This window comes from Athene cunicularia (genome assembly GCF_003259725.1).
Source record: "Athene cunicularia isolate RWA chromosome 2 unlocalized genomic scaffold, athCun1 chr2_part1, whole genome shotgun sequence".
Lineage (NCBI taxonomy): Eukaryota > Metazoa > Chordata > Aves > Strigiformes > Strigidae > Athene > Athene cunicularia.
The window spans coordinates 143,244,755-143,316,843 of record NW_020799095.1 but is presented as its reverse complement, the minus strand read 5'-3'; positions in this window follow the sequence as shown (position 1 = coordinate 143,316,843).

Here is a 72,089-nt window from a genome sequence, read left to right as displayed (position 1 = left end):
CTGTTTCCTGATGCTCATGTCTAGACTTTCTCCTACTTGGATGTCTTAGTTGAGTGATATGAAAACTTTTAAACATCAGTGAACTTGTTTATCTAAAGAAGTGAGCAGTCTGAGGATTACTCTATGTCCTGGGAAACAGATTGCATGGTTGTGTCACCACTGCTATGGAAGAAGACCTCCAAAGCAGAGCAGACAGGTGCAGTTGATCTTCCTGTGGTCACACTATTGCCTCAGTTTCCTCTACAGCATCTCCCATCCCTTCAGCTCCTTCCTTCCTCATTCAACAGATGAACAATACTGATGCTCTTGCTATCCCATCAGAGTCAAAATATTTCACGTCTAAGGCAAATCAGGCTGGCATAATTCCAAGGACAAAATAAGACTGAGAAAAGAACTCTACATCCTATCCCAGTTTTTATCCATGGCCTTCCAATTATGTGCACTTCATCTGGAGAAAATTTAGTAACTGCAAACACTGTTATTCCCTTATTACAGATTTTGTGTTGTGCTTGGTTACCCCACAACTGAGCAGAGTTCTGCAGTACAACATCCCCCCACACTTTTGCCTTAGTACCTTGAAACAAGAAGAGCCTGTGACCTCCCTGTGTGAGCTGGTGGGTCCCATTTCAGTGAAATTTATGAAGCACATAGATACTGAAATCTGAATCACTGAAGCCTTGACCTAGTATCCATTGCCATCAGTGAAGGACCCTGCTGACAGTAACAGCCAGGATCTCACTTCTCACTTAGTGTTCAAAAAAGATTCCCAAGGAAAAAAATAATTCCACAGGACATGCTTTCATTTTCTTTATAATTTGCAAGGTGCCCAGGTACTTAAGTGATCAGAATAAATAAACAGAAAAAGAATGAAAAAGATGGAGACACAGGCAGATGACTGATTAAGACTCTTTCTCACTGCAGCAAATCACTCAGAAATTCTGGGTTGTATTTCCAACTTTGCCACAACCTTCTGTCTGATCTTGGGAAAGTCCCTTGAAGGCCATTTCCATTCTGAAAACTGTCTACCTGAAAATGACACCACCTTACTCAGCAGATCTACTTTCCTGAGTAGTTATAGCCATAGTGCCTTCATTTCATGAAAAAATAATAATTTTTAAAAAGGGCTGTTGTTTTTTCTTTTTCAAAAAGCTGAGCTCAGCTGTAGACTGCCTTCTGCTCACTCAACAGAAAAAAGTTGTATCCCTGCAACCTCTACATCACAGGCTGTTCAAGCTAGGTCCCTGAGGATTTATTGGCTTGCACAATGTCTAAGTAGTGCAGAATATGCTTGTATTTCCAAGAACAAATGAGTGTAAACTCATTTTGATGAAAGATTGCAATACCTCTAAACATCAGGGCAGTAGTTCACCTGAAAAATCTTCAAGTAAGAACATTTGGGCATAGAACATAATAATTACTTTTAAGATTGAATTTAATCAGTTCATAAAAAGAATTATATAATGTCATTGCCTGCACACAAGAGACCCCTTTCAGGCCTGCACTCCTTAACTGCAGAATATATCTTAAGGCTAAGAGATCAATCGATGGTAAGGACCCTTCAGAGATTTGACCACGTATGGTGGGTATAGCTTAAATGGAAGTGCTTTAGCTGTACACCCTTTTCTGTCCTACAACACATTCAGTAATGTAGCATTTAGGAGGACTGTGATAAATTGGTAGTGTAATTATAGGGCAAGGATATCCTGGGTGAAAGAAAACCCTGGATAATGCTGCTGGCAGGACTAGTTTGAGTGACAAAATCCTTACACATTTTGGAGTTCTCCAATGTAACATGGTGCTAAAGAACACCTTCAGTGGAGGTACAACATGAAGCCCTGAACAAAACCAAGTTACTTTCTGAGAAGCAAGTACTGGGAACGATGGACAAAGACATCCACAATGGCCTTGCAGGATCACCACTGTGTTCATCGAGGGGTGCGTAAAGCCTCTGACACATGATGGTTTCCACATACCTCTGCCACTTGTGGGGCTTATCAATTTGTACTCAGTGCCATGTAAGTCCTAAGTATAGCTACACTATTTTGAGACCAGCACTGGATCTGAGAGCAACATGGACACATGCACTTGGAACTGTGCCTGCACTAATAAATGATGATTTGGGTGGTTTAAGTCTGGATCTCTCATCACGTACCATATGGTTTATAGGCAAAATCCATCCATTGATAATAGTGAATTGACTAAGTTCCACTCCCACACACACTGTATCAAACCAATGGCCACATATATGTACAGAAACTGAAGTCTCCATGTACAGGCAAGATAGAATTGCAGTGGCTGTAGAAATCACTTCTCTCTGATGTAGAAGAATTGCCAGCAGCTGACTTCACCCATCCATAGTCACCTGTTACTAACTTTGCAAAGAGGATCTTGATGCCCTCATCGACATCTTAGCTGTATAGTTCATAAGGACACTTTCCCTTTTCTCCAGGCTGGACCTTTGAGCAACATAATTTGAAATTTCCTTCTTAAAACACAGGATCTCATCGCCCAGGAACATGGTTGGGGATTGTTTGAGGTGACAGTGAATACCTGCAGGATACACGAGGTACCAGGTGTAAAGAGGTGCAACAACTCCTGCATCACATGTGGAGCATATATTGGATGCTGAATGGCTACCATTACCCCTTGATTCAGGGGATTCAGCATAGATGAGATATAAAGGCTGATAACCTTGTTTTTCTGAAGTTTTGATGGAAGAATGTTATAAAGCATATTCTCCAAAGCACTCAGCTTCTCATGCCTCACTCAGGTGGCATAAAAGCTGTACAGACTGGGCATACCCTGGAAGTCAGACCTGCAGACTTTGGAGATCTGCATGTGACATGGAAATGATACTGCAGGATTGCACCAAGAACAGATGATGCTCCCTGTAGGAACACTGCCAATTGGCTCTTCTTATCTGCTGAAGGGTGGCTGGAGGTCAGACTGCTGGAACCCCCGTACAGCATTATACTTTGTATTAAATAGAAATGTGCTGCAGCACTTTCTTTCTTCTTCAGACACTGTCTCATGCCATCACATAAATAACAGGCTGGCTGCTTGCATATATGTACATATTCTTTATAGATATAAATTTGAATGGGGCCACAGTATTTATTTGTGAATAAACTAATATCCATGGACCATATTCACGCACAGGTATGAGTTTCATCAAGGCAGGACAGCAAACATAGAACCGTAGTTTTAGCTCAGAAAAGTAAAAGAAAACAAAAAAAATGTGGAGTATTTTCAATCTGATGCGATTTTATTCACTGCTGTCTGTGGAGGCAAACATCTAACCTAAGGCAGCTTTCTAGGCTCTGTACTCTGGAGAGAGAGGGCAACACCCAGTATGGGCAGGATGAGACCCTCTGAAGGCAACTCTTTCTGCTGACTAGAGAGGGAGTTCAAATTACTAGTTTACTTAAAATGCTTGGGTTTTATGCAGTTGAGGTTACAAGAGGCAAAAATTCCTCCAAATATTTAGCTCCTGCAATATTCAGGAGCTATGTGTAGCATGCCATTTTGCTTGGGTTCCCCTCCCATTTCAGATAATGTTTTCTGCTAAGGTTAGCATATACCAACCAGATCATAAAGGAATGAAGAGCATCACTGTTGTGGTTCTCTGAATAACACAGAGAGGTTGGGTGCCTTTTCCCTTTGTCTGTAAGAAAATTGTGGGTCATTAATGCATTCAAAAGGGGCAATCAGTCCTGAATTTCAACAGGATGTTCATTAATACCTGGCACTACAATGTCTGAGAAATGCCTGTTGTTAGGTATAAGCCCTGCTTTAACAGACTAGGGAAAAGAACCATAAAGCAAGCAGACACTCTTGGATTTTTGTATCCTCAGAAGTGTGATTGAAAAACAGTGACTGGTTCACTGCACTATTGTTCAAAGATTAAGGCGAACAAAACAAAGAAATGGCAAGGTCATCCAGTCTATCAGAGAAGACACACTTTCTACAGTGTGTTTCTGAGTGTTTTGTCCAATCCCATTTTAAAAGTCTTATGCTGTGGGGGCTATACCAACTCTTCTGGGAGTTTGTACTAGTCTAATAATAGATCTTCCTCTCAGGAAAAGTTCCTTGGTATTTACCCTGTTATTCTTTGCATGGTATTACTATGTTGCTACATTCACCTCTTAGATAATGCCAGTAAACTTCCCTTCAAATCTGGCCTTTTCAATATACGTATACACAAGTTTTACTTGATCATGTTATAGATAATATTTCAATCCTTTGCTGCTTAGAAGACTGTAAAAATAAAGAAGTCTTGATGCAAAACATAAGATGTGAATTCAAACTCATGTGAATATGATGGATACATGGATTTCTGTCTGGACAAGTATCAAATGCTTCTTTCCATCCACAAAGCTACACAAAAACATTAGCTAGAGGAGTAAAAGGCAATTTATGAGGTGCCTCATATAACCTACAGAAACCTCATATGATTTATCTGACCATGTTAGTTCCCTGAATTAAGGATGTTTTTTTTCTTAACTTGGTCTCACACTTTCTTGAATTCCTTTCTCTTTGTCAGTACTGTTTTGACATAACGTATCCAGCACTGAATATTTTGTCATAGATACGGTTATGGAAAACAGAAGCCTCCATTCCCATGAGCATCACTACTGTTTCCGTAGCACCTAAAGGCTCTGATGTGATTGTTCAGTGTGTTGTATATGAAAAACACGGTCTCTGTCTCATAGTTAAATGATTCATTTCTATAAGAGAGCCTAAGACAGCATATCATGCTCATTTTTATTAACCCGTTGATGGCTCTTTCAATCTGACTGCATTTTCTCATCAGACATCAGTTATCTCGTAGAATCATGGAATGGGTTGGCTTGGAAGGGACCTTAAAGATCATCTAGTTCCTACTCCCTTTCCATCTAGGCAGGGACACCTTCCACTAGACCCGGTTGCTCAAAGCCCTGTCCAACCTGGCCTTGAACCCTTCCAGGGAGGGGGCAGCCACAGCTTCTCTGGGTAACCTGTGCCAGTGTCTCACCACCCTCACAGTGAAGAATTTCTCCCTTATAACTAAACTCAATCTACCCTCTTTCAGTTTGAAGACATTATCCTTTGTCCTGTCACTACATGCTCTTGCAAAAAGTCCCTCCCCAGCTTTCCTGTAGCCCCCTTTAAGTAATGGAAGACAGCTATAAGATCTTCCAGGAGTCTTCTCTTCTCCTGGCTGAACAACCCCAACTCTCAGCTTGTCCTCATAGGAGAGGTACTCCAGCTCCTTGATCATCTTTGTGACCTCCTCTGGACTTACTCCAGATGTCCACAACTGTCTTGTGCTGGGGACCCCAGAGCTGAACACAGTGCTCCAGGGAGGGTCTCACCAGAGTGGAGTAGAGGGGGAGAATCACCTCCCTCAACCTGCTCTTGATGCAGGCCAGGATATGATTGGATTTCTGGGCTTTAATTGCATATTGGCGGATCATGTTGACTTCTCTCATTAACCAACACCACAGGTCCTTCCCCACATGGCTGCTCTCAATCCACTCATCACCCAGCCTGTATTTGTGCTCAGGCTTTCCCTGAACCATGTGCAGGACCTTGCACTTGGCCTTATTGACCTTAAGGAAGTTCTCACAGGCCCACCTCTCCAGCCTGTCCAGGTTCCCCTGGGTGGCATCTCTTCCCTCCAGTGTGTCGACTGCACCGCACAGTTTGGTGTTGTCAGTAACCTTGCTGAGGGTCCACTCAATCCCACTGTCCATGTTGCCAACAAAGATTTTCAAATTAAAAACACACAAGATTTGATTCATTTTCCAATATTAATTTAAAAGATACGGGGAGTCATGACACTTGCTATCTCAAAAACCCAAAAATGTTCCATGAGTGGTGAAAGCTTTTCTTAAAACTACACCTACAGTTTAAATCAGAGGCATTATTTCAGGTGGGGGAAAAAAGCTGGTTTTCAATAATAATATAAAATTAGCTTCAAGTGGAAACAAGGGAAAGCAAGCCTGAGGAAGACAGACTGAGAGGCTTCTAAGTATCAAAATTTAATGAAAAAGAAATAGAAATGTAAGTGGAGAAATCAAAGTGTAACATTTTTAATTTGAGGCTTGTGCTGCTGTGAATGTATTTAAAACATTTTTTACCACCATAAAAGTTCTAAGTTACAAAAAAGTTGCCACCAATAGGGAAAATAATCATAGGAGGAAGTATATGGTAGGTTTAGAAATTCACACACCCACATGTTCTTCCTCTGTCCTTCCACCCAATTGTGTATATAATTTTTCTCATAGAATTAATTTTATTTGATTTCTTGTTCTGTATCTGGTCATGATCTTGGCTGGGGTAAATTTCATGGTTTAGCTTCACAGTTGCTATGTTGAGAGTGGATGTGTCCCACTCAGGAACTTACTAGGATCAAGCTGATCAATGCTTAACTCATCCTAAATTCAGTGACTCTTCTGATGTGTAGATGTTTTTATCCCACAAACCACCATATCTTGTTTTCCATTTCCATCACAGGACTTTTTTCTGTTCTTCCTCATTCTCATATCTCTGAACAGACTTTCATTAAGTTAAAGCGACTGCATCTTCCTTGTATACTGCTTTTATTGACAACGGAGCCTGGTGCCACTCTTCCAGTGACATGGGGGGAGATAAGGCTCTTGATGCCAATCAGTTACTCTTTATAGGAGATACAACACTCCTCTGACAAATATTTGACTAACCTTTTTCCCAGCCATATACATTTCAGTGAATCACTATAAAATCTTGTGGCCTACCAGATCCATGTGACATTTCAGGGAGAGGACTTCCCGGAAATATCATGGTAGGAGGGAAAGAAAGAAAAGAAAACCAAATTATGAACTAAAGTTTCAGCTGGCATAAATTAAACAGCTTCATTGAAATCAAGAGCTATATCATTTTACTTTGGTTAAGAAGTTTAAGTTTACAGAAGTTTATGTTCCCAGAACCTTTCCTGATACAAATTTTAGTATTGAGAATTGTTTCAATCAGTCAATGATTTGGCATCAATTTCAGACACTTAATGGGTTCAGTATAAAAAAAGTTCTATGTAAAAGGCCAGATGAAGTCAAAGCACACAGACATTTCCAGTGGATTTAATGCAAGTCTTTCATCTTTGGGGAAGACCTGAGTTTAAATAGACCATCTCTTTACTGACCGCATATAAATATCTTAATCTAAGATTGATTGTCAATCTTTTGTAAAGGGATCATTCTTGGAGGATGAAAGTAAAGGAAAAATTTCTTCAGAAACTAGAAGAGGTGGGCAGGAATCCAGCTGGTGGCTAAGTCTGAAAAGATAAATTAAATGGATGTTGCTTCAGTGGGGACCACTGAGCAGCCCATAGTGTCTAGAGTGACATACCAACTGGGGATAGTGCTACTTGGTATAAACTCAACTCAAACTCTTACCAGGTTGAAGATCTTTGGCACATTCCCAGACTATTAACATTGGGATAGGAAGCAAGACTTGAGATTTAAGCAATTAGGTACCCAGGTCTGCAACATGTGTGCAGAGTTTGCTACCAGGGACTGACCAGAAAGTACCAAACTCGTATGAGCGTGCCTCAGAAACCAGCTGTCCTTGTCGCACTTTGTCTGTGACACGTTTCAATGTCTGGGACACAGCGACAGTGCCGATCCAAAACGAGAGGCACTATACAAAATTGCAAAGAAGGAACTGACTAACAGGGAGATGACAATGGCCTGTGCACAAAGGGGAACTGTTGGGCTGTAGAGAATATTTTTGGAGTTCCTCAAAGATTGGTCTCCGGACTGATATGACAGTCATTTCATTAATAACACATTACCACCAAAAAAGTGCCTGTTGTAAATGGAATTTGCTGATGAGAATTTTAAAATATCCGGCATTATCAACACAGAGGAAGATGAGGACATTATACAGAAAGCACCAGATAATGCCAGTGATAAGAGCAAGAGGAAGAGAATGACTTTTAACAGAGAAAACAAGTTCAGCACTTCCCATACAAGTCAATGAGAAAAGGATATGTGGATCGAAGGTGTGAATATATTAATGCAAATCTGCAATAATATGAATCCTGCTAAGTTTCTTGTTTATCAGTCCAAAGGAATAGATGCTCTGATCAGATAAGTTGGCCTCAGCACCAGCACCTCAGTTAAGGGCTGACCCGACTTGCGAAGTGAGCAATATGAGAAAGAACTGGGGATAACAGTGCCCTACGTGTATCCGAACATCTCTGAACTAACTTTTTACATTTTATATGGAGAAGTACTGTCGGTTGTATAAAGCACAAATCATTACTGTGTACAGATTGAAATGCAACTGAACAAGAACTGGGGCTCATCCCTCTTTTGCTAATGACTTTTTTGCCTTAATTGCTTTGTGTAATATTTCCTTCTTTTTTTCAGTGTTGCCTCAGTGAAACACAGGCAGTAGGCATAGGGCAGGGTCTGACTGCTGGGCACTTAGATGGGAATGTGGGGACACTGCAGCTGGTGGCGTCTACTCCTCAGACCAGCCTAGGACAGGCTAGCGGGTACAGGAGAAGAAACAAGTCATCTGTGACAGACAGATGAGCCTCTTTGACCTATGCTGTCTGATGGCCCCAGCAAGGTAATACAGTATAGCCAGTGAGTCAGAAAGAAGAAAACAATGCTCCAGAGGTAAGGATGTGAATCACATTTTCTGCCTGTGAGGGTGGTTCAAAAAGCCATTACGAGGACTGTCAGTAGCTGAATTCCAAAAACACCACCCAGGTGTCCATTGGTAGTCCCTGCTGTCTGGGCTGTCAAACTCATTGTCAATCTCACAGCCTCAAAAATCAAAAATTTGGCTAAGAAGAAGACAAATCCCAGGGCACCCACTTGACCAATTTATCCTTCAAGCCTGACACACACATGCTGCAGGGATGGGCATCTTGGAAATTCTTACTGATACCACCCAACACATTCATTTGGGATGTAAGAGACACACACGCAAACAAATGCACTATCTGGGAGAAACACAGCTCTGCCAGATGTACAGAAGCCTCCGCCCTGGGACGGATACACAAAGCCACATCTGCAGTCTTGAATCGGGAAGAATAAATTGCAGTTTTAGATCATAGCCCTTGTGCATTTGTACAAGGTAGCAGATCCAACCCTGGAGTGTTTCCCCTTGAGACTGTAAAACACAGAGGGGTTGTTTTTTATTCTACTGACCTTTTTTTGGCACCAGCATTGGTGCTTTTTTTAAGCAAATAATTTAAAATGTGATTTTTTGGGGGGTGTTTCACATTTTTTCAGATTTTCAGAGACTTTGTCTTAAGTAAGAAATTGTAGGCATCAAGATGTATAGGCTGAATTTTGCAAAAGCAAAGAGAAAATTAAAAAAAAATCAAGACTATCATTTAAACTCCAGGGAAATTAATCCAAGGTCCATAGATTTCCTACTCTCTACCGCTTCTTGTGAACAAGACAAATATGCTGAGCAGTTAACATCTCACTACTCGAATAAATGAAATTGCCCCTTATAAGCCTAAAGCTTCCACTAACGAAGCAAAAGTGAAATAAAAGAACACTTAAAACTACTGCTGAACACAAATGCTAAGACTTATTTGACTTTGGATTTTCAGTCAATCCATTAAATCAACAGAGACACATTTGCAAGTTCCTATTTAGCCATACACCCCCAATCTTTAGATATTCAAACATGTAAGTTTGGTTCAGGCCATTCCCAGTAAAGATGTTATCAAAACTAAAAATGTCTTACACTGCTGGTAAATTTATTACTCAGAGAGTCTACTTGTCTAGTTTCTTGTCAGCCTACAGAGGTTTTTTGTTGTTTTTTTTTTTTTTTTTTTTGACAGCGTAGTAACATTTTCTTTCTTCAATGCTTCATTAGCTTGTCTTACTCATGCAATTTTCCCCATTTTATTTCGTGTAAATCAAATTAGTCATCAGCTCTGTAATGCCATCAGTGTACAAAGAGCCTTCTTTAAAAAAAAAATAAAAATCACATAGTAAAAAACCCAAAACTGATGCTTCTGCAGGTAGTATAATTTGTTGGAGAACTATTCATAAAATGTATATAAATGCTCTTAGGAGGACAGAGGACTTGGGAGGAATTTTAACGGGATTAGGTTCTCTAGAATGTGGCTGAGGTAAGGTGGTCAAAAAGTATTTTGAAAACCAGGGGACTTTTGCCCTACTATATCTTTTTTTTTTTTATTATTTATTTCTTTTGGCAAGTGTGGCTAATGGTACTCAACACTTCAGTGCCTCAGTTCCTCTGTTAAGTATTCCCTTTCTTGACAGGATGCGCCCCAAGCAGAATATTCTGTTTATTCATCAGAACTGGCAGGTGATCTGCAAGCAGTTTACAACTTTGCATGTGAGTATTTTCTCACCCCCTGCAAGACCAAAAACGACAGCAGAAGCAAGCAGTGGGGTTGTCAGTGCAGACTTGAATTTGCCTTTGAGAGATTGGTGTCGGTGAGAGGTTTGCAGTCACTCACAGGCATGGACAATGATCATGTACAAGTCAGGTGAAAAGAGGGGCAAAAGCCCAGAAGCAGGGTCTTAGGACAGGACTTAGAGTGCCTTATCATAGATCCCCCTTATGGCCTGGGTGTTTCTCCTCTTCCCACCAAGGACAAGCTCCACCTTGCATGTTAGGGTGCAGGGCAGAGAGGTGGAAAGCAGAGGGAGAGGGTTGTGAGGATCAGTTCATTAAACACCCTTGAAATCACAGGATCTGAAAAAAAGCAGCTCAAGCTAGAAAAAAAACTTTTTCACTTATTAATCCTGTTATACATCAGGTGACTGATATTCAGATACATAGATATATATGTGCGTATGTGCACAATTCATTATTTTTAAATCTCTCAGCTACCACTGCTTTTTATCCTAGCATTAAGGTACAGTCAAATACTAAACACAAACCACTGCAATAGGCAACATTAAAGCAGTAAGAAAGAAAATGGCTGAATGCTGAGCGAGCATACAAGACAAAACAGTAAAAATGGTACCTAGCAAACCCTCAGGGGTCCTTCTCAAGCATGATCAGTAACAGGTTAGTCTTCTGAGTAGAAGGAATTTCTTGTAGGACAGACAGGCAGCATCAGCTGAGATTTATCTCTCACAGACAGGGTATATAGGAAAAGGTTTCCAAATGTCACTATATAACCAGCAAAATCGGTGATTTGTAGGATTGTCTCATACATACCGAAAGTGATGAGAGAGGGGTCTTACAATGTGCAGGCTAACCCAGGAAGCAAGCATTGAAGTGGTATCAGTATGATGAGACACAAGAAGGAACATCTGTGAGAAACTTAAAAAAAAAAAAAAAAAAGGTAGACAAAAGGGCTGATCAAACTCTCAGGGAGAAACTTGGTCCCAATTTCATTAAAAAGAAGCTTTCACCTGCAACTAATGCCCTTGCCTGCAAAAGCTTTTTGGTTTTAACAGGAAAGAAAGCTGGACTTTGAAAAGATCACTGTTCATGGCAAGGAGAGCACTAATTAGCCAGTGGGGACCCTGGGGAGCAGATCTGTGTGTAGTTGTGAAGCTCAACATTTCCTGCTAAATTTTCTGTCAGTCTGAAGTGAGGTAGGATGCATAGCCAGAAGCAGTCTTTTCTCACAGTTTCACCGCTTTCAGTCATGTCTGAAGCTGGGAAGTATAGCTGTTTGCGAGAGTTACAAAATTATCTCCCTGTTTTTCACCACAGAGTTCAGTTTTCCCTTTTATTCTGGATTGCATTTCCAACAATTTAGCCAGTAATGAAACCAGCTGCAGATAGCATACAGCTGAGGCTAGTGAGCCTTCAGCATGGTTCATACTCCAGCCTCTGCTCCCAAGGATCTCACGAAGTCAATTCAAGGAAAAAAAAAAAAAAATGGTGGGGAGATTTCAGCATCTTCTTCCCCAGTTCTTGCCTGTGATTTGTCCTTGAAATGCACACACTGGCATAACAGTAATCCAGAGCCAAGCACCTGACACATCTCTAATTAGCATTGCTCTTGCAGTTTTACTTTGGATTTTTCCCCTGTGAAATCATTCTTTTTGAGTCAGAGCTCTCGTTTCATCTTAAAGCTGGTTTTGCTGTATTTGTTCAAAATTGTTTGTTTCTACCTGATCACATCTAAACACCCTTGTAATGGATGATATTAACTGTTCTTTCTGTCCAGAGGAAATCTTCAGATAGCCAGGAGTTTACTGCAAAATGTTGCCCTTCATTCCTCTTACTCGTTGTTTTACATGGTTGCAGCTGTCTGGGATGGATATTTGCAGAAGGTAAAATGCTGAACAAAGCTGTCTCCTTGCACTAACCTCATTTTCACAAGAGAAATCTTCCTGAACTTTTAGCAGACCTACTTTATGATTTGATGTTGTCCTTTCGGCTCTTCTTATCCAAACATGTCAAAACCTCCTCTGTAAGGACCTGATTCTGCATCAATATCAGCTCCTGGCAATCATAGCCACCTCAGAAGCCCCATTTTTAGTGGCAATGGGACATAAGGGAGCTGTTGTTTCCAACAGCCTGCTGAAATATGAGTACCTTACAAGCAGGAGGCATGGATTACCACTGTGAACAAGGATTTTTGGAGCTCTGGCAGCTCCAGGGTCTTCACACACAGGGAGCTCTGGAGAAAATATTACAGGACAGATAGGTTCAGGTAGTCTTGTTAGCTTGGTGTTAGCATCACCACCAGCCTGAGAAGAAAGTGGGGACACAAGAAGGAATGAGGACATGGCCAATTTACTCAAGACAAATTTGGCTGTAAGAAGGCTGGGAGATGCCTGTACTGATTACACTGCCCCCAGGCCCTGCTCCACTTCTGGCACAGAGGAAAAAAGTCCATTTATACCTATCCACCCCCGATTAAGGAATTTTTTTTTCCCCTGGACAATATGTATCTGTCCTCAAGTGGGGGGAATGGAGAGCGTGAGAGCTCTTGTTGAGTAATGGAGTTTGTATTAGGGCTGGCAGAGCCTCATCTGAACCTCTCTGGTGAGCGATGCTCAAAATCTGTTTTAGAGGTGGGACAGCGGGAACTTGCAGAGCAGACTTGCCTTGCTGCATCACATATGTTGGTGGTTGGTCTGTAAACCTGGGAAAGTTAGTGTCCTACAGGGACTGCAGGTTTCTATGGACCTTCTATGATAGAAGAAAATGAAGGAAAACAAGCCCATTTCCTCTAGGATTTACCTTCCTACATGGGGATTCACACCTCTTGGCAAAATAAGAGGAATCATCATACAGAAATGGATTGAAACCTGTGGAGATATACACTGTAGCATGAGACATAGGGCAGGGAAATTTTTGTGTTTTCTGTGCATGATCCACTGAAGGGACAGTTATTTTTACAGTGTAAATTAGAGTTTCACTCCTGCTTTCCACTTGTGATGTCTTTACATCCCACCTTGATATCACCTCCAGCTGTGTCTGCTGCACTTCCCTTGTGATGGTGCTCTGCACCAGTTGCACAGATAACAGCCAGACAGAGGCAGCCAGAGGGCCAAAGGCAGCATCTCTTTCTGAATACAGATTACATGGCTGAAGACACTGGGTGATGTTCACACAGGCAATCCTCCTGCACTTGCACTGGTCTCAGGAACCTCAGGAGGCGGTGTGAGGACTCTCACACTTGTCCTAAGATAGTGTTCATTTGGCTTTGTACAAGAGTGGCTAATGAAGTTCTTGGAAAATAGGTAGTGCAGGGTTATTGCACAAGGGCCCACAGTCCCTTCTTGTCAGAGGACAGCCATCTACTGCCTTCTGCCTCTCCATATTCTTCTGGGTTGCATAGCTATGAACAGGGATAAGACACAAGAACATCATAGGCCAAATTGTCTGATGTGCTTTTGCAACTGCTGTGAGGCAACCTTTGTTGAGAATTTTCAGTGGCAGGAGGACATCCAGTGTTGCACCATCCTACATAATCCCTAGCTCCAGGAATGCACTGGGAACACACCCTGAACGGGCCCATATACTGCTGCTGCAACAGCTCCATGAGGATTACTGAACAGAGGTTACTCTGGTTTGTTGCAGTGAGTCAAATTATCCATCTGGTGCAGGGATCCAGAAAACACAGGCATGTGAGCTTCACTAAAATATTCAGTCTTCACAAATATTGGCCAAAGTAAGGTATCTGAATGCTGAAGTCCTACAGGTATTATAAAGAATATTTCAGAGTCCCTTTGAACTCATTACAGGAGAAAGTTTTGAAGAGGAAAAGGCTGAGATTTGATCCTCTTTTCATCAGAGGTCTGCAGATTGTGACCATGGAGGGCAGGAAAGCCCTCCTCTACCTCAAAGAACTGGGAATCCAGAGGTGCTCCCCTCTCCCTCAAAGGACTGGGAAACCAGAGGTCTTCTTCCTCCCAATCTCCCTGTTATGAAATTTGTCAGTGGTGCACCTTCAGCAGATACGCCCTCAGGTTTGCCCTCACTGGCAACTGCTTCAGAGGCTTTCTCCAGCACAGTTTGTGCTCCCTGTAATAACTCAATGAGACCTATTAGTGAGGTTCAGGAGAGAGGACACGCTCCTTTCTTTTCTGAGCTCCAGTGGCCTCTGGAGCAGCCTAGGCAGAAACTGCTCCCCCAAGGCAAAGGAGACACAACTCCCCCAGTCCGCAGAAAGGAAAAGTATTGGATACTCATAATACCCCAAATATATGGCAGATACAAGCTATTTCATACCTCCTATATATTCTTATATAAAGTCTGAAGTAATAAAAATAGTAATTTCATTATTCCACAATATCATGTAGCCTCCAAAGCACTGGCAAGAGGTGTAAGCATTTATCTACATAAGTCCAGTGCAGCTGTAAACAAAATTAGATGCACCTGGAACTGGAAACATCACAGGCAGCTACAGGACTACATCTCTGCCTGTTTGCTTCAGCAGGCAGTACAGTCAGAAAGGCTGTAACACATAATTTAGATGCTCTCTAATATAAGCAACAAATAAAAGCTTTGACACCAGAGTTACAGGTCATTTTCCCCTGACAGTCTCCTGTGCCCATGGTGTGAATCTACAGCCATTCTAAAACCGGTGATCTTTGGCCTTGATGAAGACTTGATGATTAAACTGACATTTGTGACACAGAAATTAAAAATAAATAAGAAGTATTAGATCAGCCTGTACATTTCCTTTCTACAACAGGGGCCTTCGTAACTATGCATTGTACAGTGGTCTTCTCAGCTGATCTCAAAAGGAGAAATAAAACGTGGATCTATTGAATTGTGGATGACACTGGCATTTTCACTACCACTGTCACCTTCCTGCTATGTCCAATCCCCCCCACACTTATCCCTTCTTATCATGTGGGTAAGACACCCCCATTTAATACTCCTACCTTTAGCATGGGCCTCTCTGATAACTTAAAGGACTGATGAAGTGGTTGTGGACAGAAATAACTTCAGCATCCATCTAGTCCACAGCACTCAACTCTGATACGAATTTTAATTATTCACGTAATTCACTTTCCTTGACTCAGATAACACATTTTTGGCATCATGAGTCTCAGAACAGCATGATGCTCACTAGGCTGAAGCTCACCTTTGCCAGGCAGAGATGGCCTGTCAAGTCTATAACCTCTGCCAAAGTGGCTGCCGAGTCACAAGGTCATTAGTAAGAGTTTGCCAGCACATCACACAGTGAGTCATATTTAATAGGCCATCTGCCGTCACACTTCATAAAATATTTTCCTATTATTTCTCCTTCCTGTTCTATTCCTAAGGAGCAAAGCAATCCTCGATGGATGTGTAGCTACCAGAACTGATTTTTGCAAATAAAAAAGCAAAAACATAGTTGTTGCCTTTCCCACTGCTCCAAAACATCTGATATCTCTTATCATTCTTGCTGACATTTTAACAATGCTGGCTGCTGTTAGGGATCAGCATTAGGATTCCTAGTCACAAGCCAGGGCCTTATTTCACTAGGCACTGCAAAGACATAGCACAAAAGCTGCACCCCAAATAGCTGCAGACTAAATACATTCCCTTCTCACTCAGCACAAATTCCCCTTTGGGACCAGCCTCCCAACTCTTGCCACTGACTCTAACTAGTCTTTATGGGGACCTGCTCTTTCTGAATACCTTTAGTTTCCTTTAGATGCATACTCAAAACTAAGTTAAAGTAATGTCATTTCACATTTCAGTAGCTCTGTCTCTACTTTTTTTTTTTTAAATGAAATATCTGTCCTGCATTTCTGAAGCTATCGAAGCAATAACATCCTTTACAGAAATTTTGTCTTCATCCTGACATTTTATGCTATGTAAGTCCCATTAGTCATCTTGAAATTTAGTGCCTCTATTTTGATGTCTGTTGGGATTTTTTTCCTAGAGGATCTGAAGGGGGCAGACAGAAGAGATTATTGTGAATGAACTGATAATTTTCTGAACTCATTAAATATGCCGGCAATTATTAATAATTAATGCCAACAGGGGTACATTCCCCTCCTCCCCAAGAAGTCAAGAATGCTCTTTAATAGCTGCACAGCAATCCTTTGAAACCAGACAATGAATCCTCTCCTTGGGGGTAACAGTAAATGATCTGGATTGATGTTTCCATCCCTCTTCCACTGCAGTTTGCATTTAACAAAAACTTTAAAGAGAAAGGATTTGCTTTCTAGTCAGTTAATATTATGCTTGCTTCACCTCTGCAAATGCCTCGAAGTCTAAGCGGCAGATGTCACTGGAAACCTTTTTGCTCACACTGGCTCTGTGATGAAGCTGCCTTGCAAATGCCAACAGATTTCCGCTGAAGAAAAAGTCTTCGGAGACATCAGCTCCTGAAACCTCACAGCATCTCTTCATAGCAAACACCCTTCCCCTGCCACTGAGGAGAAAGATGAAGCAGAAAGAGTGACTTGCGGGGGACTGCAGGAGCCTGAAAACGAGAGAACAAGAAGGAAAAATAAGAGCAACCAGATTCCAGACACTGGCGGCTTGGATATCTTCCCAATGGCCAGGCAACACCAATCCTAGTGGCAAAGGTCATTTACTCCACACCTCTTCCTTCCACCCTGGACCAAATCAGTCTCTCGTGGCATGCTGCTGGAAGAAACACATTTAATTTTTATTCAGCAGTGGGTAATAGAGACACAGCAAAGGAGGAATCTGAAGTGCAGGATGAAGCAATCTCACTGAACACATGTGACTCAGAAGGTCTGCGTATACATTCATTGCAATGAATATTGCTTGTTTCAGTCTTATACAACTTAGCTGTTTGCCCACAGACAAAGGGCTGAAGTTTCCTGGTCATGAAAATATAACAACTGAGAAAAGAAAACAAAAGGAAAAATTAACTAATGATCAGTGTAATTTTACGGGAAGATACAGTTTTGTGTGAGGATTAGTTTGTCAGATGAATAATTTAACATTAGTGAAATTTAACAGATTTTTAATTTAACACAGATAGAGGCTGTTCATCTTTCCAGTTCCAGTAACAGAGGATGCACTTATGCCAAAATTTAAGGATATGGACCAAAACACAGTAGCCTATGACTGGAGGAATCAGGCCTTGCATATATAAGCCAGTTCTACTGTTCTTTGCATCTTACACTGTCTTTTATACTCTTAAAAAATTAACACATAAATTCAAGTTGTCTTTCCTTATTCCTGTGCAAAACAAATACAAAACATTACAGCTATACAGAGGGAGATAAAAAATGGGGGAAAAAAAACCTTAAAACCCCCTATTTAAAGACAAAATAGTATTTGGTGGATTTGTTTGGTAGAAAAATGTATTGTTTCACCTGTAAAGAGGACGAACAAGCTGATTTGTTTTAACTGAAAATAAGAAGACTTGTACTTTCAATATTTCCAACTAAAACATAGATTTACTTCTGGTGATTAATTATTTTATCTATTTCAGTTTTAGGAGACAGACTAGTGCAATTGCCTGTATGTGTCCATCAAAAGATGCGCTGCATCCTAATGACTTTGCATCCTAACAGCAATCTTACCTTATTGCATGAACTGGCAAAGAGAAAGGATATGTTCATCTAGAAAAGTAATAGCAATAAAAGATGGAGATTTTGCCTTGAGTTTACAACTTGGACAAATAAATACAGCTTGTGCTAAAACAACAGGGTGAAGGCAGCTGTGATCCTCCATACCAAGACAAATTACATTTGGAAGTTAGACTGATGCTCAGATGCAGGAGCAGGTGAGACTCAAGCTGTTCTAAGGGACAGACAAGAGAGAAAAGCATTCAGTAACATTTGGTGTCCATTCTCAGGACTGAGGGGAGCAAATCAGGGAAAATTCGCAGGTTGCTACTTTTTAAGTGGTTCTGAAGTCCAGGAGAACGTTGAAATTAGCAGCAAACCATCCCAATCCCCACAACGTGAGGACTTGTACAAAGCACAGGATGTGAGCCTTGTGACAGCTCCGTGGGAAATGGTTTTCCCAAACCACTTCCACTTTGAGATTTCTCCCATTTCACACCAGGACAAATCTGTGACCTCTAGAAGACTTTTTCAGACCTCTGAGAGCTACCCATCTCAGAAGGGTTAATAATATTGGGGCAGGGCCCCCACGACGGACAAAGATGGCCAAAGTTCAAGTCCCTTGTTGATCCCAATCAGAGTCTGGCTCTCAGGTCTTCCACATGGCAAGCAAGTCCTATAAATACCAGCCTGCTGGCTGTCCTGCACAGGGCAAGATTAGTTAGCTAAAAGAATACAACCTTAAACCTAGACTTTCTGTAGAAAGCACAGAAGATTGAAACCTTAGGGAGCTAAGGTTTCGGGAAGGAGTTAGGAAAATTAGTGCATCTAGGAAAGATTTTAGTCTGGGGAGACTTTCTTTTATGGATTGGTGAAACAAATTGCATTTCTGCAGCCCACATGAGCTTCAGGGGCAAGAAACATTTATGTGTGAACAAAAAAAGCACCAAACTGACTGGGAGAAAATAAAGAGAACCACTTCTATGGTAGGCAGCCCCAGGAAAATGGAAAGAAAGAAAAAGAATATGAGCTATACACTGGAAAACTCCAGAGAGTAAAGGGAAATAGCATGAAGAGAAACCAAACAGAAAAAGAATATAAAGCTTTAAAATTAATAGAAAAATTAAAATTATGAAAGAGGTGTCCATATGAAAATGGGCAGAGGTAGCAACTTAGGGGAAGTTCAGAGGGTTTCATCTGTAAACAAATGCAAGAGATTTCAGAAAGCAAATAAGGAACTAATAGTAGAAGCAGGACAGAGGGGGGTGTTTCAACATCAGAGGCATAACCAAATCAGTGTGAGGAAGTGAAAGTCCAAGAGGATGGGTGATCAGGGTTTAACCTGGCAAAATTGAGATATCAGGTCTTGCAAAGACTTTTGAATTCAGCTGCATGTCAGACCCGCACGTCAATAAACATCACCTTCATTGCTACCAAAAATACGCCCCCAAGCTCCCACAGACTGTGCCCAGATGCCCTACCTGGGAAAACTACTACTAACTTACAGGTTCAAGTTACCACTGGATACAGAGTTGGAAGGAGTATTAGGAGGTGTCCTAGTTCATTGTCCTGCTCAAGACAAAGTTATCTGCTCCTTGCTCATTCATGACAGATACTTGTCTGGTCCATATAAGTTTCTTTACATATTTGCATCTAAATTTAGTCACTGCTGTAGTGACATAGCATCAATTTTTAATAAATAAATAAATCTGTTCAAAACCTACATCTAGCTCTGCCCAGAAAGTTGTCATCTCTACAAGGCTGAGTGAGGAGCCAAGTCCCCCAGTGGGCTGCAGGAGGCTGATCCTATTTCTTTGTGGATGGGAATGAAGCTGTACATATTGAACAGTGTTGTGTTACGTACAGTTTTGTTCCTTGCAGCATGTATTTCATTCATGCAGAGACACTCAGCATACAAAGAAAAATCTGAAGGTCTCTGTGCTGTAAAAACAAGTTTTGGTTTGTTTGTTTGTTTGTTTGTTTTAATGGTTTTAAAGTTTAATCTGAGCATGAGAGTGGATGGCATTACATTGTTCAGTGCTGGAGGACAAGCAGCAGTTACACACCACAGCCTAGGTCAGAGGGAACAGCCATGGCATCATGCAGTTTCTTCTCCAGCCTTCATCAGATGCACTGTTCATACCTCACTTGTGTTGTTCCACTGGCACATTTAAGCCTCGCCAAATCCTCTGCTACCCACTTGCGGGGGCTGTGGGACAGATTTCCATAGGATGCCACAGCTGAAATGGTCTGAACAGTGTCAGTATGGAGTCAGGCAAGGCTCTGTGGCATGAGTCAGCCTAGCTGGTGTGGCTACCCCTCCTCACCGCACTTTCACCAATACCGTCCCACAGCAGCAGCTACTGACTCAGCACCAGGTCTTGTGTAACCAGCCGCAGAACAAAAAGTTCACGCTGAGCAACACCACACTTGCCAGTTGCCAAATGTTTATTGTACAAGCCTGGGCTAACCATAACAGGAACACAGCTCGGCCAAAGCTGAAAGAAAAAGATATTTAGCTTGGGATGGAAGCCAAGTCAATTATTTTGTAAACAAGCTTGGTGCTCTTCCTAAAAATGGAGGTCAAACCCTCACTTGGTGTAAATGGGTATGGCTTAAACTGATCTCAAAGAGCAGGTCAGGAGAAGCAGCCAAGCACTAAAAGTCACTTCCTAATGGCTGTCCCTGATGTTTAGTGCTTGTTCAAAAGGCCAAGCACAACCTCCTTGGACTGCAGCCCCAGTCCTGTACCAGGACACCTGCATTTCCATTCCTGACATTGACTGTAACAATAAGATATCAATAGCATTATTTTAGCAGCTGAATATCGAAATGCCTTAAAAAGGTTCAAGACTTCTGACATGGGAGTGATGCCCCAAAAGATGATCAGTGCTTCTCTCTGTAGTTTGTTTCTTTATCCACAGCTGTAGAAAATCAACAAAGGAAGGTCATCTACATCAGGTGAGATGTTCCTCCCTCAAGTTGCTCCTGAAGGCCACCAGGGAGATGACAGAAGCCGAAAAGAACCTCAGATGCCTGGTGGGATGACACACAGGGGTTGCAGGCAGTGGAAGAAGAGCCAAGCTGTTGTTCTGATGTGACTCATTCATTTTCCACTTGAGTTTGTGACTGGTCTTACAGGGAAAAAAAAAAAAAAGAAAAAGGGACTGTTTTGGGGTCTTATTTTAATTTTTTCTGACACAAACAGAGCTTTTCTTCATCTTTTCTGTTCTTCACCTGGCATTTCATTTCTTAGTATGAGAAAGCTGATGTTTCTGTCCTGTTTTTACCCAATCTGATAGCTACAGATGATATAGTAACATTTGTTCACACTTATGCAAAACACAATGACCCAGAACACCATGATTTCTATTCCTATTATGCCAGAAATCAGGAATTTGGGCTAAACCAGACTCTGGATGGAAGATAATATCTCAAAGACTTGGTTTTCTAACTCATTTATAGGAGATTTGAGTGCATATACTGTCATTCAATTAGTTTGTTTTAAGACTTCTACACTTTTTCTTTTTTTTTTTTTTTTTTTTTTTTTTTTTTTTTTTTTTTTTTTTTTTTTGCTTTACTAAATATCAGTGTGATAGGAAGTTACAATTACGTTAAAAAAAATAAACACTCTAGTCCATTTTTTACTTTCTCTGTACAATCCAGTATTTTATATACCTTTATTATATACATTCATCTTCATCTCCTTTGTAAGCCAAGCAACACTACTGCTGACTCTTTCTTGTCCTACAGGTCTTGCCTGACTTTCAGACTTTCCCTTTTCTCTCTATGGAGCCGTTCTGTTTCTGCAATACTTGAGAGAGTCCCTGGCAAATGCCTGTTACTTTTATTAAATTCTCACCCTTTCTGACTAAAGATGTATATGGCTTTTTACCCCATCCATACAACACAGCCCTTTATATGAGTTTCTCTCAGAAACATGGAGAAAGCCTGTGTTTATTTCTGTAAATGGGGATCTGAACCTCTATCAAAAGGAAAAATAGTAAAGAATCACCCCCTACACACACACAAAAAAATCACCATTGGATTTATTTCAGCAAGAGCAGAGGGAAAACCTGGCAGATGGAATTCTCCTCCCTCTGAGGCATTTTGGCTAATTTACATCCTCATTTCAGAGTTAAAGGCTCCCACTGAAAGGCAGCCATGTGTTCCTTTTAAACAGGTAGATTTGATTAAAGGCTGGACTTCTGGGGCATGATCCTGATGCCTCCATACAATCAGTCCTACCAAGGATAATAAGATTACTTGCAAGAGTAAAGCACTACAGAACTGAACCCTGGAGTCTCACCAATTAATAGAAGAATTTTCTCCTCTTTTCCCCTCCGCCCCTTTCTTTATTGCCCTTAAAATGCCAGGGGAGCTTCAGAGTTATAGCAATTATTGTTATGGAGAACAGGGCATAAAATGAACTGTTATTGCCTTTAAAAGAGCTGGAATCTCTTTACCTTTCAAGAGTAGGGCATAAAAATCTGTATGCAAATGAATAAATATAAATGCAAATATAATCTACACCAGGAAAGCTGTTTTTCCCTGAGCTAAGGAAGCATAACAATAATCAGGCTCCCAACTGTAAACGGTACTCAGTGTTTTGTAAGGTCTGTGGAAAAACGAGGCAAGGGTTTAATCCACTTTCTCCTCTGGTTGCAGGAAACAGGTGTGGCTCCATTTATAGGTAGCTTATTATTTTTCATGAATATATTACAGGTACTCTTTGAATATTTCAAGTGGCAGCAAATTTTGCTCTTCCTGCTCAGGAATACTCACTGGCTACAGAACAACATAGACTGGGAGGTTTAACTGTACTGCTTTGCTCAACTGGTTTCTGTGGGTTTGAAGAGGCAGTAAAACATCATCGTCTGGCAAACAAAGGCTTCCAAGTGGATGGAAGATGAGTGCATCCTTTGTTTACCAAGGGACAAAGAAGAGGGGAATTGAAAGGCAGAATTTCTTGTCAAAGGCCCCACCTTGCAACAGGTATCCCATCTGGGAATCTACCAGGAGACGCCTGTCTCCAGTCCACATGAGGTAACTGGGGTTCATATGGCTGAGACCTTGTTAGCAGTGGAGCTCCCTGAAGAAACACTTGCATCCATTCACAATTCAACACTGAGACAAATGGTGAATGAACAATGAGAGCATCGAGTATGTAGCTGGGCTGAGGCAAACAGGCAAAACCACAGCCACACAAGTGCGTTCTGGACCAACAAGAGCCATCTTAGCATAGTACAACTGGAGAAGAACTGTTGATGTGAGCACTACATTTTTGCATGCTCTTGGTTCATGTTGCCCAGAGTAACTGTGTTAAACAAAATACGACTCAATATCACTTATCACTGTGACTTTAACACTGGGAAAGAAAGAAGGTGCAGCATGCTCTGGTCTGGGTCAGAAGGGGAACACATGAAGCAGTTTGCAGGAAATTTGATGATCCCAAGGAAAAAAAGAGAAAGGGGGCCAAATATTCAGTGACCCCCAAGTGTGTGTTGTGTCCCAAAGTTCAGCTTGATACCTGTGGCAAGTTGATGGGAATGAAGTCAACTTAATGAATAAGAAAGTTAAGAAAGCAAGAGATGTGAAAAATAAAGACAGTAGGTCACAGGGAAGTAAAGGAATCAGAATGACTCAGAGGATACCAAACTTCTTAAAATGCTAAATGAAGATACCAGAAAATTCAGTTGCAGACAACAGTCTGGAAGAAACTAAGAGTTCAGTAAAGGAGACAGGTTTAAAACCTCCCAGGATATGACACAATTTATTGGCAGAACAGAGAAAACATTTAAAAGTCCCTGGTGAAACTAAAATTAAAGGAGATTATTTTGCTGCAATGTTCACAAAAGGACAAAAGGGAAACCCATGAGCTGCAAAGGTCAGAAAAGAGACACGGACAGATGAACAAGAAATCGAAACTGCTAGAGATCTGATTGTAGTGATGGGATTGTTGCCACATTGAGAAGAATGGCAAACTTCTAAGGAAAAATTGGCAACAAACTAATGAGGCAGGAGAGAGCAATGAAAGTAGGACACTGTGATGACCTTGACTTCAGTATTTGGGGGGAAGAAATGCAAGGCACGAGGCATTTTAACGTGTCATTAAAAAAAAAATTAAGACTCAAGAAGAAAACCCAGAAAGTTTTTTCAAATACATTGGAAACTTAAGCAGACATATTATCACAGAAGCACGGAATAGTTTGGGTTGGAAAGGACCTTTAAGTTCACCCAGTTCCAACCCCCCTGCCATGGGCAGGGACACCTTCCACTAGCCCAGGTTGCTCAAAGCCCCGTCCAACCTGGCCTTGAACACTGCCAGGGAGGGGGCAGCCACAGCTTATTTGGGTACTTGTTCCAGTGCTTCACCACCATGCCAGGAAAGAATTTCTTCCTTATGTCTAATCTAAATCTATTCTCTTTTAGTTTAAAATTGTTATCCCTTGCCCTGTCACAACAGGCCCTGGTAAAAAGTCTTTCTCTGTCTTTCTTATATGAAAGATGGGGAGGGAAGATGTGTGCTGAATGAAGGCAACTACTCCTGATGCCAACTGGTTCTACCACATCCCAGCTGGAAGGGTGGCAGGGAACCAGCAGGGCGACAGACAGAAAAAACCCATGATGTCAGGGAGAAGGGTGCTCAGGACAGCCATGGTGGGAGGGATACCAGTGGTCTGAAAAGAGCATGTGTAAAGAAAGCTTGGATAGAATTTATAAGGGAGAAATGTCCTTGGGACTGACATGTCTTAGCATGGTTCTCTGCACGTTGATAAGCCTCTTGTGTCTGAAGCAGGTGAAGAATAGTATATGTCACAGCAAGGGAACGAGATGGGATACAACAGGTAGGGGGACACAACAGGCAAGGGGAACCATTTCAAGAAACTTAAGAAACCCTTACAAAGAATACACAGCAGGCAAACAGCTCTCATGAAATTGGACATAAACAGCCTGGAAGAAACAAATGATGAATTGGGGCAAGCCAGACTAAGAAGATCACGAGTGCAACACATAAAACCAGGCCCTTATGTTGTATGCCCTTCTGTTTGGGCAGGCCCCTAAACTCACTCAAAACATTACCGATTTCAGTGGTGCTCCATACGTCTTCTGACATCAGTCTGAAATAAGCAGGATGAGCTGGAAGATGCTTACACACTTCAGTACCTCACTTTTCCCTGCAGCAGGCCAAGATCCAAACCAAGAAGAACAGCCTCTCCATGGGCCCTCATTTGATATCCTGGCCAGGGTAGAGATGAATGGTTGGGGATGGGGGAAATCATAGTGAAAGCCCCAAAAAGATCAGCAGAGTTTTCAACTGTAGTTGGAGAAATTACTCAGTGGTGATTCACAAATTCTATGGTCAGAAGGGGCCAGTGATCATCCCCTCTGACTTCCCGCAGAACAGACAACTAAAGCCTTGTTTTGCATCACTGGTTGATCTTAAGCATGTTATTTAGGCTGATTTCAAAGTCTTCAGAGATGGAAATAGCCCAACTGCATGTAGGTGTCTGCAATGTCGCCTGGTGGTCCTTTTACAGTTGGTGGAGATATGTTCAATATAACCAATGGAACTTTGAAGCTTCATTTGTTTCATGCTAAAAGAAGTGCCTGTCTTTGGCTGGGTGAATCACACCTTAAACTTCATTAACTCTGATGTCTAGATTATCACCAAAAGGAAACAAAACACAGACTTCTGAGAAGTAGATATAGATGCATTGTAGGCACCCAAAGCTGAATGAGATAAATCCCAGCTCAAGAATTCAAAGATCCAAAGCACCCTTCAGTTTGCTACAATTGTTAATCTCATTTATTCTGAGTGTGCAGATAAATCACACTAGAAATGAGGTGTAATTTTTCTGTCTTCAGCTGCCAACCACTGACTTTGTAATGTCATTGCTTACTTAACAGAAGAGCTGTTCACAATTAAATTGCTCTGCTGTTGTACTCTCCTTTTCTCTGGATCAACTCAGCTCATTATGGGTGAGATCTGTTATCACTGAAAAATAGACAATGATGCCAGATCAGACCAAATAGTTCCCTTCACCGGGAAAGAAGGATCTAAAAGAGTCTATGAACCAAATGTTCTATAAAAGAGGTTAGGTTTGCCAACTCTCTAACCTTTTATCCCTCTCAGGAAAAAAAACCCAAATAAAACCACCTCCCCCAAACCGCCTAAAACTATTCTACTTCCAAAGCAATTATTAAAATAGATAAATGTGGACATTAATAGACAAAGACAGCAGTTCCTGTCACAGGAAAGAAAAGTGTAAGGAGCGAAGAACATGGTAAAGGCATTTTCACTACTTCTTTACCCTGGTGGAATTCCACTTGGATAGCATAACAGGTGTCATGCTCAGAGTGTGGTGGAGGTTTTGCCTCCAAAAACACAGCAGCCAAAGGGAACAGCCATCAGGTGGGGTTTTTATCTCAACCTCAGAACACAGTTCCTTCCTAAAGGCCAAAGATGAACTTTAAATGAGCAAAACACATTGTATCTGAGTCACAGAAGAAATTGTGAAATGTACCTGTAAAACTTGTCATTCTGTTATCACACAAGCCTACTGCATGTTCAGAAAGAAAACTACCACTCTGAATGTTGTAGTCGTGCATGACTTATCTGGAAAGGTGCAGCTTTATTTTTTAATCATGTGTAACCTTCCTTTTTTGCTAAAACTATTTTTATTCCAAAAATATTTTTTCTCTATTTTTGTTTCACAAGCAGAACCCCAAGGCAAAGGGGGAAAAAAAACCCCATATGCTCCTGGAAAAGTGATACATCGTGTTTCACACTGGTGAAGGATAAAATGAGCAGCTCAGAAAACACAAGGTTAGGCTTGGTGCATCTGCAGTTTGCTTAACAAAAACTGATGTCTGCTTTGCAGTTTCTCTTCCCCTATTCCAGCTACCTGGAGCACAGACCAGCATTTCTCAGAGCAGGATCCTGTTGTTAATGATAACTACTGAAATATGGTGTTGGCAAAGAATTCAAGAGACCATCCAGCTCAGTCCCTGGGAGGATCAGGAATACCTAAATCATCTCTGACAAATTCTGATAGCAGATGCCTCAAAGGTGCTTTGATGCTGTCCTGAAAGCTGTGATAGAGCTGTGCCATGACAGCAGGAGTCTGGGTCGCAGACACATTTCGAAGATGTACTTCATGCCAGCCCCAAAGACTCTGGGAACTGCCTATTATCCTCCACAGCCTAAGGGCTTCCCTTACCTCCACCAGCTGATCCTCTCCAGGAGCTCAAAGGGAAAAGGAAGCTGACCACATCTCCCCAGAGGGGTTTCTCAGCGTGTACAAAGCCTTCCACAGGTAGAGAGGAAACCCAAAGCAGCTCAGCTGACCCTAGCATCCCCAGAGCTGGAGGATAGTAAGGATGGAGGGAAGACTATTTGCCTGAGGGACCACTGTCAGATATTTCTTTTGAGCTCCTTTGAGCCGTTTCCACAGCATTTTGTGTGGCTCCTTTACGGCTTCAGGCCCTGGGGGGAAACTTGGTCATTATAAAATCAAAGCAAGAATCCAGCACCTTCAAAACTGTGCCCGAAAGGCCTGAAACATCCCTGATAACTCCTTTCTCCCTGGCAAATCCCTTCTACTGGGATCAGCACCAATGGGGTACACAGAACTTCACAGATGTTGGGCACTTAATGCATTAAAGCATCCTTTCAAATCCAAGTTATATTGGTAGCCCTCCTAGGCTACTCCATGCAGGAAGACATCTAATTCACTGTGGAAAAGAATTAATAAATAGAAAACATTAACATACAGGTAAAGACTGGAAATTTTAAGTCATCAGGAAAAAAAGAAAAGGTACAAAAAATCAGAAACAAACACTTTCCATTAATAATAACAATCTAGGATGGTTTCTTTCCATGACAATTTCATCAAAATTGCTCCCATAAGAAAAAAAGCATGTTGATGTTTTTGCACTTCAGGTCTGAATTCCACCAACCACATATAAAAAACCCTAAAACAAACAAAACCAAAAGCCTCCCCCGCCCCCAACCCCAAACCCCTAACAAAAACAAACTCAAGGGCTAAAATCTGTATAAAAATAATTTCTAATTAATGGCTATTGACAATTTGGATGTATATATATGCAAGACCACAATGAGATATGTCTTCCAGTCTTTTTTTTTCTTCTTTGTTTCAATTAGTCATCAGTGCAGAGAGATGAGCTCTTTTCTTTGCACATGTTAGTTCTGTGTTCCCTTCTTTCTCTTGGAAGACCAGTCTATTCGACTTCCTCTAAAAGCTGCTCTCATGCACTCTTCCCAGCTCTTTCTCAAAACCAAACTAGTTTCTTGAACAGCAAGATTAAGACACCATTTCTGCTGTGGGCTTCCACTTAAATATCTTTTAGATAGCATCTATAAGTAATTTCTGCCCTACTTTCAGTTCAATGATTCAAGCGCCTCTACTCAAGCTCAGGCATTCTGCGAGTTATTCTTGTGTCTGAAAAATACTGTTACCCCTTTACAGTTCCTCCTTGTCCGATATACTACTTTAATTGTTGCTGTCATCTCCCTTTAGCCCACTATAAAGCTCACCAGGAGAAGCGATGTTGCAGATATGCAAGTGTGAAGGCTGGTTTGGAAAGCAGACAGGCATCCAATTTACACGTGAGCAGATAGAATTACCTTACTGCTTAGTGATATCTCAAACTTCCTAAGCAACACAGGGTCTTCCTCTGATTATAAGCCAATGTTATTTTAATTTGGTTATTTGTATTCAGCTATAGTCTTTGTTCTGGGAACACAGCCAACTTAACTACTGAATACTTAGTGAGTATAATTAGAAAGGTAAGCAGCTCCAAAAGGAATGAAAACAACACACACAGAGTCATTATACACGATGCATGAGGAGAAAGTTGAGGATTGGAGGGCAAAGACTTGGACACACATAATAAAACCCCCACACCCTAAGCAATCTGTCTCTACAAAACTGACATCTCTGTCAAATGAACTCCATTCCGCTGATAATTTGGAGAAATGTTTGTTTGTGGAGTGGGTGGGTTGGACTCATGACCTCTTTGCTGAAGCAACAAAAGCTCTTGAAAAAGAACCTTCCTAAGATCTGTCAGGCTTTGGCCTTCAGCAAACAACATGTTCAAAATAAGCAAATAATGAGCAACCTTCATCGATGAACTGCCAGCACAGAATGCCTTCAGATCTCGCAGAGCAGTTCTTGCTTGGCTGTCCTTCAGGCTCTTTCTCATGGCCTCAAATAATCACGTGGCTTTTTTTTTTTGCTCTCCAGCTTTCTTTTCAGCATTTGAGTCACTGCTGTGTTTAACATTCAGTACAGTTTCCTAAAGAAACCAACTTATCTCTGCACAGATTGTTCCAGGTATTTACGTGCTACCTGGATCATGAGAAAATCAATAGGAATCAAGTACCTAAGTATCTCTGAGGATACAAACCACTGTTCTTTCTGAAATGCCCAGCCATCTCCTGTCCCTCCAGTAGACTATAAGCACTGCTTTTCTATAGTAATACGACACAGCCTCCCTGTTCACCCACAAACGGTCTCCTCTGAGGAGCAGAGGTTTTGCACTTAACTGGAACAGGCTGCAGTGACTAAAACTGGGAAAATATGTTCAAAGTTACAAGCGGTTGCAACCACCCAATTGGTACTGGGTGGTTTACATAAATGGGCTTACTCAGATTGGTCTTTTGAGCAACTGTTAGCCTCTGCCTGAGGACATTGGTCCTGTCCCTAAAACATCACTGTCATGCACAGAACTACCTACAAATTACCAGGAAGAAATCGAGTTAAAGTGCAAAACCCACTGGAGGCTCTGCAAAGATTTCCACCAGCTTAAACTTCTCATTAGCTCCTAACTAATCTCCTGTTGCCCGTCTTAGTGGGGAAGTCAAGCAGTGACCAAAGAAAGTGTGTAAAAAAAGCCCCTCTCCCACCAAAAGTCAGGGCTGAAACCTGCTGGGTAAGGGTTATAGTATGAATGTATTCACGTTAGTGTTTCCCACCATTTAATGTAAAAGTGATCCAAGAGCCTAATATCCATGAGGTATCAGTGCAAAACACATGCAAACCATGAACTTCTGCAACCCACTCAGGTCTGCCCTTGATTCGACACCTGAGAGAAGCACACAGTAAATCCTCCTCCTCTTGCAACCACGAAACATGTGCATTTCAGGAGGAAATTCCAGAACCAGCCTTTGTTCTCATTTGAAATCTCACATCTGACTTTACGACCAGGAGGCATCAGCATCCTAGAAAGTAAAGAGGATGAGGGGCATGATCTGAGGCCAGGCTAAAGCCACTAATTTTTACCAGTCAAACTTTGCCAGATTTGGACTGACATATGCTAACTCTAGCAGAATGAAAGACGCTCCATTAAAACAGTGTTCTTGTTAACAGAATTCATTTTGCCAGTGAACAGAGGACAGAAAGAAGAGGGTAAATCACCAGCCAAAGCAGAACTTCAGAGCTCTGTAGCAAGTACCCTACCTGGAAACATCTTCCAGAACAGATCTGGGCTGAGAGTTTCAGGTGTTGTTTTTACCTGCAGTAAGGGTTTGTTTCCCTACCTTAGAGCTCACTCCCAAGAACCATCTCACCCTTAAGCTACTGCCTGTGTTGTGGCATTCCGGTTACTTTTCTCATATTCTTTCACCTCTATCCATAAGTAGTTCTGCACAAACTGAAATTCCCCCACCTCACACCTATTTTTAGCTTTTATTCTGGCCAATACCCATGACAAGCCATTTCTCCAAACCTGAAATGAAGCATTAAAGCAGGGCCAAACTCAGCAAACCCAAGACAGCCCCATTCAGCATAGTGGCCTTTCCACAGCTAGTAAGGATCAGACCCAGGAATGACCCCTTTGGCTTCACGACCATCACTATGATCAAGCCATTCCACAACAACCATGCACTTTCAATATTCCTGCCTTCACTTCAGTCTTCCTTTCAGTGTGTTGAAGGAGGGATGTGTTCCACCTTCCTAAATGACTGTGGGATGCATACAAGATGTGTGACCAGCAAACCCAGGATAAAGTTCTCCATGCAAGCACATAATATACCTGTAGCATTTTAGGCTGCATAGAGACCATCTTCCCCCTCAGCCTTTCCATTTGGTTGATCTGGAACAGGGTCTGGTCTCAAAATAAGTATATCGCTGTCATGCCATTGTACCAAAACATTCAAAGTAAAATCGACCAAATATTCAACTCTAAGAGGGAGATTTCACTCACCACTGACTTGGATCAGATATTTTTAATTGTGTACAGTGTTTACATCTGTAATACAAGACACTGGAAGAAGTAGTTTTGTTATGTCAGACTTCTGGCTAATATTTTCATCACTTGAGCATCCTTCTACCCTTCAGTTGGAAGGGGAAGTCTTCACTTCCTGGACTGGTATTTCTGCACATTTTCCCTTTCTGCTTCATTTTTATTTCAGATAGGGCTGATTTTCAGCTGTGGAAAAAATGACCTTTGAATATCTGTCTACAAAGAGATTTGAGATCCTTCTGGCTGAAAGTGACAGTGCATATCTGCCATCACTACCAATGCTCTGATTTAAGTCAGGATTTAACTTTATTACGAAGATTTAAAAAGAAAAAAAGAGAGGATAAAAATCACGGCAGTACTTACACTGCATCCAGAAATCATGTCTAGATTATACAGAATGGTACATCTGAAGTCACTGTACCTTTGTCACCCTGTGGCATCACCACTATTCATTGCTACCCTGTGTGATCCATCATGTCTTCCCAGATAATTGTCATCTTCCATGGTATTTTTCTACTTATGAAGATGCTTTTTCTTGAACTAAGGTCAGGTTATAATCAGTTTTGACCAAAGAGAACAGTTTGTGTTGGCCTCCTTATGCGGATGACATCTCCCTGATGTAAAGCAACTACAAAGCTGCAACTCCCAATAATTTGATCTCAGTTTTAGCTATGTCTGTGTTGCCTACAATGTATGTTTTTCACACAGGGATTAATTAAGGCACATTAGTCATCTCCTGGAAGCTAACAACAGAGCAATCCAGTGTTAACACAATAGGTCTTCTCAATTGCATGGCAGAGCTGTACTTAAAACTGTGACTGACCTGAACCTTGCTTCCTATGGGATCTCATGGGTTTCATTTCTGCTTTAGAAAAACTCCTTTTCTGAGCAATGAAGATACAGCCTTAACTTTTAAGAGAAACTAATAGCTGCTTGGATACAACTGAAATCTTCTAGATTTTATCAGGATTTAGGTTGCTGATCAGTGTGACAGTGAGCACTCTGTACTATTAGAGTTTGTATGTGTATAAATAGATGCATACAAAACAGCTTCATAAAACATGTTGGGACATCTGACTGTGGTGGTTTGTTAAACGCCTCTAAAATTCTCTGAAATGTTCAATGTAGGGTAAACCCATTGACTGTCAGGGCCTTCAACACACGTTGTCTCCTGTCTAGAAGTTACAGAGAACAAAGGAGTCATTTCTTTATGACAGGGCTCTTCCTGAAGGTTAGACAAGAAAAGCAAGTCCATGGATGGGAAAAGACACCCAATACAGACAGTCCAAAAGAGGGAAGTGCTGAAAAGTGGAAAAGTCCCCAAGCAGAAAAACACAGACTTGAACTTGTGAAGGAAGAGTACTCAGCACCAAAGGAAGTTTGGGAGGTAGAGAGGAACCCGATGACTCAGTTGCTTAGCAGAAGACAGTCTGTGAGATCAGGCAGGAAAAAAAAAGTCTGCTTGGTAAAGAGAGAAGCTTTGTGATTTGGATCAGACTTCATATATAGGAAAAGAAAATGTTTTCCTTAGAGGGCTCTATCTCTGAAGTTTCAAGGAAAAAAATCGACATAAGTATGTGCAGAACTTTACAAAATGTGAAGACTTCATGCTAATTTCTGCATGGCCTGTGAAAAATAAAATCCACAGCTTGATGCAAGACCATTTTATTATCTGAAGAGTCTTTAAAGAGCCAACTTCATTATCTATTGCCATTTAGGGTGCTCCTTTAGATGCTAACTATTAGATGAAGACCGGAGGATGGAAGAACAGAAGTTTGCATGTAGACAAGACATGAAAGGACATAGGAAAGAGACAAATCAGCTTGTTTAAAGAAAATAAAACCAAACCCAGTAATTTAAAAGAGAAAAGGCCCTGGCATTAGTCACTTGAAATGTATGTTTCCAACTTCAGCCTCCAGCTTCCTCTAAAAAGGGTATTCTGTGGATTTTATGGAAGTGTCTGTTTGTCTTAGAAAGGGACCTTGGAAGCTGAGCAGTGACTTGCCATGTCAAATGTGAAACACTCACTAGCTTATAAATATGCAAAACTAATGTAACACAGGCATGGTGCTCTGTTGCTGTCTGAAAACTTTGTTGTACTCAAGGGTGATTCAATCTGCATTCATTGCTTCTGCGGGAACAATCCATTTGTCGGATGTCCTCCATGTTTACAATAACCTCTGAGAAACTGAAAATTAATTGCCGTCAAACAAAGATGACTTCTCAGGAAGGTTTGCCAGTTTAGCTGTAAACATATAAACAAAGCAGAAACACTGACCCTCCAAGAAGCAATATAGCTATGCTACTGCAAAATTATTTATAATAGTTCTGTTTAGACCATGTCTACAATACAGACTTTGCAAAGCATCATTCATGGGTCTGTGAGGCTGCAATGTATGACAGACATAACTGAGCTGGCAAGACTGCCCAGCCTCAACTGATTTTCAAATGGCTGTGCTTTAACTCATGCAGAATACTCCGCTAAGCTGCATAGGCAAAAGAGAAGTTATGTCCATATAACCTGCACACCCTTTGTTTATGCCAGAAATATGCTCTTTGAAAAGACCCAAACAGCAGGAAACCTTGACCTCAGAAAAGTAGCCTCTTCTACAGACACAACTGATCTGGAAGGACATCTGTCCAGTCCTCACTGGGTTTTCCTCTCTCTTTCCATGTCAGATGTTATCGTTGCTGGTGTTTTAGCCATCTTTCCCAAGAATATGAGTCCTATGTAATCACACTGTGTAAGATTGGGTGTGCCTGTATGCTGGCCCTCACTTCCCAGGAATAACTTAAAAACCCATTATCACTTTAAAAATTAATAAATACAGTGATAGAGAGGTGGAAGACTCAGAGATACAACAGCTATGCAAATAGGAAGACAAGGAAGAAGAATGAAAACCACATAAAGAAAAAAATCTATATTGTGTCTTGTTTTGGGACCACCCCGTTCTAAGAAGTAGATAAACTGGAAGGCATCTAATCAAAGAACACTAAGATGGTGAGGACACTGAAGCTCACAATGTACAAGGAGAGGTTGGGACAGCCAGCTTTCTCTCAAGAGAAGAAAACTAAGGGCAGGAGGGGTCAAGTTGCTGTTTTCTACTGCCTGATGGAAATAAAATAGGGAAAATGGAGCCAGCCCCTTCTGAAAGATGCACAGCTAAAGGACAAGAATTAAACAATTTGTAACTGGGGCTATTCCAGCTGGACAAAAGAAAATAGTTTCACCATCAGAGGAGTTCAGTGCTGGAACAAGACCCATGAGAGGGTGGGTCCTGTCAGACCTTGGAGATTTCCAAACCTGACTGAGTGAGACTGTGAGGAACCTGATCTAACTCCAGAGTTAGTTCTGCTCTGCTTTGACCATGATGCTGGATTAGACATTTCAAGGGAACCCTTCCCGCCTAAATAATCCTATGATTCAGCTATCATTAGACACTAGAGATACCACACAAAAATTCAACCTCAAGATACAAATCTATAGGAAATGAAACTTCCTTGTCTTTGCTACTCATGGAAATATCTGAGCTTTTCAGTAGTGGTTTTCTCTTGGTTTTCCTTTACTAAGAGGAAGTTGTATTAAAGCAGTAGTGTGGAAAATAAAGAATGAAAATATGCATTCAGCTTTCCTTTCAATAGGCAGAAAAATAAAATGCGTCTTTAATCATAGTGAAAATCTGCTGCTTAAAAGATGAAAGGAATTTATGTCCTGGAGACAATAGGTAAGTGTATGGAAAATTAGGTGTGTGCCTTTAATTCCAATACAGGAAAAGAAACATCATAACAGCAAGGTAGCAGACATTGCTAGTGCTCTATGTCCAGAATATTTTTATCGCTCTATCTCATCAGCTGGGCCCACTGCCTCAGTTTCCTCTCTGAAATCACTGCCCTTAGCTTTGGGTGATCTGAAATGTTATGTCATACCTGAATTTGGAGAAACTGTGATACTGCTTTTTCCCCAAGAAAAAATATTTTTAACAGAACTATGCAAAAACCCTGACTTTCTTTTTTCCCAGCTAGATAGAACTTTATATACAGTAGGATGTCAGGCCTCGACCCATGAGGGCAGAGAATGGAAGTGGGGCAACTCCATAGCCCTCTCTTGGCACTTCCAGGTGAAAACAACTGCACTCAGCACTTCATGGGCTATTGTGGTGCATCCAAAATCTCATCCATCTAGAAACACCTTACAGTTAGATTCCATTCTAGGAGGCTAACTGGGTAAAGCCCTGAGTAGCTGAATCTTGGAGTTGCCTCTGCTGTGAGCAAGAGTCTGGATCAGAGACCTCCTGAGGTGTTTTCCAACCCAATTCATCTTATGATCATACAGATATTTATTCAGGAGCTTAACACTGAACTGATGCCAATATAGCTGTCTTGCACATGTCCATTCCCCTACATTCACCAGCCTCAGAAGAAAAGATAAATAAAAATTTCAACCAAATGTGGTTTGGGGGTGGGTTTCTTTAACCAGCAAAAAAAATATAAATTTGAGTTGGCTACTCCTTTTTTACAACCTTCTATCTAATCCACTGAATTGCTTTAGTTTAAAAAATTACACTCCCAATCTGGAACCATTGCATTTAGGGATTTTTATTCAGAAAACACATCATCTTTAGACAGGATTTTTAACAGCCTTTAATTATTTTTAATTGAGAATGATTCAGAATTGCTTTGTTTCATTTGTTTGGACCTAACAAGATGCTTTTAGCCCTCTCCCAAAGTTTGTTTCTACAGAGACAAGGACTGCAGTCTTCACTTTTTAAGGTGTGTGTTGGGGCTGCTCATTAGCTCACAAAAAGTATAGATTTACATAATTTTGTCAGTTTGAAAAAAATATTGGTTACAGACTTTGAAAGAGCAGTCAAACCAAGAAGTGGTTCCTCCTGTGCCCTGATCAGGTTGTGCTTTCCTGCCTCCTGACCGTTCACAGCTCATCATGGGTCCTTCTCTCCACTGTGGCCATTACACCAGAACAATGTTCCCAGGGCTGTAAGTCTTCCCAGCTTTCTGTCAAAGCTCCCCTAGGTAATTTACATGGAGCTACCAAACAGTACCTGCTATGGCTTCAGATTTGCTCTCCCAGAAAGCCTCCTCACCAGCCTCTTGGTGGGGAAAAGGAGGCTGCTGCTATGGCCCATCATACCCACAGATCCTGCACGGAGCCAATAAGCAGGACCAGATCAGGCTGGGCCTATTATTCCTCTGAAAGGGACCAAACCCTGAAATCCTGACATAATCCCGGTGGGATGGCTAGGTAGAGATGGTTACACAACATGCTGCAAAAATACCAACAGCCTTCTAGGATGTTGTCTGCGCTAACAGCACTTCCATTATGTTCCCAGAGAAAGTAACATTTGTCAGTCTGGAAGAGGGAGAGGACAAGTGTCCCTGAGACAGGAACACCAAAGAAATTCTGTGTTGTTAGATAAGTCTGGAACTTGCTTAAAGAAAGTCTCTCATGTCAATTTTCATGCATTGAGTGAGACATTTGCATTAGGTGAGAGATTGACTGTAGCTATACAGCTTGCAAAGGACAACACCACCTAGGCAAGACATCTGACTCCTTAAAATTCTGCTGAAAAAGCCACGCATTGAAACCCAGTCAGCTGGTGTGCCTTCCCACCTAGAAAATAAACGTGAGCAATCTTATATAATTATAGTAATTAGCATTTGTAGTATGATGATGCTTTGATGCAACCCATTTTATGTGGCTTTTTATCATTGTTCTTTAATTAAAAAGATCTCCAGCTATTGAGATCAGCACGAGTGTGTCACACCCAAATGAGTGAGAAAGCAACTTTACCCCAGATCCTAAAAATAAGGGTTATTCAGAATTTGGATACCCCTGAAGCTGGAAGGGCTCATCGCTGGGGATTTGGTTCATACTCGTGTCTCTAGGTACTAGCCTATGCTTGGCAGGTAGGGAAAAGGTTCAGAGCCAGTACGTTTCCTAAAGCCACAGTTGGAGCTGGAATCTGCTGTGCTGGGTCTCAATGCTCTGCCAGATCCAACAGGCTGTGCACCTTCCTTATTATAAAAGTTGCAGGTGTGAGAAACAGACTAAGGAACAAACCAGAAATTTATTTTTTTTCCTTAACCTGTTTAAAAAGAGAGAATCTATTAAAGGAATCACTATGTGGTGTATTCCGAAATGTGTAAATTTTACAGCAGCTTGTGAAGTACAGTCATAGGACTGAAGCATGCAACAAGTGTTTGAAGGTGCTTAACATTCATTCCATCTTTGTTCTGATTTAATTAGTAAACATCTTCAAAGGGAACGGGCTGACTGCTCAGGCAAAGGGCACAAGCAGTCCGGCACCGCAACAAGCAAATAAATGTTTAAAGGAAGATATTTGCAACATACAAGAGCCTGGGGTTTGTCCATGAAAAAAATGAGAACCAAAACCTTTCTGTGACTCACAACTCCAGTTAAAGACAAGGCAAAGCTGTGCCTATTCTGCAGCCTGCTATGGAAATAGGGTGTTCTTTTACAAAGAACTGTGTCTATATGCAGATTTGCACTGAAATGCACTTGGGATTTGCAACTACATTAGCTACATCAATACTGTTTTCCATGTAAACAGGTTTTATGTCACCGGTTATCATAACAATCTAAGAAATATTGACCTATTGGAAAACAGTGCCCCCAGGCTCACACTAAGCACTGAGCCATTTCCAGGCTTCTGCAGAATATTTCTGTGCACATATTGGTATTAGGCTGGCTGCAGAAAGCCATGATTGTGTAAAATAGAGACCTCTTGAAACCCAAAGGTTTCTAAATAGAAATATCTGTTTACAGGCAGACAGTATCAGGCTTTGATCTTTAAATAGCAGTCTGCTCTCCTTCTCAGGGCCTAAATGTCCTGAGAAGTCTGGTCTGCAGGCTTGGTGACCAGGTCCCAGTTGCTTGTGGATATAGGTGGAAGTCAGGCACTTAAGCATCCCATCCCTGTGGATTCCGTTGGTGGCCTTTCCTGGCAGAGCCACACAATGCAGCTTCTGCTCCAAGCTGGCATGGGACACTTGCAAAGAAGCTGCTGTGGGGAGAAAGGAACCTAGGTTGTGAAATGGAGGGCAGGAAGGTGGGGATCTACTCCCTGTGCTGCTCTGCTGGGGCTGTAGAGGGACTGGTTGACAATTTATTAAACCATCTCAGTAAACTATAACAGAGGTCTTTTCATCACAGCACCAAGAGAGATAAAAGGGCACTGCCAAAGAATTACTGCCAAAATGAGGTAAACACCTTTCCCTCAAATCTTACAGTTCGACAAAACATATGAATTAAAAATACCAGAGAAAAAGGAGAGCTGCCATGATGGTCATCTGACTGTCATGGTAAATTCAGTTCTGGATGACCACAAACTTTTCCTGGGCTTTTAAAACCTTTCAGTGCAGTCTGGATTCACTCTGCAATTCATATTCTGTAATCCTTCCTCTTTGCCACCTGTCAATCACCTCCAGTTTGAATGTGAGTTCTTTTTGGCAAAGACACTTCTAATGCACTGAAAAGTGCAGACTGTCACCACAGAGTTACTGTCCAGCTGGAAAGTCTATGTACCCTTGAAACACAGTATTAAAAATCTATGGGTTTGTACACCCTGTAAAAAGAATATTTAAGCAACCGCTAGATGTTTTAGGACTCTCCGATGATGATGATGTCTCAAGAAGTAATCATTGCTGATGCCAAAAGTTTTTTACTTTAAAATTATTATCATGTAGCCTTATTTTATAATCATATTAACATAGAGCACATAACCTGTATAGAATTTGAAAGCAGGGTTTACATTTGCAATTAAATAACACAAATGAAAGCTAGTCAGGAATTTCTGTCTTAAAAATGAAAAAGTGGAAAAAGTTATAGGGCCCTCCCCCTGAGATAGACCTATAGCAAAATAAAAATTTTCAAATATTAAAAATGTGAAAAAACATGGCTTTTTTTCTTGGTAGGCTTTGTTTTTTTAATGGAACTTTCCCATGATTAAAGGAAAAACAGAATGGTTGCAAATGTTTCCATAAGAAGTACTTATCATTTCCCAAACAGCTCTCAACTTCTTTCTCTTGATTCATACTTCAGATTGAAGCTGATTAAACTCTGACTCCCAAAATGGTACTTAAGCACCTGAAAAAAGGGGAATAATAAAATAGTGCTTGGTGGACCATATTTAACACTATGTGACTTACCAGGTAATACCTATCCTGTTATTATTTCTCTGTTGTGGATAAGCAGATGACCTCAGGACAGTAAGGCATTCACTAAAAGAATCCTTTCCACTCCAAGAGTTAAAAACCCACTTCTTGAACATACAAATCAGAAACTAAATCAATCTTTGCAGCCTTGTCTTTGCCATAAAAGGACTCCTCTCTCAGCAGCCACCAGAGTCCATTAGCTGGGAAAGCAGGCAGGTGTAAAAGAAGTTCATGTTTAACCTCACTGGGTTTGAAATCCAGAGCTGAAGTTTATCAGCTCACAAACCCATGAAGGGAGGAGGAAAGGCAGAGAATGGGATTTAGTCAAAGACTTACTCAGAGTTAACACAGGCCACTGGCGCTAATAAACAAACATTGCCAGACATCAAAAGGAAGTAAGTAAATCTGGGAAGGTTTAGTCCAAACAATGGAAGGGCAAGCTAAGCCTGTTGCAGGGTGGGCAGTGGGGCGGGTGACTTTCAGATTTTAACCCTTGCCTGGGCCACAGCAGCATCATAAAGGGAGGGTTGGACCCCAAATTTATTCTAGGAAAGCAAGAAATTGTTCCCCACAAAATCAGAAAAAACCCTACAGTCTGAACCTGAAATTCTCCATCTGAAACTAATCATCTCATGTAAGTCAGCCCAGTGCAGTCAAGAAGATACTCAACCAGTGATTTGCCAAAAGATTTGCAAAGATTGATGAACCAACCTGATTTTCAGGGTTGAAACCTGCCAAGTTTCACACAGCACCTGGACGAGCAGCAGTTGCTGGCCTCATAGGAGAAGATGTGGCTGCTCAGCACGCCACAGCATGGAGGCTCTCTGCATTTGGGAGACAATCTCCAGTGCCACCAAGCAGTGTGACTGCAGCACATGGCGCTTGAGGATGGAGAAGCTGTGAAGATGTAGCAGCACTGCCTTTGTCTCTGAGGTCTCCAATGGATTTTTGAGGAGCACACAAATGTGTCTCAACTGAATTGTGTCCCAGTTCTTTCTCATTTAAAGGGTATCTTTACCCAAGGTGGTAATGTCTCTACCCTAGGTGGGGTTGATTCAACACAACCAAATCACACACCTATACACACAACTCAGCAGAGGGGCAAAAGTGTGATTCGATAATTCAAGGCTTCCTGGTGTGCGTAACTCGTCTTTTTTTCTTCTTTCAGTTTCTATTCGAGTATCAGTTTTGCTCTGCCCATAGCATAGTGCCTTGTAAGCGCAGCTCTGATGGCGGCTTCATGGAGGACGTATGTACCCCAACCCTCAGAAAAAGACTCTTTCTGAAGGGAAAGGCTTTGAGGAAGCAGTCAGGAGCTGGAAAAAAAAGAAATTTCTTCTCTTCAGGTGACAGCACTCAAAGAGTTGGAAATCTCAGAACTATGGGTGGTCTTTGACACATCTGTGCTCAGCAGAGTTTTCTGAACAAGTCGAGTTCAAGATGGGCTCCACCAGGCTCAGCCCAGGATCCTCTTCCAGGACCAAGAAGCAGGAGCCGCCACCTTGCATGGGATGCCCTGAGACTACCTGTTTTTTTGCAGAGCCAAACCTCCTCCTGAACTCTTGGCAAAGCTGGGAGATGCTGCCTCTCACCAAGGCACAGTCTCACAAATTTGGAGGCATGGTCTCCTTCTGAGGGGAAACAGGAGGCACTGGGGTGAGTAGAGCATTACTTGCAGCGGTCAGAGCCCACCTCCCTGGGCTTTGGATGCAGGAGCCTTATGAGAGGCAGATCTCTCATGGGCTCCTGCTATGCATCTCCCCAAAGGCTATTTTCTGAAAGCAAGAGACACATGGTGACAACTTCATTTAAGAAATTGGAACTTGCCCCTCAGCTTTGTACTTCAAGGGGGTAAAATAAACACCCGAATCAGAGGCATTACACAGCTTGTCTCCCTTTGTCCAGAAAGAGTAAAAGAAAGGGAAAATCCAGAGCTCCTTGCTAGCAGCTGGATGCCTACTACGATGCAATGCGCGCTCTTCCTCCCTAGGGTGTTCCTCTGGCTGGAAGAACAGGCACTGCCTCCCGCAGGCTGCCTCAAATTTATTCCTCAGGAGCGGGTAAGTGTGCAAAAGGGACAACAGAGGAGAGAGCTTGAAGGATCCAGAGAGCACAGAGGCCCCAGGCAGGACAAACAGCCAGACTTAATCAGGTAGGTTTTGCTGATCACCGTGGCATTGTATCTGCAGGGTTTAGGGCTCCTCTCCCGTAGCTCCCTCTGCCCTTTCACCTGAGCATAAAGGACAGCCGAGACAGCAGCGTCTTGCTCCCAAAGGCAGGTGATACATTAAAAAAAAAAACAAAAACCCAACAACAAAAAAAGCCCCATAGAAACGACGATCAACATAGAGGTTTAAATAACATCATGCATAATACATTGCAAACTCCCACCTCTGAGGGAGGGAGAGATGGCTGAAAAGGAGTGTAAACTGAGCCAAAAACAAAGCAAGGCTTTTTCCAAAAGGCAAGGGCTGGCAAATCTGTAAGAGCCTGCAATCTGCTGTAGTTCAGTTTTTTTGAAGGCCGGGATGAAGAATAGCAAGCCAAAAAGGCCCCAGTGCCTGAGGATTATTAACCGCTTTTTTTTTTTGTTTTGTTTTGTTTTGGTTTTTTTTGTGTTGTTGTTGTTGTTCCTGCTTAGTCAAGGCTCAGTTTGGCACCTCACGAACTCCCATCTGCTGCTGGGAGTGCAGACACGGACCACCCAACACAAAGCAACCAGTGAGCACTGAGCCACATCTCTAGGTGACTCCAGGCCCAGTCCCTTCCCACGCTCCCCACCTCCTGACTCCCTTTCCATCAACCAGGATGGCTTGTCGGACACCATGTCACCTCAGATCTCTTCAGATCACGGCGTGCCACCTACCTTCGTCAGGCAAGGTAATGCAATGACAGGATGATGTGCAATGGGTCTGTGTTTCTTTTATTAAGAACGTGTACCTGCTGTCACTTCAGATAAGAACTATCTATTTCAAGTGGTTTCCTGTGAATTCAGTCAACAGGGCCGTTTCTCAGAGGTCATGAGAATCATCTGGAACCTCCAAGTGTGTCTAGTCAGACCTGTATCCTCTATCATAGCACAGCCAGCTTTGTTATTTCAAGATCATGTCAGGTACATAAGCATCTAAAGCAGCCACAACAAGCCCGAAGAACATAAGCACATATTTAGCTTTGAGCTAAAGGATTCCTCTAGACTTAGTTTTTATTACCCCTGTGCTTAAAGCTAGGCACATGTCTTTTGCGGATCCTAACAGCATCAATAATTTATGTTGTGGAAGCAGCTAGAGGCCCCATTTAAGTTGAGATTGTTGTACAAACAAAATAATTGACAGTCCCTGCCCTAAAAATCTTTCAGACTAGAAAGTGAATCTGCAATTCCCTTTGTAGCTTGTTCTTCCCCGATTTATTTTTCCGTCATATTTAATCCAACTTAAACACTTCCGTGCAGCAACATCAGCATGTTATTTTTAAATTCAGCTCTTATTGACTAATGAGAAGAATTGACCCTCATCTTCATTGTTAGAAAAGGGCAGAGGCAGCTGGGCTCAAATGCTGAAAGATTTATTGTAGAGCAACCAGTTCTGCTGAGGCACTAACTGAGATATGAGCCATGAATTAAGATGGTTCTGAAATACTTTTGTGAGCTTTCAGCACTAGCTCAGGCTTCTTGTCAAATCAGCTGTTTTCAAGTCAAGACAATAAAAATACACCCTCCAGTTAAGTCTTCCCCAAGGAGTTTGGGTTTAACCCACCCAGGATGCTTTTCTGACTGTATTTGGCAGTGTAGGAATTGGTGTCCGTCCTCTTGCAATTTGGATCAGATGCAAAAGTAAAATAACAACCAGAATCAAGCAGCTGCATCTCCATTTACTGATTGGTAGAGTCCTGTGTATTTGATATATTTTTGCAGTTCTAATCCCATACAGAGTGGAGTCCTGGAGACAGAGCACCTCTGACAATCAGATGTCTTGCTGCAGAGTTTGAGTATTTCTGTGTGTAACTGTCATGAGCTATCCTTGCTCATTTCCCTTCCCATTGGGCCAGTGCCCCTCCTTTGCAAAAATACTGATTTTGTTTTTCCACAACTGCTGTGGTCTCCTCTCCAGACTGCCACTTGTCGTCTTCTACAACATGAAGCCCCAGACTGAACCCCGTGGTCCAGCCACTGCTGAGGAAAGCAGAAAATTGAGTGTCTGGGTTCTTTTTATTTGGTTTTTGAAAGACACTCCACACTGCCTGCAGCCCAGTAGAACAGATTCCTTTAGCACCATGTTGCCCCACTGACTCATAGTCAATTTGTCATCCTCTAAAATCCCCCAATCCTATTCCATGATAGGAAAATACTGGTTAGAAAACAGCAAGTTTCCTCTTTTTTAGGAGACTGACAGAACTATTTAAAGGTTTTTATAGTAGCTGTTGTTTTTGTAATATCCTTAGTGTGCACAAAGTTGACCACATCCAATATTCTGCTTAATACCTCTGTAGCTGCAATACAATAAGAGCTAAGAGAGTGAGCCAAGGCAAAACAATAAATAAACAAACATGTTTATTAGATTGCAGGTTTTCTATGGAAAAGGACAGGAGCATCCGCAGCTTTGTTGCAGATTCCCCATCACTCCCCTGTGTTAGATCCAGTGCTCTCCAGACAGACACAGATGTCATCCCCCAAAAGCTAACATCCCAGTCAGCAGAGGGAGATGAAAATAAGTCCTTGCTCTTATTATATGTAAGCATTTCAGTAGCATCTGGAGGCTCCAGTCAGGGCCTTCACAAGCAGGACAGAGCTCACATGTAACCCCTCTGCCAAGCATTGAAGGGGTCAGGTTTAGTCTCCAAAGGCTCCTACTGAACAGCAGCAGTAAAATCAGCACCAGTTGCAGCCAGACGCCTAGGAGAACAGCTGAGATTTTTCTCTGGTACAAGCAATATTCATTCAAGTAAGTTCTGAATTAAAGATGAAGAACACTTTCATTAGGGAAAGAAGGGAAACAACACACAGCCACATTCCCTATCACACTACCTGCTGCCCCTCAAATCTGCCATCCACCCCACAGTTGCCTTTATTGACATTTTTTCAACCCAAGCAGAAGCTGAGTTTTCAGCTTTCCCAGGGCTCTTGAGAAGCTGCTCCTTGGATCAGAAACACCCTTTGTGCAAGATCCATTGGGCATCAAGAGGTACAGCTCGGATGAACAGCTGAAGTTTTAGCTATCCCTGTTTCCAGCTCAGGGGCTCTCTCAGCAGCTGAACCCATCTACCTGAAGTGACTGGTGGCAGCTGCCACTGTTGCCACCCACCCTTAGCCAGGAGCTCTCACAAACTCTCCTCTTCGGTAGTTGCCCCGGTGAGGCTTTGCTCCAAAGTCAGGGTACAGTGGCACATGTGATCCATACATAAACCCTGACACAGAGGAGGCACCATGGAGCTTCCTCCTCAGTCCCTCCAGGTTGCCCTTATGCTTTTCTGTTCCACCATGAAGCTATCAAGGACCCTCTGCCCTTGTGCTCTTCCATCCCTTTGGGACTTCTCAAGATCAGCTGCTCTTTTAATTAAGACCTCCAGCCAGTAGGCCAGAAGTAAGGAAATCTTTTATTTCTATAAAAGACACCACTTCAGTGAAAAGGGTCCCATATCCCACAGATATTTGCCAGTATTGATTCAGAATCTTGGCCCATTTTGCCGGGTTGGCATATATTAAATGGTGAAAGCTGACTTTTATTACAGCAAGGATGGTTAAAGTAAAGGTATAAGAAGTTGGTCCAGTGAAATTTGTCCGTGGGGCAGAGGAAGCAAGCTGCATAAAAAAGATTGCTTTGTCTTCTATGTTTTTCTATTTAATAGAAAATATTAGAAATCATACTATACCCTGGAGAAAAATCCTTTTTTTTGTTATCTCTTTCTTTGGGATCAGCAAGCCTCTGACAGATTTATTTCAAGCAGAGCATTCAGGTGCTACACTGAAGTTATTTCATTTCTGCTTTCCTGAGATCAGCTTTCTAAGAATAAGTTAAACATGTGCTTTCTGATTTCCAAAAGGGGTGCAAGTGAGGGAGATGATCCAAAACTAATCAACAACATTAGAAAGACTCCCCTCAAACTGAATGGGTTTTGGATCAGACCCAAAGCCACTTACTTGGTCTGAAGAAAAAGAAGAGGAGCACAATTTGAGCAGTCCCCAGGTGACAGAGATAAAGCAATGGTGCATGTAATGGAAATAGGGAAAGGCTGACTGATAAAGATAGGGCAGCAGTTTCCTTACAAGATTTTCTTTGTTCCTATGATTTAGGACAAGCCAGTTTCTGACAGATTAGTCAAGTACCCATTTTCCATCCCATAGAAGCTGTGGTGAGCATCAGTAAAGGCTGGATATACAACTCTGCTGTGTGATGTAACAGCCTTTAGCAAGGAGACCAGCCAGCTGGTCTGAAAAAGAGGTAGGCACCCAGACAGCATGCTGCCAGACATGCAGCTGTATTTGCAAACAGGTACCTGCAGTACCAAAGAAGAGGTACAATGGTATTTCTCTCACCCAAATGCTGACCAAAGAGCACTGAGATATTCCAGGCCAAGGTAATGATAATCCAGTACAGATGCAATAACCCCAACACAATCCAAGGGTGACATTACTGCTGGTGGTCTACAGCCCAACCTGCACAGAACTTTAAAAATTCGCATAGCTCTTTTACAAGAGTGAACACAAAGTTCTGACAAAATTCCCACTTTTTAAAAATTATATGCTGCCTACCTACATCCTTCCCATTGCTATCCCCTGAAAAAAACAAGACAGGCATTATCTTTGGTGGTGGTTGCATCTGTGTGGAACCAAAGCATGAATCAATTGCTGTTTATAAAATGCTTTCAACTCCAAAAAGACTGTAAGTCCCTCTATAAACATGCCACACTACCATAAACTCCAGTGATTGATGAATATTCAGGACAGAAATGCCATTTTGTTCAACTAAGTCAACCCTGGGCACAAAAGAGGCCAGAGAATTTCCTGCAGTAGGTTTCATTATCAGGTTAAAACTTGCGGTTATATCTTAGAATCATAGAATTGTTTAGATTGGAAAAGACCTTTAAGATCATCAAATCCGACTGTTAACCTACCACTACCAAGTTCACCACTAAAACATGTCCCTAAACACTACTATACATCTTTTAAATGCCACCAGGGATGGCGACTCAACTACTTCCCTGGGAAGCCTGTTCAAATGCCCGACAAACCTTTTGGTGAAGAAATTTTACCTAATTTCCAATCTAAACCTCCCCTGGTACAACTTGAGGCCATTTCCTTTTGTACTATTGATTGTTACTTGGGAAAAGAGTCCAACATTCACGTCGCTACAACCTGGTTTTCCCAGAGAAAGAATAGGTGAGACCTGAAAGAGATTTAGCATCGATGCCTCAGGGGTTTTAATCCTGAAAAACATTTCATGAGTTTTACACTAAGTTCTCATTTAGGGAACATAGGTCTGTACTGCCTGTTGTAACTGTTTCTGCTTAGGGTAGAAGGTTTTACACTTCTGCCCTGGCCCAAGAACCGCAAAATGTCTTTTCCTGGAATGGTTTGATTGCATGTAACTATAAATTAAAGATGAGCTATCCCTATACTGAAGCCCTGTTCAAAACCCACATCAAAATATGTCTGTGTCCTACATTTACAAAATGCATATTTGCTTCATGCTAAGAAAAACTGACTTTTGCAGGCAGCTGTGTGCTTTGTGTTACACTGAAAAACCAAGTTTTAGCTGTGGCTTGTGAAAGGTGGGCTTCTCTCACTAGAGGCGCATACTTTCCCAGGAAAGGGATGACTGGTCTCATTAAGATCCAATTGAGAACAAACTGTCCTGCTAAGAGGAATGTTATGCAAATTCAGTATCTAAGTAATGAAGAAAAACACCTAATGCTCAAAATAATAAGACCTGTCATTCATGCACAAGTTTAACCTGGAAAGCTGAAGCAAGGCAGGTAGGAAAAAAAGAAAAGCATTTCAAAATGCCAGGCAAAACGGTGAATGTGTCTTCCCACAGTGGCATCTGCCTACTCCTTACCATAATGGAAAAGGTGTCTCGATCATATCAGTATTTTCCACAAGTCCTCCATGCCTACATAGCAAAAGTAATAGGAAAAAGTATACAAAATAAAGTAATGTAAATAAACATACCGGGGATGAAATGGAAATATCTTAAAATCAGTGGCAGTTTTGCTGCTGGTTTCAGCAAAGCTAGATTTCATGTACAGCTAACGAAGCAGATTACTGATGTGCACTTCAGACCACTTCCAGATTCCATGCATGGAAGCCCCTCTTGGCAAAAGGGAGCTTTCCCCTACCTTTCTAAAATCCTAATTCAACCTAGTAGTTAAAGCCATTGAGAGAGAGATTATTCACAGTTTACACAAAGTAAGTGCTAATCTTGTCCAATTTTGGACTAAAATTGTATCTTCAGGGAAAATACACAAGTGAAAAGGAAGGAATGTATCCTTACTAAGAGGATAACAAGTCTGAGTTCTCCCTAATCCTTGCTCCCAAACATATGTTTCTTTCTGATATTTGAGTGACTGAAGAAAACATTTTTCATTTTTCCTCAGTTTGGGGAAAAGCGGGATTCCTGGATCCTAGAAAATGGGGGGACTCAAGGAGGAAATGTCTCCAGGCTCTCCACCAAGCAAAGCATTTGTATTAGTCGTAGCACCCTCAAAGCTCGGCAGCAGCCCTCATGCATTGGGAGTCTCAAAGACCTGAAAAATCCTCTGAAACCAGAGGTTAGTTAGGTATGACCAGAGGCCAGGGTAAGGTCCAGAGTGGCCTCTTCCAGTCTTGCCAACTCTTCCCACTCTGAAGCAGCCATTGCCTACTCAGTTAGTCTCTGAGGACACCTGACCTCACTCTCCATGGGAGCCTTGAAACCTGTCTTCTCCATATCTCCCTCCAGAATGAAAAAATGTCCATTAAAACACTCTTTTGGTTGAAAACACCTCACTGCATAAGACAGCACATATTCCAGCTTTTGAGCTGAAGTGATGTAGAAAAGGTCAACCAACATCCAACAAACGAGCAAGCTATTCTTTTTCAGTGTTTCCAGTTTTAGAAAGCCCCAGTCAGTTCTCTGGATAGAGCACATTTTTAAAGAAAATGGGCCAGAAAGTCCTCTACAGATGAGTCACACTGACTGAATATCAGAGCGGAACAATGGAGCTGTTGTCCTACCAGGGCTGAGCCAAAAATAGTTGTTTTCATAAGCCTTTTACCTGATTCTCATTCTCATCTGCACTGAAGTCCAGTGGGGATAGGAGAACCAGTTTTACTTCAACTCTAAACTCTTAAGATGTGAAGCAGAAGTGTATTACTGAAAAGGATGTAGCAAATGAGTTGGCAAATAACTCAAATGTTGGCAGAAGAGGTATCCTTAGAAGGTGGTAAGCAGGACATGGCATCATTCTGGGTTTCTGCCTACTTAATAAAACGTTTTGATGTCCATCACAGGTATTCCTCTTTCCACATAAATATCCCAGCATTTGCCAATTAGCATATATGAAAATCAAGCCCACCCTGGGTATTATTACTGACCCCGGCAGTCACGTCATTCCTGAAATAAAAATCCATGATGACTGCACAATTGCCCTCAGCTGTCTTTTTATTTCCAGTATTTCATGCTTACACAGGCCTTTCATAAAGAGCAAAACCCACTGTCTTAGAAGAACATATAAGCATGCTACAGCTAATGTGCACAGGGCAAAACGTTGTTATGTTGTTGCAGCCAAGATATATAACATCCCATCTTTTTATCACTCTCACCTCCATATTCACCTGTGCTGAGTTAGGTTGTGTGCCCAACCAAGAGAAAACTGTGTCATGCCATAGCAGAGGTGTTTGGTCTAAATTCAAAATAGGCCACGGTTATAGACGCCTGAAATAAGACATGATAAAAGGAGTAAATTTTCAGAAGAAATGTCTGTACATAAAGAAAGAAAGAAGAAAGAAAAAGACACTCTTTTTAAATTTGAACACCAAAAGAAGGTCACTAAAGCCTACATTAAGTCTCCGACATGAAAAACCCTTCAATAAGCCATAATACTCAGATATCAGATAAATAGTATGGTATTACAGATCAACTGGCTGGCACAGCAAAATCAAACGATTTGTTCAAAACTGCTGTGGAGATGAGGGCAGAGCTCAGAAGTTAGCTATTTCAAGTGGTTACTGCATATCCCTTCCCTGGAAGCTGGTGGCTAATCCCGTATGCATTTTTTAAAAAACATTATTGAAGTTGTCATGTTCTGTGACATGTTGATCAAGGTTCCCCACAAAGCAAAGGGCTTTACTTAACCTCAGAGCTGCTTTTGAGCTGTTCACACATCCAAGCACAAACATCCAAGCACAAGTCAACAGACCCACAGTGTCATGGAGCCAAATGATATTCTTTTAAAGCATCAGGCTGGGAGAGGGGGCCAGAAGCCTTTGGCAGCGCTCAGACCTCCCAGCCTGAGAAGAGAGGCTCTCAGGTTGCTCTGTGGCTGTGCACATTTTGTCAACTGATTTCAGACCTTGGGAACATGACAAGGGCTTTATAACCTCCTTCATCTATTGATCCCCTTCACCCGCCTTGGTGAGCATAGTCAAAGGATGGGATGTGAGAGGATGCAGGGCAAGAAGAGGGGGCATTTTTTTCCCATCCCCTCAATTCATCCCAAAGTGTTTGTTTTCATCACTTTAGGACTACTAATTTATTCACATGGTTCTTCACTTTAGCATAAACATGTTGTAACCCCTCACACAGCTCCACTAGATACAGACAGCAGTTCAGCTATAGTGAGATGCCTGAGTCAAGCCTCAGGTCTCTTTCTTCAGGGCTAGTTTTGTTAAAAAGCAGAAGATACAAAAGACTGAATGGATACAGAGCCATGTACAAAGAATGTTCAGGACTGAGAAAAGACCATCCTATACCCTAAGGCCTCTGAGATAACAGAAGAAACCCTGCTGGTTTTAGATCTTGCCATATACCTGCTCTTGACCACACACCCCATGCTCATGGACTCTATTTTAACATGTCATAAAGATAAACCAATGTATACTACGGGACCCAGGCCCACCTTCTACTTTTCAAGTCAGACACATTTCTAGCCTTAGTGCCTTAGTCAAAGACATGCGAAATCCTCAGAAGGTAACCTATTATGGATCTGTGTGGACAGAGTGCTGTTGATCTCTTGGCTGCCCAGCCAGGCTACTTACTATGACAAAACAACTGTGTACGTTGAAAGAAGTCATAATTCCCATTTGTTTGACACTTGTGAGATTGCATCTGGAGCATTGTGTCCAGTTTTGGGTTCCCCACTAAAAGCAATGCATTAACATAATGGACCAAAATACATTTCATCCATAACTCGGCTGTGTTGGATTCCAGGACCAGTGGTTTATGTAAGATGAGCTTTCCAGCTTTGATTCAGATCACAATACAGGTTTTTCCTCAGGAAGATCATTCCTTAGAGGCATGACCACTTATTTATTTGTATCGATTTTCAGCTGGGATTTTAAGAGAAGAAAAAGAGTAATTTTTTTCAACTGAACTACAAGTATGACCAGTCTGACTGCAGTGGATGTCTTTTACTATGAGTTTATACCTAATAAAAAAGTAGACACTGGTACAGATGTGTACAGACAAAGTCTAGATATTATTACATGACAAATAAGACTCTGTACGTCAGATTGCCTATTCTGTTTAGTATTTCCACAGTTTTGAGCTGTCCTCCCTTCTGTTTCTTCTCTCTCTTCTCACAAATAGGGAGATACAGCATGATTTTTAGTCATATAGGCAGCAATCTATGAATCTCCTCTAGCTTCTCTGTGGACCACAAAAAAACTCCTCCCCAGTCATTTCACATTTCTTTCTCATTATTTCATGTCTGCTATCTGAAGATGAAGGGCTTCTTCCCTTACTTGCCATATGGGAGCAATAATAGATATTCAGCAAGTGCAGGGTTTTCAAGAGAGATAGTATCTGAAAGCAGTAGATGAAAGTTCAACAGAAATAAATATTTCGAAATTGCATCCAGAATTGCAAAATTCACATATGTTGTACCTCATCACTGAGGCTCCTGTATCCCAAAGTCTTAATCTTGTCCATACGTGTAAATAAGACAAGCCAGGGACTGTTCCTTGGCACTGGAGCCAACTGCCCAGTTAAGTCGGGCAGACAGCTAATTCCTTTCACCTCCCCAGAACAAGGTGCCTAAAGCCAAATTACTACTAGGGATGGCCCCTGGCCAGTGTGAGTCCCCAGACGGTGCCCAGGCGTTGTCTGGAGAAGTGCTAGCTGGTGTGGGCTGGAGCCGAGCGAACAGCTTACAGCATGGACAGGTATATACCAGTGCTCAGGGCTATGCCTTGTCCCTGTTTAACCTGTTGGGATAAACCTGCCCACAACCTCCTACGGCTCTTGTATTTGCAGTCTTTTCCTCTCTCTCTTGGTCATCACAGAAGAGTGGCCTCTCTTAAGCCAAAGCTCAAGTGCAGTTCAAGGGCCATTTCAGCAAGGGCTGGAAAACAGTGGGACAGTACATAAATTCTTAGAGTTCACTGTTATTATTTATCAGAACTGACTGTTTAAGGCGTCTTTTAAGGGCTAAGATGACTGCTGTTTTTCAGGAAGCAGATTATAGTCACATGGGGAGGAACTGGGGGTAAAACCCAAAGTATCTGTCAAGTCCTGCAGATACAATATTAGACGTGACAGATCAAACACTGCATGTCTGTCACTTACAACCTGGTCTTTAAAGCTCCAAAAGACACAGCTCTTATTTTAAGGTCATGTTTACACACCCTTCTACAGTATCTTTGCACAACCTGATGGAGACACATCCCTGAGGGGCCACCTTGTATGCGCTGGCCCTGCCTGCCGTTTATCATCGTGCTGGAAGTGCTCATGAATTACTCTCCACATATACTAGTTTATTTAGAGATAATTCGAGTTGCCGCATGTGTGAACAGGGCCTTTCATTGAAAACCTGTAAGCAGCCAGATGGAGGGAGGGCTCATGTGCAGCTGTGATAAAGTGTTTCAAGCAAATGACACCCCAGACAGTTCCACCTCTGCAATGCCATCAGGCAGCTCACAGCACGAGGGAAACACCAGCACAAACATTTGTCACTTTTTGCTTATCCAAAACTAGGAGTTCTGCATATTTATTTAAACTCAGATGACTATTAAACTATACACATGTAATGCCGACCATGGGTGCAGCAATAACATGTTCCAATCATATCTTGTTTTCTTTTGACCCTTTCCAGCCAGACCAGAAATGGGTAATTCTGGTGAAAAAAAGAGAAACGAGATCAGAAAAGGGGAGAGAAAAAGCACAACTTCCTTCTTCCCATCTTGAAATAACTTGGGGTTTGTATTAGCAGGTCCTGGGTGGATGCCAGGTTTCCACCCTCCTAGACAGGCAGCTTGAGGATATGCTTCATTGCTAAAGATATAAGAAACCTAACACAGCACATAGCTACCTGCTCTGTGAATATTAATAACAGTGTTAAGCAATGTCATGTCAATCGCCTTACAATTACAATTGTAATTACAATTACTCCTTAAAATTTGAATTCATAGGTGTGAAATAAGGACACCCATGTGCAGCTGTGCATTGGCAAATCACTGCCTAGTAGGATAGTACCGTGCAGAGGCCTCGCATGAACCTCCCTGGTCTTTCTATAATTTCCCATTTGTCCCTTGCTATTCTCTTGCTCCTTGCAGAAGCCAGATTGTGAGCTACCAACAGCTGATATATGAAAGATGTGGTCACTTGCTGGGCTGGAACAGAAAAAAACATCTTTTGGCAGTGGAGAGAACATTTTTCCTAGTCTTAGTCAACATGGTGGCTATTAAAATGTAAAAACAGTAGGTTCCAATACAACTGCTATGGTATCACTGGATAATTCCTGGTATTTTAAAGCTTGAAAGTCTGGGCTAAAGATATGTAACTTGTTTTGCAACATAAAAGAAACATACAGGTCTGAGTGTATGTTGCTGCACAGCTGGTGTAATCATTCTGACTAACTGCATTGACTAAACACATATTGATACATATAATTATAGATATCAACATCAGTCAAAAACTAGGCCACTTAGTACACTGGTCTGTGAAAACTTTACACAGACCTTTCAGCTAATAACTGACCTCTGAAAGAACTCTAGCTACCTCTCAGGTGAAAACTCCATCTAGTGAACCCCATAATGGTACCAGACACCAGCATTCAATATCACAATAGTTCCGTGAAACGAAGCTCAGTCCTTCTTGGAGAGACTTGGACTCTAGGTACTGGCAGAGAAACCAAAATCTTCACTGCTGAATGCATGATAGATGAAAGACTGGTTGCTCCTAAATAAAACTTGCAAGAATAATATTGATACCTCATGCCACACAGAACTACACATCAGTTAGACCTGCAGACAGGATTACTCCACCATCAACAAGAGCATCTCTAGAATTCAGGTCATGACTAGATGTCACCATGAATCATTGTCATTTCCAGCCCAGACTAATTTGGACTGGTATCAATACACACAAGGACCTTCTGTTCTTCACATGTTCACATCCATAGCGCTTTAAGCAATTTGTCTGGCATCAATGACATTATTCCTCCATTCAGGGGAAGTAAAAAACAAGGAGTAAACAGCTTTGTGTGGAGAAAGGTCTTCCAGAGTCTGAAGACTGGTGAAGAACAAATTCTATGTCCACCTACCAGAAAGGGAAAAAAAGGAAGATCCAGGGAACTGCAGACCAGTCAGCCTTGTTTCAGTCCCTGAGAAAATTATGGAACAGATCCTTACAGAAACTATTTCCAGGCACACCAATGACAAGAAGCTGACTATGAAAAGCCAGCATGGATAGACTGAAGGGTCAGTCATGTTTGACCAAACAACTTGCCCAGTGGATGAGAGGAAAGTTGTAGATATCATCTACCTTGATTTTAGCAAGGTGTTTTACACAGCCTCCCTCAAAATTCTTTTTGACAAGCCAGATATGGACTGGACAGATGAAACACAAAATGGTTGAGAAACTGACTAAACCGTTGAGCTCTGAGGGTGGTGGCTAAAGGCTTAAAGTCATGCTGTCAGCTGGTCACAAATTTATTCTGGGGTCAATGTAATTCAGATTTTAAATGATCTGGAAGATAGGACTGAATGCACTGTCACCAAATTTGAGGATGAGCTTAAGCTGGAAGAGGAGGTAGATGTGCTGGAAGGAAAAGCCAGCGTATAGAGAGATCTCAACAGGCTGCTGAGATTTGGCCAACAAGAATGAGGTTTAACATGAGGTTCAGTAGAGATAAATGTCAAGTCCTGAACCTAGGATGAAATAATCCCAAGCAGTAGCACCAGCTGGGCACTGGCTGGATGAGCAGCTGCTCTGCTGAAAAGGCACAGGGTGTCCTGGCAGACAGCAAACTGAACATAAACCAGCCATGTATCCTGGCAGCAATGAAGGCCAATAGCATCCTGGGCTGAATTAGTAAGACTATTGCTTGTAGATGAAAGGATGTGATTCTCCTACTCTGCTCAGCACCTGTTAGGACACACCTGGAATACACTGTCTAGTATTTCTCTCCCTTAAATTCAAGAGAAATGTTGAAATCCTGGAGTCCAGAGGGGACCAGCAAGATTAGGGGGCTGGAGAACTTCACAACTGAAGGAATAGTGCTTGGTCAGCTTTGAGCAGGGAAGGCTTGGGGTGGGGAAATCAAATCACTGTCATCCAATATGTAAAAGGTAGTTGTAAAGACACATCCCTTCATAAGGATGCACTATGACAGGCAAAGAAGCAATGGGCACAACTGGCTTCTGAAGAAGTTCCACCTGAATATTAAATAAATTCTTTGCTGTGAGACCAACTAAAGACTAGGAGCAGTTGTCCAAAGAGAGTGGAATCTTCCCCACTAGAAATACTAAAGACTTGGCTGCTCTGGGCCTTGAATTAACACTATCTAAGGGCCTACTTTCAACAGAAAGTTGGACCAGATGGTCTTGGGAGGTCCCTTCCAACCTAGACTTGTCTGTGCTTCTGTGATTCTTTTCCATTTCTTCTTAATATATACTTTGCTATGTATTTATGTTGGGGGAAATATTGTCTTGAGCTTTTCGATTTGGAGCAGAAAGCAGTAAGGATGCAACAGTATTTGTTTTTCATGAGTGTCCGAGTTACAAAGAGTTAAAGATCTCTTGCTAGTTCAGACAGCAGCTCCAGCTCCCACATACCCAGACTTTTAATGGCCTGGGTTGCACCCTAACCTGGACACCTGGCAGACATCCTCCCTGCCAGGTTTCTGCCCAGTCTAACCCTGCCCAGAGGGGCAGTGAGTTTCATGCTTCTCGCTGGCCATGTTTCCCTCGACTACTGACTTGTTTCACGCTCCACATCATGTTCCAGCCCAAAGCACAAGCCCTGCCCTTCTGCCTCCTGGACATGAGCGGGCATGCATGGCCTAGCCTCCAAGTGGGCGCAGCAACATCCCATGAAAGAGAGGAAAAAAAGGTGACTGCTACTGGTAGAGGAAAACTGGCAGCAGGCAAAGCCCCTGTCATGGCTTGAGCTATGAGCCTGTGATGAACAGTCTCACAGATAACCTACTCCAGTGCCAGCAACCAAAGGGTTAACCATGGTAGCAATAACAAGGTGAATGATTGAGCTGTGTAATTTTTGGCTGGGCACTTTTAAGCTTGCCATCCCATCCACCATTTCCCTGCTAGGACCCATACCGAGATGGACACAATAAGGAGAGTGGGTTTATCACTCATGCCAACACTTTCCTGTCCTGCACACGGGGCAGGAGGGAAGGAGAACTGGCTTTGGCAGGAGGCAGCTGGCAAGCAAGGCAGCAAGTGGAATGGTAGTAAGCTGGAGTAGCACTGGTGGTGTGCAGCTGGGGAGACACTGGGGCCATCAAGAGTCATGGGACACCTCTGGGGTGGCTTCCACCCTCGTGAAATTGCCTCCATCGCAGAAACCGCACCTGAAATACCTCTCCAAAATTGCTTCAGATAAGCAGTGATTCCTACCCCGAGGAGCTGGAGACATGTCTAACCCCAAACTCCTCCTTTTCCCAGCCCCAGCTCCTAGTTTGCCATGAGAGAAATACAGACACCTCCATCACTATTAAGCACAATGAGATGTCTGACACAATGGGAACCCACCTGCTGCAGCAGTCCTTGAGGTACTTGGGGTGATGCCCAGCTGTGTTTTTCTTGGCCCCATCCACAGGCTTCCGGGAGATCCTACGTCACTGCTCCTTGTCCCAGCAACACGTCAGGGCAGCCACACAAACCGGGGAGGAAAGCGGGCTCATTAGTAGTGGGGCAGGCAGCAGCCAAGCAGCCACTGTGGAGCCACTTGGAAATTAGAGAATAGGAAGAGAGTAGGCACCTATTTTTTTGTGAAAACGATCTGCAATTAAATGGTTATTAACTGTTTCAGGCCATGCACAGAAAGACAACGTAGGCTTGAAAACAGGCACGAAGCACAACTTCACAAAGGCAGAAAACTGATGTATGCTTGTATTTATGCTGGTTTCCTACACAACAAGGTCCAGGAGATCACTGTCTGCCCATCCTTCCATTGGCTGACAGGACACAAACATGTCAGAGAAGTGAAAGATGATAAAGTTTTGATCCACTGTGTGAAAAGAGCTGAGCAGAGAAGAGAAACCCTAAAGCTGGCAGCCCAGCTTCGGGATGAGTTCATGGACGATCAGAGATCAGAGGCTTTGGATGGGGACCAGCTGCGGTCCCAGGGCTGTGAGTAAGGGAAGGCGCAGATCCTGAGTGGAGATATGAAATGGTGGTAGGCAGGCGTCTGGGCAGGTGTTGGGGCAGATGACGGACTCCAGTGGGAGACGGGACATGCGCCTCCCATGTTAAAGCGGAACTGCTCAGTGCTGGTCTCTACAAGTTCTTGTGCTTGATAAAACATGAGAAAAGCAGGCACACCCAAAGAAACTGCCAAGTTTGTTAAAAATGGCATTGCAATTTCCTCCTTACACAGACCTACACCCCCAGTGGGATTCACTGGGCACCATTTTTCATCCACTGGTTTCTCAGCTCATGAACACTTAAAATATTTGGGAAGTTTTCCCATGTTTCATAACATCAGGAGTCTTTAGCACAGACACAAGCAAAGATAAATGTGGGATGGACCAGGATGCTCAGTACTCACCCAGTGCTGTGCTCCTTGGTGGCCATGAACCTACAGGAAGACCTTGGGCTGCCTGAAGAGAGGGCAGCCCCAGCTCTTGCCTCCTCCCTTCCCTAAACGAAAGCCACTGTAACTGCTGAACCACCTGGGTTCGCAGTAGAAGCATTTGGAGATAAATTGCTGCGGATCTGGAGGCTCTCCTAAAACAGTAAGCAGATAGTGATTTGGGAATGGCTTAATGCCCTTGGGTGTGGGCATCTGTAATTCAGCTCCTTGGTACACCCAGGCATTTTAGGGTCTTCACCTTAAATTTTCCACAACTCTTTTGGGTGTCCATTCATCACTTGCTAACTGGTTACTCTGGGACCAGGGCACTTTGATTTTTATTCAAAACCCCATCCTGATTCACACAACTTTGCACAAAAGAGGACATGACCCCAGGAAGGACCAAGTGTGGATGACAGGCATGACAGTGAGGATAACAAACATTGCAGTCCTGGCTATAAAGAAAATGTAATGGGTAACGTAGTTGTTTGTGGCCTCACAGCTCGTTCAAGGTTCAACCATAATGCCCAAAGTATGATGGAGACACAAAATAACGAAGACAGTGTGGTCATGTGGGAATGATAAGAAGTGGTGGGGATTTTTCCTCTTATCCAGGCAAATCCTTCTGTGTCTTGTATTAGGAAACTATTTCAAATATTTAATCTATGATAAAAAGGGATATCCTAATTTAGGATTAAAAATGGAAAATCCTATGGCTAGAAGAAAGAATATCCTTTACAAGGAGGTATGCAGGAGATAGCGCCTCCACACTGAGAGAAACTTCCAACAGTTTCACCAAAGCTGCAGACTACTCAGAATGTGCTACATTTTAATGGGTTTTTTGAACCTGGGATGCTTTCTTCTTAACTTAGCAGACCCCAAGGTCCTTATCAGTACTGGAAGTTGAGATGACTTGGCAATCTTCCTGAACATTTACTTTAAAATTAATAAACCTGACAAGCACAATGCAAGTTACAAACTGCCTTGACTTCCAGGAATAAGAGGATGGTTCAAAGAACACAAACCTGGAGTCCCCAATGGAAAAAGAACATATCTTAACAGCAGAGCCTTCCCATCCTCACCCTCATTTTTTCAGTCAATTTTCTACCACCGGCACTTTTGCTGCGAGGCAGTCAGGATGTCTCCGTGCAGCAAGACTCATTCCAACTGGCAGCTCTGGATCAAAGAGCACTGGAAACATTAATCAGTGTGCCTAATCATTTCCAATCACAAGAAACTTTTCTCTGTGACCTGGCATATAAACACCGAGTCACTTCATTCACTGGTTGACAGACCAAAAACCAAACAATCCTTATCATACCTAATTCATCTTACTCCTCCAGGTTATAGATGGATCAGCCTGCAATCCTCCAGCAGCAGTGGCAAACTTCAGACGCTTTCCTTAATCAAACCGATTAGCAACCTGTCTGTAGTGCCTTTTATCTGTTGATGCCAAAGTAGTTTACAAGCATTAAGTGCATATAATTTTGTGATAGGAAAGCAAGATGTGGTTACTATTTTCAAAAGCACCCACAGTAATGAGTGAAAGCTCTTGTTTTAAGGGGGTGGGGACGTTCAAGGCAGCAAGTTTTGCTGATGCATGAAAACCACTTTGAAAATTAAATGAGCAAATGGCAAAGTCAGGGAGGGAGCCCAGGAATTTTGATTGCCAGCTATCTGTGCTGCCCGTACTGCCATATGGTTTGTAGCAAAAGGAAAGGAATAATCAAACCAGACATCTGTGCCCAGAGCCTTATCTGTTTGGGCACCACCCTCCAGACAGCCACACTCTGAGCACAAACAAAGGGTGATGAGATCTCCTCTCCCCTTGGTGGGTCTGTGATGCCTCCTGTGCTGGTTCAGGTTAATGTGTGTGTGATCACCACCTGTTTGGGAGTTTGCTCCCACGGTAACACTGATTTCTCATTTAATGCCAAGAGCAGAACAGCCCTGTCACCGTCACATGGAAAGCTGACAAAAAGCTAAGGTTGCTTTAGTTTTCCTTGGTTTTCACTCGAGTGCCCCCGACTTGGGAGGAAAAAAAGAATTATGCCAAAGGTCAGCCTGTTCCGGGCAGCTTGTTCCTGCTTTGAAGGAGAGAGAAGTGAGGGGTGGCACAGAAACTTGCTGCTACACCTGACAGGCTCTCACATATGAGCCGGTGATGGAGCCCTGCGGGAGCAGTTTGCAAACTTGCATGACCTGCCTTGAACCTTGACAAAAACTGTCCCGTTCTTTTCTCTGTTGTATGGTGCCAGAGGCAATCCAGCTTCCTTTCTGCTCTCTCCTGGACACAGACTATTTCTTTTCCTTGAGAGCAGGTGCCTTCAGGGAGAGGTGCAGGGAGGTGAAGAAGGGCTGGAAGAGATGCACGAGAGCGTGGAGACTTCCCTCCTACATCAATGCAACCCCATCCGCCGTGGTGGAAAGTTAAAGGTAGGATTTCCTGGTGGAAAGGCTGCCAACCTGAAGCCTGTGAGAGCTGGATTTCAACACCTGCTCAGCCACAGGCTTGCTGCCTGGCCTTGCACAAGTCACTCAAAAGCCACATGTATAATGGTACTGACATATCTGGCTCCTGGAAGTCAGTCCACGACACCAACCTGGTTGGCTGCAGAGGATTAGGCATCTATGAATAGGTTTTGCATGAGGCAAACACATCCAGCGACGGCTGCCAACCAGGACAAGAAGAGGTGCCAAAAGACGGGAGCAAATCTCCTGCAGGTCTCCACTGTTTGAATCACATGGCTCTGTGGGAGCCCACTGTTGGTGTGGGCAGTGAGGGGCTGGTTCACCCTCTGCTGATCCAGCACCTGCAGTGGCTTAGCACATTATCACTCCTTGCTCCCACCTCCCTGTCCCAGGTTTCCACAACCGCTCACAGACCCCAAACTGCGCTTTATTCCTTTGATTCCCAGTCCCAATCTGCTGCAGGAGCTAATAAACCCAATTGGACAGACAGGGGACAGGCAAGACAGCTGGAAGCAGTAATACTTTTACCAGCTTCAGGAAGTGATGCCAAGGCTGGTCCCTTGGTACCTCTTCTCTCTGCAGATGGTCAGGGAAAGGGATTTTGTACCTCTGCTTGTCACCTGGTGGTCAGGCCCCATGAAGAGGGAGCCAAGGCTTTGGATATGGAGTTGTGCACAAACTCCAGACAACTCTAAAAAAGCAAAACAGAGCCGTATCTCCCTCCAGTTACAAGCAGAGAGTGCCATTTTCTCTGCTGACCTGGTTGAGATGACATTATGCATCTCAGTAGCATCTCAGTACCCTGCGGCTACATGGTCCCAGGCAGGCAGGAGAGACCCAGTCTGAGCATGTCACTGCCATGCTCACCCCAGGCTGGGCACTCCCAGCAGCATCACTCCAGACACAGGGTAGCTGTACCAGCATCCTATATGCCTCAGGTTTGCTGCCCAAGACCTTTTCTGTAGCTGCTTGACTGGCCTGTTTCCTACCACCAAAACGGGAATAAGGACAGAAGACACAGTGTCTCAATCTCACAGCGAGAAAAGCAGAGATAGTCAGAAGATGGAATAATCCAATGTATCAACCAGTCAAAAATCCCTCCTTTTTCATAGATATTAAGACTGTGTTGCAGCTTTCCTATACACTGGCTGAGGATGCCTGTGATGAAGGTCTCAGGTGCTGAAACACCAAAATCACCCTTCCCTGCACCTGACAAGTGTCCAAAGAAATCAAGGACTAATAGAAGAAAAAGTGCTGCTGCTTCTTCTGTAAGACTGTAACTGGGAATGCCAAGGTCTTCAGAAAGCAAACTGTTTTGTTAATGATGAAGAAAGGCCACTAAGCCCTCCTGAACCAAACACGAACCATGCAGCCTCCATGTGCTGGGAACAGGCTTTGACAGAAAGAAGGGTCAGCTTCTTGTCTGTCACAAATCAACCCAAATTCATCAAGGTCAATGGAAAAGCACTGATTTCCTAGGTAAATAAAATGTGGTTCTCCTGCTGCTTCTTCAGGAACACAGTAATGGTGGGGCTGACTTTTCCAAACCCAGTTAAAGTTGCTGGCATGCCTTCCCTGCAAGCAGCAAGGCAGAGCTGCTGTGAAGAATTGCTTCTTAGCAAAATTTTGGATGAATCACAGCCAAAGGACCATCTTCCCACAGGCCACACAAGCTGTTGGTAATCTCACTTGGGCCTGGGAGTATTGAAACCGCGCTCCCATGCTGCTAACTGGAGTTGATGTACCCTTCCTCTGAGCAAGGCTTTTGGAGTTCAGTCTTGGCACTAATGGTAGGCTTCAGAGCTCAGGGCCCAGAGCAAGCACCCGTCTGTCCATCTGCACTTATCTGCACTGATGGGCCCTACCTAAGAACAAAGTGATTGATGCAGCCATGGTCATTGTCAGATGTATGCTGCTGTCATCTAAAAGGGAGCCAAGGAAAATGGGGAGAGGAGAACCGGTGGCTCCTTTTTCCTCATCCCCTTTCCTCACTGGAAATTTGCTTCCGGTATCGTCAGAGCAGGATTGCTACTAGTGTCTCCTGTTCTGACCTGCTGCATTTTTGAAGTTCACATGATCACAGCTCCTATTTTGTACTAATTCACTAATGTGATTTGAAAGTGGGTCAAAATGAAATGCTTGACATTTTGCTTAAATTTAAAGAAAAAAAAAAGAGATAACCAAAACCCAGAGCTTCTCTTCACCCTCACTTTCCTTTTGACATCAACTTGTTTATCAGAAACCATTTAAGATATAGAGATCCTCATATGTCAGTAAAAATTATTAAAACAAAAGACCAGCACTGCAGCAAAGAAATGGGAAAAATCCCAGCTTTTTCAGTCCCATTAAATACCTTTGATTCATTCAAAACTGAGAATGAAATTCAGGGATTAAAGAAATTTATTCCACAAACTCCACCATTCTCACCTTTTCCGTAACGACTCACACTTTTCAGACAGCTCAAAAGTACGCCATGAATGTTAGGTTTGTAACCGTGTCATCACCCTATCAGTTAAAAACCAAACGTGACACCTTCAGCCATCCATCAGTGAATGAATGTCAAATAGGTTTGTACTTCAGTTATCCAGTCAGCTAAAAGAAAAATAAGGAAAAAGACCAGAAAATCAAGGTGTGTTGTGCACAGGGAGAAGGTGGCTTGCTCTCACTTTGCTGGAGTGTTGTCTGAAGGCCCTGGAGCATCCCTGTGCCAGGGGAGTGCAGCCAGGCCTCGGCATGCCGGTGAGTGCCAGCACCTCGCATCCTCCTGGGGTCCAGGGGGGGCTGATGGCAGCTCAGCTCTGGCTTGCGGGATGGGTACACAGAGGAGGGTGAAAGCTTGGTGCTCATTTGACAGTTCAGCAGCCCTTCTGAGAAGCATGTGGGAATCATCAGAAGGGGATATGGATTATGGTTTGCTGCAAATAGTCCACTGCTATCATCTTCTCAAAGCCTATAGACTTTGGATTTGATTTTTACCCACTGTTGCTTTGCCCACATAGGTGCCCCAATCTGAAACTGTGGCACACTGGGCACATCTCCTTTAGTAAGCTTAGGGATGGGAGCCTGGGCTCATCAAGAGCCTCTGCTACAGGCAGTTCTGATAGTAAACAGGGATATCTGGCAAAACAGTCATGCTGCTACTCACTGGTGGCAAAAGTCCTCCCTCCACCGCCTCAAAGCAGGACGCAGCCTGCGTTGGGAGCAGCCCCTTGATACCAGGACAGTTATGGTGCTGGAGTTCAGCCCTGAGGACACACAGCCACTTCCCAAACACAGCATGGCTGGGGAGACCAGGATGCAGTAGGCAGGGGGGTGCAGGAAAGGAACTGGGAATAATTTAATCAGGTTGAAAACAAATCTTTCCAAATACCTCCTTCCTTTCTGAGCAGCTGAAAAAAAAAAAAAAAAAAGAAATAAATGCTGCAGAAGGTGGGTTAGCATTTAATAATGATCAAAATACCTCAACCCGCTCTTAATAAAGTCTTACCATTGCCTTCACCTGTGCTTCCTTGTCTCTTTTTAGATCTCTGTCCTTGCATTCCTCTGAAGACAGGCAGAGGAGCGCCTGGTGACGCACTGCTGGGCCATCGCAATTGGGTCAGGCTTGGTACAGGACCTCCAGGGGCTGCTCAGATTGTGAGAGCTGATTAAAGTTTCCGAATTATTTTTGTCTCGGATGGTGTCCGACAGCTCTTCATTAGACGCTTTGTTCTAGCAGCTCTTTCTCACTTGTGCAGGCAGTGAGAGGGAGGTTCATCTTGTGCAGCTTCAGATATCCAAAGTGCAGGAGTCCACGTCTCAACCAGCTGTCTGGCCTTCCCCTATAGTTGCTGGAGGACAACGGTCATTACCAGAGGGAAACCCAATCTATTTTAGATACCTGCTTTAAGACAAGATGGTTCCAAAGCATTTTGACCTGATAGTTTAAACCATGCCCAGCATTGCAGGAGAACTGCCCTACCCCAGGCAATGCGAGAAGGTGGTGCTAGGGAGCAACAGAGCTCTGAGCATAAGGCAGAAAGACCCAGATGATCCATCCTGCCTTCAGTACACTGCAGATCAGTCCCTTTCACCCAAATCCTCTACACAATAAGCCCAGTATTCTAGACTAAAGCTGCAACCCTAGGGAGACATCATGATTTCCTCTAAGATAGGGAAAAAGCCATAAAACTTCCAAGGGTTCCTTCTGCACCTCAAGCCTGCTGATTGAAGCTTTCTTCCACTAGATGTGGCAATCAAGTTGTCCCCTTGACAGCCTCCATCCCAATTACCAAATAAACTGAGCTACTTAAGCCTGGAGTTCTGGTTTGGCAATCTCAAGCCATTTGTGACTCTCCTTTGAATTCTTCCCGGCATTTCCCCACCCTTTTTTCAAGCACAGACACCAGCCAGTGCATCCCCCTTTAAAGGGACAAAGTCACCTCCCTGCTTCTACTTGCTTTCCAGAGTTGCAGAGATCCTTTCTGTCCCCCTTAGAGCTCTTTCACATGATTACACACAACCCCTAAAACTCCCTCCCCAATGCTGTGCTCCACAATCTCACTCAGCTTCAGACAGAACCTGAATTACTTGCTCCCAACTACACTGCAATACATTCAACTGCCATAAATGAGCGGGTTTTTTGCATTGGTGCTATTTAATCAGATATTAGCCCACAAGGGCTGATTGCATCCTTACTACTTAACAGTGCGAGGGTATATTCCCAGACACTGGTACTCAAATCACCTCTGCTGTCACACTGCTCCTTCACACCCTCTTGGCTCATGGTACCTTCCTGAGCGACTGGGAGCCAACATGGACCATTCCCAATCACCACCTGGATGAAGTCCCCTGACATGGAAAGCTGAAGACTTTATGCCCTACAGATACAGGTTGTCCCATGTAGTTCAGCAAAATTGGGTGCATCAAACTGCCTCATCACAAAATGGACATTAGCCTATTGCTCTAGACTAGTCTGAAAACCCCAACTTAAGTCCCTGTTGAGGTCTGGATAGAAGCCTTGCTGTAGGACCAGAATGGTGCTGAAGGTCTTTCTTACAAAGGAAAATGGGCCCAGGCTGCCCCAAAGACAGGACAAGCCTGGGGCATACAACCAGGGGTGTCCACTGAATTGCTAAAACCTCCAAGTGCTGGGTGGCACCATGTTACAAGCCACACTTGGCAGGGAGGAACGGGCTGCAGTTAGCAAGAGCTCTGCTCATGCCGACATTTTCATCCCAGTTCCACACTGGCAAAGAAAGCGACATTATTTCACATTAATTTTATTTTCATTATGCCACATGACTTTCCTCTTCTTTTCTCCAGTTACTGCATTGCTCTGGGCTTTCCCAAATTTCCCTGCTTTCATAAAGTGCTGTGTAGGACTGGAGTTCAGGGACTCTCACACAGCCAGGTAACTAAGGTCTCTTTCTTGCCAGTTCCTGCAATTCAGTGGCTTGCAGATGGAGTATCTGGCCACTGACAGGAGCATATACACTGCCTTATGAGCTTCCCTCCTGTCTTTGCCTTGTTGCAGGATCCCATAGTGCACATTTCCCACGAGGAACAGAGAAGAGACAGTTGTTGGCTATGCTGCGGTGATGAGCCAGTCCTCAGATGTTTGTTAAATCAGGGCTGGCATTAGGCATCATCCATTCCTGTGGTCATGGGAGGCCCATAATAATCAAGGTCAGGTTACTTTTGCCACCCATACTGAAATTTAAGTAACAAGCCCAATTTCATCCTCCTTCTAGGAGTTGGAAGCAATACAGTATGATGAAAGGACAAGAGAACAGATGGGTTTTGTTGTCTGCATGCTACCAAGGCAAACTTTTCACGGAAACTCAAAAAAAGAAAAAACTCTGACTATGTGATTCGTGAACTGTAAAAGCTGAGAGAAACCAGCTAAATGATTTTGTCTGACCTCCTGCCTAATAAAGACCACAGAATTTCATCCAGTGATTTCTGCCTGAAGCCCAGTAATTTGTGGTTCAAACAGAGCATCTCGACCAGCCTACTGTCCAGCTTTGATGTGAAGACGTCAAATGAGGCGCTAACCACTTCCCATGCTGTCAAAACTGGCTCTTCTACAGGTTGTCAGCATCTCTTCACCACTGCATAACTTGCCACAGCATTCCCAAGGACATGAAAAATGTTGTGTTTGCCCTCTATCAGAACTCTCAAATCATCAGAAAGAGGGAAAATGGAGATTCTGAAGCACAAAACAGCAAGCAAGGACACACTCAGAAAAGAATAACAAAGCATCTCAGTGTAACCTTCTGCTGTGGTCAAATAGATGAAATTACATTAAAATGCAACTCAAGGACCACTTGTTTTCCCATTCTAGATGACAGAGGGGAAAAGTTATTTTGGTTCAAACCATAAATTTTCCAAATATACACCTATCTGTGTGACTTGTAAGGAAAACATTTATTTGGTTACAAAAGTAGTTTTTAACAGCCACTTGTAAAGCTCACTACAGTTTCACAACAAACAATATTTCCACAGCAGAGACCTTGAGTAGCCAGAGCAAAATCCAGTTCAAAATCACCCCCTGGGAGATACGTCCAGTAAAAAGGCAACTTGCTGCTGACTACACCTTCCAACTTTTTGTTTCCAAATTTCTGTGGTTGGAAGTACAGGAACAAAAGAAACTGGTTTTTGTTTTTTACCTTTTTTTTTTGGAAATAAACCCAAAATGAGAAGCAGCTCGGAGGCTACAAGACCAGACTCCTCTCAGGTGAGAAATATTTATGTGGAGCACTGAATTAACACAAACTCTTCCTTCCTTGTCTTGCAAGTGCAGCATTCGAGAATAACTCTGGTATAACTCTGGTGGTTAAAGTTCCTCCACCCGCAGACCTACAACAGCCCAGGGAACAGCCTTGAGATTTCTCTGTAACATCAGCTTGTGTTGGAGGGTGGGAAGGGGATTCAGGCATCACGTTCTAAATCCACTCCTGTTCCTGTTCATCGCTAAATAACCATATTCATGTTTAATAAAATCAAGCCAGAAGGTTCATTCCAACAGTGTCTCTTTTATTGCTACTTTCAAAGAGAAGCTTTCTCACCCTCTGCCTGCACTTGTGCTATGGCCAAACCCGGGCTGAAAAGCAAATTCTCAGGACAGGTATATATGGCCCCATGGCTCAGTCTCTGCTGGGACGAGCCTGGCTCAGTTTTCTTCTCCTCATATGGAGGGATTAGTCTCATCTGCAGAGCAGGTAGGGGTGCAGCTCCAGCTCACGGAGGTGCAGCGCTGGCTGGGATCAGCATGGTGCTGCCGATAGAGGTGCTGAGTGTTTGTGTAGGGTGTCTCAGTGTGGGAGTTCCAGGTCCACACTTAATTACATGCTGTTATAGCCATACTCCTTGTGGCAAACAAGCTAGGTGATGGCAGTAACACCTCTGGCCATGGCTTTCTCAGCCATCTGTTTGCTCCTGCTACCTACACAGCACACGGGACTACAGCAACAGGAACAGCACATATGTCTAGAAGAACAGGATATGTAGGCTTAACAATTATACACCCATCTAACAGGCCAAGTCTACACAAACCATTTAGTGCATGTGAAACTTCATACTGTTTTAAGGCACAGTTAAGGTGTTCTTCTTTAAGGTTTAGGGCACTGTCATTCTGTGCGTAGAAGCTCTTCTATCAGTTCAAATCCTATTTGTGTTGAAGTGTACAAGTGCAATCTAAACTGAAACAGCCTGCTTGAAACCAAATTAAGTGCAACTGAAGCAGGAGTAGCTGTAACTCATTTCTGTATCCACAGATCTGCAGAAATCAATGCTGCTGTCATAACATAAAGATGCTGTATGTCCACGTTAACTGCACTGACACTAAAGGGGGATTCATACTTAACAGTGGTTCAGCTGAAAAGGTATTGCTTCTGAAAAAAGCCTAAAGCCCTGTTTTTTGAGGTTCTGGGTAACCAATAGTTAAAACTCTGCTTTCAAATCATCCATCCTGAAGCAGTCATAGCAGGCAAAAGTAGTGCTCCCAACAGTGCTGCAGCATAGACAACGGAGTGAAACCCCAGAGTTAGTTTAAATATAAGCCTCACAGTTTCCATTACTGCTACTGTACTGATTTTGCAACTCAGATATATTTTTCAACCATTTCAGCTGTAGTTTGTGGCAAACATTTTGGAAAAAAAAAAAGAACCCAAAACCCCAGAGTCTGCCCATCCTTGACACGAACAGTCCTGGCATGCCTGGAATGTGTAAAACCACAAAAGAGCCATTTCTGTTCATATGACTCCTTATGAAATCCCCTTTTAAAGAAGCCTCAGCACTGGAGGCTTCAGCCACTCAACAGAGCCCCTTCAGGATTGCCTTTTGCTTTGAAATGCAATTTATCAGTGGAAGCCCAGGCGGGTTTGGGTATCTGACTGTTGTGTCCTTTGCTTTGAACTCTGGGACTGTTATGCATACAGCCGACAAACTCGTCAAGCCATTTTCCTCTCCTCTTTTGTCCCCAGGTTCAGGGTAGATAAAAGCCGCACCAGGCTTGCTGCCCTGCCCAACGCCAATTTAACTGTTAATTTTACATTTAAGAAAAACCAAATAACAAAACCCAACACCACAAACAATGATTATCACAGTTACCCACACAAAGACCAGAGCAACTACAGTGTGATTCAACGAGATGCAGGCTGCAGTGGGTATCTCTGGACACACACGGGAATATTCTCCAGGCCATGCAATTGTGCTGCTCTCTCCTGCTCTGACATGCCCTTTTCTTGCATTGCTTCTGTGAGTCTTTTCTTCACCCTCATAACTTGTTGCAGCAACAGTGTGATGATGCTGCTGGCAGCAAGGAGGGAGCCTGGTGTGAGCAAGGCTTTGATCAGCCCCTTGCACTTCCAGGGATAGCTACAGGGCACAGCCTGGGCAGATGAGAGTTTGCTTTGCTGGACCAAGGAGGTGACTAACTCGTGTCGCTGCATTAGTACAGTGCTGAGCATGACATCTCTTGTGCCTCACGAGGGTCAAGTCCTGCTCCTGTTTAAGTTACCAAATAAACTTTTGCTTTTTTTTCTTTGTTTTCTACCTCTCCTCTTTCCTTTATGAGCTTCCTGAAGGTTTCTGGGCTCACCTTCCCAGGTAGATCATCACTACAGGCATGTGGCAATCTGCAGTGTGAGGTTCATGTCCAGCTTGAACATCAGAAAGCACCAGAGGAATACTTGGCAACTGAAACACAGGGGCTGTTAACCCCAATTTGCAGCACTTACTGCCTTTTATTCACAGACTGACAGGGAGCTCTGCAAAATGCAAGAAGCACTGTAGTTCATAAGCAAGAGGTCTGGCAGGACAAACATTAAAGACTCTCAGAAAGAACAGTCAGAAAATCTTGGACAGAACTGAAAAAAAGAAAAGATAAAAAATGATAAGCAGGAATTCCCCTGTGGTCTGAGTTTATCAGTGGTGAATGCTTTCAGGACTTTTTTTTTTTTTTGTTGTACCACCTTGATTTGCATACAAAGCATCTCTAACAGGAAATAACAGCTGTCCTGGAAAGAAACACAATAAGGATAAGGATTTTTGCTGTCAAGGGTAGAAATGGCTTTTGGCACCATATGACATGCCAGAAAGCCTCTCTTCTCAAGAAAACAACTTGCAGGAGAACACTGCAGTTCCTCCTCACTCTCAGCTCTACGTCCCATCCCTGGGCAGCAGTGTATAATGCAGCTCCTCAGAAGAGCTTCCTTCCATAGCTAGAAAATCTGAAAATGAAAGAAAAACAAGCAGGTGAGTTGATTTGCATTCCAGATTCACAATTAACACAGCACTGAATTAGCTTGTAGGAAGTTCAAGACTAAAAAGGAAAACCGCCAACTTGAAAATACAAATCTTCACTCTACTACAATTGCAAGCCACAGCCAGAATTCCTACGGGCTAGGAAGGCACTAGTAAGAACACATTTTTCGCCACTCTTTCACTGTGGTCACTTCATGAACTTGACAGTGGCTTGTGATATGTGGTTTCATTCCTACCCCACATATAGTCAGTCTCACTTCCTGAAAAGAACATGAATGGAAAAGCAGAAAATCCTCAAAACAATTGTACAGGTCTTTCTGTCTTTTCTTTCTCCTTTTTGTCTTTTATTTCTACACACTGCACTAAAAAAAACCCAGTATTTTTAAAATTAGTACAGAATTAAAAACTGGATCTTTTCCCAAGGCTCTTGGATCTTAAAGAATATAGGTTGCTGGTTTGAAACTCACACACTAACTGTTGGCAGCACAGAATGAAACCTCAGCAGTTTGTTTCACTGTAGTATACATAAATACATACATACATACATACAATTCCTCTACACAAGGCTACCAGGAATTGTGCTTCAACCCCAGCAGCAAGCGCAGCAACCGAGATTTGTTCAACAACCCTTTGCAGTGGTATTGCAGGACCTCAGCTCTCCGTGGCCATCAACACTCACAGCTCCACGGGAAGCACAGTAGCGAGTAAAAACTTGCTTTACAGATGAGTAAGTGAGACGGTGGTAATTATAACACTACACCTCTTTGCGTTTTTCTGCAGAACTCGCTTCATTTCCCTATCTGTCCAGGCTCAGCCCCTCTCCCCATGGGAGCCCACATCATCAGCAGTGAGAAGAGGTCTTTGTCACCCCAGGGCTACTCCACGTTCCTCTCCCCTCTTGGCTACTGAGAAACACTCAGCTGTGACACGTCCTATTTAAGAGATTATCTAGGCACAGCCCGGTGTCCCAGCTGAACAGCTCTGCCCCAGCTCGAGGGCTGGGTTGGCAGTCATTGGGACCGCAGGACAACTGGAACCTTAGGAAAGAAACTGCAGCAAAGACCAACAGCATCCTGGGCTGCAGGAGCAGAAGCACATTCAAGATATCTCAGCACTCATTAGACCTTATCTAGATACTGCATCCAGTTTTGGGCCCCCCTGCTCAAGAACCAGAGAAAGTGCAGTGGGGGAGCACCAAGATAACCATGGTCTGGCAGACCTGCCTGGAGAGAAGAGGCTGAGGGAGCTGGGCTTGTTCAGCTAGGGGAAAAGATGGCTCTGTGGGATCCAGCGGCAGCCCCCAGAACCTGCGGAGAGGTTACTGACAACACAGAGCCAGCTTCTCCACAGTGGTGTCTGGCAGAAGAATGAGAGAAAACATGCATTATTGAAAACAATATTTGAAACAATAATGAACAGTAAGTGCTCAGATTGGATGTTAGGAAGAACTTTTTTCACATGATGACAGTCAAGCTGTGGAGCTGCCTGTGCACTCTCATCCTTAGAGGTCTTAAAGACTTGACTGAATGAAGGCATAAGCAACCTGGTCTGATCTCACAGCTGACCCACCTGAGGTTCCTTTCAGCCTGAATTATCCTACAGAAAAATGCAAAGAGGCGTAGTGTTATAATTACCGTTGTCTCACTTACTCATCTGTAAAGCCATCTTCTAACTGCCACCAGTGCACAAGCTTCAGAGGAAAGGGTGGGAATCACTCAGTGCTCGGGTACTGTGATAGCCCCCAAGCTAAGGAGAGAAACAACCACATCCCAAGATTGTGAAGGCCCAGAAGGTAGGCCTAGGCACTGTACGTCACGTTCCCCTTGGGACATGACAAACCCCACTTCTGCATGCAGTCCCACAGGGACCCCCACACAACTGTCCACCTCATTTCTGGCACCAGTAGCCAAGGAACCTCTGTTCGTGTCCCATCTGCAGCACACACAAGAGCAGTGTTGGAAGGCAGTCACACGTCCTCCCTCCCCTATACACACACATATTTACAGAACAAGCAGGATTTCCTAAGCCCCATGTATAGCACTGGCTATAAAAAGTCTCTCTGTACTGCACAAGGCTGCAGCCTCTGTTCTACAGGATGGAGATGCCTCAAGAAGCCTTCCCCCTGCCCCTCAAGCTGCAATGCTCTGACATGAGATGAGCAACTGCACTTCCAGCATGGCCTTCCCCCTGTCTCCATCCCTTGTGTTGTAAAGGGTGTTGCAGCAATGTCTTGTTTCTAGTCAAAATAACTTACATGGCC